The sequence below is a fragment of the Henckelia pumila genome, chromosome 2 (genome assembly GCF_033568475.1).
Source record: "Henckelia pumila isolate YLH828 chromosome 2, ASM3356847v2, whole genome shotgun sequence".
In the NCBI taxonomy this organism is placed as follows: Eukaryota; Viridiplantae; Streptophyta; class Magnoliopsida; order Lamiales; family Gesneriaceae; genus Henckelia; species Henckelia pumila.
In genome coordinates, this window is record NC_133121.1 from 180,315,279 (window position 1) to 180,387,367 (window position 72,089).

The 72,089-nt window shown below is 36.2% G+C and overlaps 5 protein-coding genes across 5 annotated transcripts; 2 read left to right on the forward strand and 3 right to left on the reverse strand.

The window, feature by feature from the left end:
• The first annotated feature begins 15,953 nt into the window (after positions 1–15,953).
• Positions 15,954–21,036, forward strand: LOC140880835 (probable LRR receptor-like serine/threonine-protein kinase At1g14390). Its single transcript, XM_073285648.1, has 7 exons — positions 15,954–17,808; positions 18,817–18,950; positions 19,572–19,818; positions 19,909–20,093; positions 20,199–20,251; positions 20,439–20,547; positions 20,626–21,036. The coding sequence occupies exons 1-7, from the start codon at positions 16,563–16,565 to the stop codon at positions 20,881–20,883; spliced, it is 2,232 nt and encodes a 743-aa protein (XP_073141749.1). The 5' UTR covers positions 15,954–16,562; the 3' UTR covers positions 20,884–21,036.
• Positions 21,037–21,077: 41 nt separating this feature from the next.
• LOC140880836 (SNF1-related protein kinase regulatory subunit gamma-1-like) lies at positions 21,078–23,477 on the reverse strand. Its single transcript, XM_073285649.1, has 6 exons — positions 23,343–23,477; positions 22,784–22,960; positions 22,210–22,652; positions 21,700–21,966; positions 21,447–21,619; positions 21,078–21,363 (listed from the first exon to the last, which is right to left on the reverse strand). The coding sequence occupies exons 2-6, from the start codon at positions 22,950–22,952 to the stop codon at positions 21,081–21,083; spliced, it is 1,335 nt and encodes a 444-aa protein (XP_073141750.1). The 5' UTR covers positions 22,953–22,960; positions 23,343–23,477; the 3' UTR covers positions 21,078–21,080.
• A 17,355-nt stretch (positions 23,478–40,832) lies between these two features.
• LOC140879087 (uncharacterized) lies at positions 40,833–41,261 on the reverse strand. The gene has a single exon (XM_073282732.1). It carries the CDS (start codon positions 41,259–41,261, stop codon positions 40,833–40,835), a length of 429 nt encoding a protein of 142 aa, XP_073138833.1.
• A 1,873-nt stretch (positions 41,262–43,134) lies between these two features.
• On the forward strand, positions 43,135–44,863 carry LOC140883912 (transcription termination factor MTEF1, chloroplastic). Its single transcript, XM_073290535.1, has 2 exons — positions 43,135–43,343; positions 43,693–44,863. The coding sequence occupies exon 2, from the start codon at positions 43,705–43,707 to the stop codon at positions 44,614–44,616; it is 912 nt and encodes a 303-aa protein (XP_073146636.1). The 5' UTR covers positions 43,135–43,343; positions 43,693–43,704; the 3' UTR covers positions 44,617–44,863.
• Positions 44,864–45,488: 625 nt separating this feature from the next.
• LOC140879585 (pectate lyase-like) lies at positions 45,489–47,472 on the reverse strand. Its single transcript, XM_073283351.1, has 4 exons — positions 47,124–47,472; positions 46,377–47,022; positions 45,952–46,194; positions 45,489–45,884 (listed from the first exon to the last, which is right to left on the reverse strand). Exons 1-4 carry the CDS (start codon positions 47,324–47,326, stop codon positions 45,657–45,659), a joined length of 1,320 nt encoding a protein of 439 aa, XP_073139452.1. The 5' UTR covers positions 47,327–47,472; the 3' UTR covers positions 45,489–45,656.
• Positions 47,473–72,089: the final 24,617 nt, after the last annotated feature.

The following is a 72,089-nucleotide window of genomic DNA, read 5'->3' on the forward strand; positions in this document are numbered from 1 at the left end:
TGTAGATCGCCAGTGCATTGGGATGAGGTTGGCGAGAGGATTTTATTTGGTCCCGAGATTGTACAGCAGACTGCCGATGTTGTGACACAGATACGGGATCGTATGAGAACAACTCAGAGTCGTCAGAAGAGTTATGCTGATACTCGACGACGAAATCTTGGGTTTGTAGTAGGTGATCATGTGTTTCTGAAAGTATCACCTATGAAAGGGGTGATGAGATTTGGTCGCAGAGGAAAGTTGAATCCGAGATATATTGGGCCATTTGAGATCTTGGAGAGAGTTGGCACTTTGACATACCGTTTAGCACTACCGCCAGGGCTTGCAGCAGTGCACAACGTTTTCCATGTATCCATGCTTCGAAGATACATCTCTAATCCGACGCATGTGTTGGATCACGAGCCTTTGCAGTTAGCACCAGATCTAGCATTTGAGGAGAGGCCTGTTCGTATCTTAACCAGAGAGGAGCGGAGATTGAGGACGCGGGTCATACCGATGGTCAAAGTCCAGTGGCAGAATCATTCCAAGGAGGAAGCCACTTGGGAGACCGAGGCAGACATGAGGACTCGCTACCCGGAGTTATTCGAGTAAACACTTTAATTTCGAGGACGAAATTCAATTTAAGGGGGGGAGAATTGTAACACCTAGAATTTCTAAAACGTAAATCCGCATGCATAATTAGGAGAAATTAATTTTAAAATAAGGGTTAAATGAATTTATGTGTTATTATGTGATTTATATGCATGATTTAAGTTATTTTAGCATTTAACCCAAAATTAGTGATTTTCGTGATTTATGGAAATTAATTGTTTTGATCGCATAGACGGAACCGTGGACGGACGAGATACCAAAATATTTAGCCAAAAATATTTTATGAGTTTATGAGCCTTAAAAATAATATTTTAAGATATTTTGTCAATAAAATTTTAGTATTTAATTATATATTTATTTAAGGATTTATTTTTAGCCAAAATAAGTCATTTTAATTACTTTTATTAATATTTAAAAATTTCCTAATTTTATATTTCGGGATTTTTGGTTGTGTTATCAGATTATTATTATTTAGTAAGGATTTTAAATATTTAGTTAGATATGATTTTATTTCTAAATTATTAATATCCTATTTTAATTCTAATTATCAAAATTTTAAAAAGAAAACCTAAACCTACCCTACCACAAAATTTTTTAGCCGACAACTCCCTCTTCTTCCACCCTCCTTCACGCCTCCATCTTCATTCTGGGAAAAAAAAACCCCATAGCCGATTATTCAAGCTTTATTCTTTAAAGGTTTTTGGTCCGTTCGTCGTCCCGGAGCCACGTAAACACATCAACCTTCGTCTATAAATTGAAAAGGCATGTTTAACTCCTTTCTTTAACACCATATAAGCTATTATGCATGAATGAGATTTTTTGTTTCAGAATTTAATAGCCATGGTTCGAATTTATTGCCAGTATGAATGAATTGTTGCATGTTTTGGTGAATTCATGATCATAACTCGTTTTTGTGCCTTGCATGGTTCGGTCCAGAGGCTAGGGCTCAAGTCAGTGGTGGGCTAGGGTCCTAGGAAGCCAGCCATGGTCGGGTTATGGGGCTGGAATGGGATATAACCGTGGCATTCAAGATCTGGTGCACAGATTGCGCAGATTTAGAGTTCCGGGAAAAAGAGTTCGTTCTCTTCACTCGGGCCACGGTTTGATGTGAGGTTTGATGTGTTAGAAACCCCTACATGTTTACTAAGTCTAGGAATTTATTTCACAGTGATTGATGGTCGGAGCAAGCGGCACGATCGAAAGACCCGGCGCTGCTCAGGTCTGCGCGCGAGCCTAGGATAGGCGAACTTGCAGCGGTTCGTTCTCCTTCGTTAGGATTCCGTTTTGGCTGGTTTTTGGCTTTATGGAAACGTCTTGAAGTTTTCTAAGTTTTTGCAAGAGGTTTCATGGTCTTTCGTGGTCGGAGCTTCGAGAACGAACTGTTTTTCCGCAGCTGCTCGCGTCTGCACGCTAGTGCAGAAGGGCTGGGTTGCAGAGCTTCGTTCTCACTCCATAGTCGATGGATTGGGCTGATTCTTAGCTTTTTGGAAAGGTCTTGAAGTGTGCTAGCCAGTGATGGTGGATCTCCGGCCATTGGGTGGCCGGAGATGTCCAGAAACAGGCTGCAAAGCCTGCTGCTCGCGCAGCGGAGAGAGTAAGGGAAGGGGAATCGGGATGTGAGTCGGGGCTGGGTCTGGGCCGGGTCTTGGGGGTCCGGGTCGGGTCTGGTAGGTCTAGGGTCGGGTCAGGTGGTCCGGGTCTGGGTTAGGTGGACCGGGCTCGGGTATTTTAAATTTTTAATTAATTAAGAGATTAATTGATTTTGGGCTTTTAAAAATAATTAGAAAATTATTTGGGCCTCCAAATAATTTTATTTGGGTTTTTAAATTATTTTTAAGTTAACCCAATAATTTTATGGGCTCGTGGGCCCATAGGAATTTTTGGACCAGTCAGGGAATTTTTGGGCCAGGCTAGAGTTTTATTGGGCTTGTTTAAGTTAATGGGCTTAGATATTTTCTTTAGGCCCATTTAAGTTGAATGAAATATTTGGGCTTAAATGTAATATTAATGGGCCTAGATGAGTGATCAGCAGTCTGGGCCAACCCATGAAAAATAAATAAGTCCGGAATATATATTTAATTATTTTATGCATGAAATTCATATTTTTAGTATGAGTATATTTATTATGAAAAAAATAAATTAAATATATATTACGGACAAATTTTCAGTGCATGCATCCATGAAATTTATTATGAATATTATTATGTAAATGATGAGCAATAAAATATTTTGTGGAAATTGAAGTATGTGTGACATAGGGGTGGTTTTTCCACCATATGATTCGGTAGTTTTACTACCATAGGGGTGGTTATCCACCATATGATTCGGTAGTTTACTACCATAGGAGGTGATTTATCACCACCATCGTACGTTGGTTTATGAGACTGATCAGTCGACACATGAGCGTCACACTTATGGATAGGACCATCTACAGGTTTTTAAATGTATTGCTCAATTATGTTATATATGATGAAGGAAGTTATGATATATGTAAGATTTATGATTCAGCATTTATGTTATGAAAATATTTCCATGCATGCTCATGTACAGGTATATGTATTAGTATTTATGTGATGCATTATTTTTAACCTTGTTATAAAGGATTAGACATGGTGAGCCCCTAGGCTCACTACGCTTATATGGTGCAGGTGAGCATGATGAATTTGATGTAGCTCCTACCGGTGGTGAGGACGTATGAGATCACGGAGCAGTGGACCCCGTGACCGTCGCAGTTTTAGTTTATGATGATTGAATATTGAAAACATGTTTTATTTTAGTATTATTCCGCATATTATATTTTTCAGTACCATTATTTATGATTTTAAATGATGCATGAAATATTTTTAAGAATTTATTTATTTAATATTTTCTTTAGATTATTTAATATTTAGCATTTTATTTTATATACATATATGTATGGGCATGTATGTATAATAGTATTATTTAAATAAAAAAAAATTTCCGCATTTAGAAGTAGAGGGCGTTTCATGTGTAGTATTCAAAAAACTCAAACAACCATAGGGTGTTTAAAATTTTACCTATCAATCTCAAAGATTGATTTATGGCTCCAACCAAGTTGATAAACAACTAGGCTCTTGAAAAATGGTAGACTCAATCTACAAGCTTCCAAGAGCACTCCTTGCTCAAAATGGATTCAACACTTCGAGCCTCCGAATTAGGTCCACGAATAGACGATCTATATCCACTCTAAATATGCACTAGAATATTTAGAGGATTTTTCATTGAGATTTTCTTTTCCTTCTCCCACAAAAATGAAAGAAAACTTTTGGAGAAAAATAATGGAGTGTTCGGCCACTTCAAAAATTGGAATGGAATGGATTGTGATTGTGTATATATTATTCCAAATAATATATTAAAGGAGAGGGATTAATGAGTACAATTAAGCCATGCATGGAAAATTGCAAGACATGCATGGAAAATTGCAAACCATCTTTCAACCCTTCAAATTCCATACACACACATATATATATCATATATATATATATATATATACATATATATATACACGCCTATATATATATATATACATATATAAATATATATATATTCAAATGTCATTTGAACTTATTTTTAATTAATTATTAAACCTAAACTTATTTAAGTTTAATCAATTAATTAAATTTAACTTGAACTCATTCAAGTCCACTAGTATCAATAATTATACAACACTATATTAATTTGAGTTCTACTAGACTCAATAGTGTTTAATTAATTCAACACTTGAATTAATTTAATTATTTGTACATTAAAATGTCTACTAGTGTTAAATTAATTCAACACTTGAATTAATTAACTAAGTTCAAAATAATAGTTTAGAAAATCACCATTTTCATAAAATAATTATTTTAAGTCAACTTTTAATCTTGGAACACATTCACAAATTAAAAGTTACTTATTCCATTCATTCTCCAATTTAGAAGTCAAACTTCTAATTTATTTTACTTATAAACTCCTTTATAAGTTGTTCAACACAATGAACTAATTTTAATCTCAACGGGATCTAGAAAGCTAGTACTTGTATGACCCTCAATGGTTCACTGATACAACTAGCAGTGGGTTCACATCTCCATGTGATTCAGGATCAACAAGTCCCTTATATGAGCATACCCTAGATAGCTCCATTCTTATTAATCAACACATTGATAATAAGAACGTCAGAAAACTCAAGTCTGATAGTACCCAACCAGTCATGTAAACATCTAGCAGCATTGCTTACATGACTCCCTAGGTATCAAATGATAGTGCCTGCAAGAACCAATCAATTATGGTTAGCGTACAGTACGGTCCCTTCAACTCATATATCCCGACCGATTCGACAACCATTGGTTTATCGAGAGTTGTCATTGAATTGATAACTATGTGCCATGCCGTAGTTGCATCGAAAGTGTAATTCAAGAAACTCCTTTCTTAATTACCACTTACTCTGATCAGAGATTTCAAGCTACGTATGCATGACATAACATAGGATATCCATACCCGTAGGTAAGCGGTGAATCCCCGACTACAATGCATTGACTCCTATATGTTTCGTCACAACACCCAACATTGCCACCTGATGACCCCAGATGAGTCGGTAAACAAGTCAAAGTGAAGCACTAGCATATAGAGTCTCCATGTTGTCCCGGGTTATAGGACTAATGGTGTACAACCATAAACTAGGACTTCTCAACTCGATAAGTGAGAACCACTTGGAAAATCCTTTAGGGAGGGTTGTTCAGTGCACTCTACAAGGAGCACCTATTTGCATGCTTGGACATCTCCATGTCCCCTACCAATGAAACATGGTACTCACATCGCAAATACTAGTCTCAAGCTCGAGCGGCCTTTATCCTTCTTTATGGCGGCTGAATCAACTAGGAACAGTTTAGAATATACAGTATTCCAAATATGAGTTTCATGATAGTCATCACATGACCATCTCATATTCTTTCTACTATTTGTATATTCAAGGGCTTTATCTATGCAGCTTGCATGGGTATAAAGATAAAGATGTGCCAAATTAAATAATGTCAAATATTATTAAAATAAAAATTGTCATACAAGAGTTCTCTCAAGGACCATCGGCCAACACATTGGCTCGATGGACACCTACTCTAACATACCACTCCCTTGGGTTTGAACCAACCAAATTTACTTCAGAAATGACAGCACAGAGGTTCATGTTTGAAACCTCATGGGATATGTTCTCCACCATATTCACCTCTCGGTTTTTCTTTGGCTTCTTGCACTCAGAGGCCTTGTGACCAGTACCATCACAGTTGAAGCATTTTCCGGAGAACTTCTTCTTCGTAATGCCTCTTTTTGGTCCCATCTTAATCCTTTTGTTCGAAGGATTGAAGTTCTTCTTTTTCGAGCTTTGTCCATGCTCGACAACATTTGCTTTAGCAGCAACCGGAGAAAACAGTCGTCTTTCAGAACTCTTGTTGTCTTCCTCGATACGAAGTCGAACAATGAGTTCTTCAACATTCATCTCCTTTCGCTTGTGTTTCAAGTAGTTCTTGAAATCCTTCCATGCCGGTGGTAGCTTCTTAACAATGGCCGCCACTTGGAAGGATTCGCTCAACGTCATCCCCTCAGAGTGAATCTCGTGAAGAATCACTTGGATCTCTTGAACTTGGCTGATAACTGGCTTGGAATCCACCATCTTAAAATCCAGAAAGCGGCCTACAAGAAACTTCTTGGCCCCCGCATCTTTGGTTTTGTACTTTCTGTCAAGGGATTCCCACAGCTCTTTGGTCGTTTTCTTTTCGCAATACACATTGTAGAGCGAATCTGCCAATTCGTTCAGTACGTAATTTCGGCATAGGAAATCAGAATGATTCCATGCCTCCAAAGCACTGACGGATTCAACATCTCCCTCACCCTCCTTGAGCTTAGGAGCATCCTCCGAGAGGAATCTGGCCAGGTTCAACGTCGTCAAGTAGAAGAGCATTTTTTGCTGCCACCTCTTGAAGTCCGCACCAGTGAACTTCTCAGGCTTTTCTCCGTGACTGTTAGGAAAAGGAACGGCAGCACCACGTGGGGCAACAGGAGGAATGACACGATTTGGAACCGTGACAATAGGGGCAACCGGAGTAGTCTCACTTGAAGCAGAAGCCATTTCTGAAATAAATCACGTAATGAGTACTCGAATCTGTTTTAAGATTGTTATTCAATATATGTAAACTCAAAACGCGAATATAACAGAAAAAATATATTAAAAACGAAGTAAGATCGTATAAAAATTCAGTAGTATATTGAGCATGTAAATACTGTAAAGTATAAATAGAATGAGTAAGGAAACAGATAAGCAAACCGAGGCCTGTAACTAGTACAGTTTTCTTAAAACAGATTCATCCCCTCCTGAGTGTGCTTTGAGGATTACACGGACGTCTGTCTCCCAGGGTACAACGGAGAAACCTAGCACGAAGGCACTACACCGGCGAACTGAGAATGTACCTGAACAGTATCACGACAGAGGAGGAATGCAAGAGTAGCAGCGTAGCAGAGTGCAGAGAATCTGAGGGCTCAGAGAATCTGAGGGCTCGAAATTCTGTGTGTTCTGAAGGACTACATACTGCCTCTATTTATAGGGGCACACTGTCTAGGCGGACAGTCACAGGCTGGGTAGAAGGAAGGCCAAAGGTTGGCAGATGAAACACCAACAGACATCCAACTGAAGGGTCTCATCCAGAATCTTTGTCTTGATCAGTCCGACATTCGACGCACCCAGGTCGCGCTCGTACGCTTGCACACAAGTCAAGCCTTTTCCAGTGCAAATCGGGCCCTTGATTTGCGTCCCCCCCTTCGCCGCCCCACGTGAGAGAGAGCCTCTTGACCAATCATTTTTACACCTTCATAAAATTTAACACCATATAAGCACACCTATGCCAAGTTATTTTTCCAATGTGGGATACTCATATTCCACTCTTAACCATCCACTTTAACAAGCCCAAAGCTTAACCAATTTTTCATTCACATAATGAAAGCCCATTTAGGCATAAAGTCTAATCTAGTCCAACATCATACACATATATATACATATATATAGGCATCAAACGAACCCACAAACGCATTAAATCAATACGTGAAGCAGAAAGAAATTACCAGCTATTGTGTGGAACACCATGTTTCATTATTCCTCTTCAAAAACCCTTTCGAGTTTCAAAAGGATCTCGAAAATGATGATGATGAAGATGGAAGAAAACGCCAACGAATGTCACCAGGGATTGGAATTTCACGAGTCTCCGGTCTCAAGAACTGGATCAGATGTTTCATACAATCAAATTCACTTTTTCTTTGAATCTCGTGTACATCTATATGTACAGAGATCTGCGTACGGGCCATTCCGAGTTCCTGAACCATGACGTTGAGCTGACGGTCAAGATACCGATTCGTGTAGAGTTGCTTGACCAAAGAAGCATGTGAGGAAATCTCCAGATCCCTTTTGATGTCGTGCACGAACATATTTTTCACGATAATGATGATGCATGTGAGTTGTGTTAAGTTCGGTTAGTGTGGATTATTAGGTATCGTTTGAAGGACATTAATCTTTTGGAATATTAATGTACATGTATTGAAAAGCTAGCTAGAGTTACGATAATTGAATTTGGTTTGAACCATATAATAATTTTTCCAATTATATGATTGTACTTTGTCTAATTCGGATTGATCGAACAGAAAATATATGGATGCATGTGTTGTACAATAATTACTGATAAAGTTAAGTCTTGGTTCATTATATTTTCTTTTACGTTGCGATCGAACTGTTCGTGCATGAAGAATATATACTAACTAGTTGTGTTTCTAAGATTAGCAATCCTCTTAATTTGTTGTTTCAATATCTGATGAAAGATTCTGTTAAAGAAAATTATTAATCCATAATAATATATGATCTGATTAATATGCAAAATAATGAAAGCAGATCTATGATATGCATTATTCATCTGATGCTTTGTATTTGACGCAAAATTTTCTTAGTATTCCGTTGAACTATATATTATTTTAGTTCATTGAACGTGAGGATAATTATTATTAATTAAAAGCTTCTTAATATTTGAACTATATGCATTATTCATCTGATTTTTTTCCCAAAGGTATTTGTTAAATTTCTCGAAATACATTTATGCATATATATTATCTTAAAAAAATTGTATTAAACATTTTTTGTGTGCAAAACCTATACAAAAAATTTAGAAATTATATTAAAGTTTAAAAAATGATTTTTTTAATAATAAAATTTTGTTTTACAAGCGATATGATCATTTAGGATATAGTACGTAGAAATAGATAAGATATAAGCTTACTTGACAATGTTTTTATCATATTTATAAAATTTTATAAAATAAAAATTGAATGCTTTTGTAAATGGAAAATGAGGCTATTTTTTGTTTATAAATATACCATGACATAAAAATTAGTTATTAGTAAGACGAGTAAGAATATATATATATATATATATATATATATATATATATATATATATATATATATGATCGATATCATTATATTCTTTATTTAGCTAATATAATTATATGAATATCATATGTTTACTATCTCTACATTAGTTACATGAACATCCATGCCCGATCTCTAATGTAGACCTTTTTTTTCTTTTTCCTTTTCCTTTTTTTTAAAAAAAAAATATTCGTTACACAGTTATAAGTAAAAAAATCTGTTTAGTTTTACATCAACACATACGGGTTGCGATATCGTACCAAAATACCAAATTATCGGAATACCGTATCAAAAAAATTTCAATATACAAATATCTTTCTGCATACAGAATTTTTTTTCAATAACAGTATAAATTTTTCATATCGATATTTTTGATACGGTAAACAAAAACTCATCCCTCTATCGTATCCAATGAATGATTTGATGGCAGCAAGGAGACCCAAAGATTCGCACTTTTAGAAGAAATCTTGATTTCGAATCTCTCTTATGTGAGCTTTACAAGTAGTTGAGGCAATTAGTGTCATTTGTTATTTGATGATATTTTAAAATTATTTGTGATCGAGGATACGGTGTTACTTGTGGATAGCTAAATTAAATGTTTTTTAATATATAATATAAGAGCAACTTCTTAATAATTATAATATAGCATCTCTTGCATGCGATGTGTGTATATATATTAAAAAAATTGATGTTAATTGATTTTCATGTTATTTTTAAAAGTCACGTGAAGAATTAGATATTAAAAAATTTAGTAATTAAATTAGCATATAATCGTAATTTTATCTCAAACTTTACTAATTAATTAAAATTTAGTTAATTAAAAGCTTTCTACTATATAATCGTAATTTCATCTCAAACTTCATCAATTAATTAAAATTTAATTAATTAAAAGCTCTCTATTATAATGTATAGTATAGTAAGATGAAGTCATGATGTAATTTTAGATTAGCATAAAACACATGTTATCTTTTTTTTAGAGTACATGTTATCTTATTAAACTAACAGCATTATTTTACCTTTTCAAAAAAAAAATACAGCATTATTTTACAATATTATAATAATAACAGTTTTCTTTATATATTATTTTTTCCCTACCTTTTCGAATCAGATATTAATTATTTATATTTTTAAATTACAAAAATTAAATTCATTATGTATTATTAATATTATTATTATTATTATTATTATTATTATTATTATTATTATTATTATTATTATTATTATTATTTCAGAATAAACGCATCCGATAATAATAAAAGTTTGAGTTTGAAATTTTGAATTCCTAAAGACTTGGTACCCTTGGTGGCTTGCTGGAGGCCCATTTTAGTGCAATCAACTGGGTCAGCTCATCATGAGAAATGGGGCTATGTTGTCAGAGTTCAGACTATGTCCAAGCCTGTTTTTCAGTATTTTCTATGTTTATGAATTCTCATGAAAAAATTGAAAATTACCAGTCTATTTATTTATTTATTTTTTATACCACGTATTTTCCAAATTAATATAGTACAAATTTACCATTGTTTTTTTATTACACGCCTATAATTCTTATTTTATTCATCTTTGTTTTATTTTGTTCTTAAATTGTACATTCGAGCTTCATCCGACTAATTTCTCGACAGCGTGTATTTTCTAGTTTCCCCTGAATTTGATGCTCTCAGATGAGCGAATTCGTCCTAGTTTATACATTGTCATAGGAAAAACCACATAAAATTCAATAGTGTAGCCATGATTACAAAACTATCGGTACTAAAATTTTAAATTTCAAATTAATATTTATCAAATTAATCCAAAATTTTATAAAATTTATATATATAATTTTTAAAAAAAATTGGGCCACCTGAACTTTAAATGTGGCTCCGCCACTGATAAAATCGACCCTCCTTCCAAAATATGTCGATCCACAACATGCAGCAAAGATTACATAGAGTGAAAATAGGAATTTTTACATCGAACCGCTATGAGACACATAAATTAGCTAAAAATCAAGAAGGTTGGGTACAGTTAATGTTTGTGTATATATACTTGTACTCTATGGTGATCAGTATCGAATTATTGGGTTCATAAGAGTGTTATTTTGTTCACTCGAGTAGAAAATATATTCTTATAGTTGGGTCCCAATTATATGCTTATTTTATTTAATATATAGTCCTTTGGCAATTGTCAATGTTCGTCTTCAAAGTCAAAATACTAATAATATTGATTGTTTCCCAACTAATATATATGCTCATAACTATATTTGACGTTTTGACCTTTTTTGTTTGAATTATCGAGTCTTAATTTTCATACTGCGTTACTTATAATACGAAAACCGTTGGAAAAATTATATATAACAAAAGAATATTTACTTATATTATATTATATATATATATATATATATATGTTGACACAAAAAATCCCGTGAGATAATTTCACGGGTCAATTTTGAGATACATATATCTTATTTAGGTCATCCATAAAAAAATATTATTTTTATGTTAAAAATATTACTCTTTATTGTAAATATGAAATATATTTGACTCGTTTCACGAATTACAATCTGTGATAATGTCTCATAAAAAACCTACTCGTATATTAATTAGTAAAAATATGATATAAATCCAATAAAGTGGGACACTATCAGCGTTAAGTTTGTACTCTATCGATAAAAAATTGTTATAGTAAGATAAAATTTCGACCAATGCAATCTACAACAAGTTTTTCAATTTAATTAAAATACACAAAAACTCATAAGACGATTGTACGAGTCAGTTTTGTTATACGTGTTTTTTACTCGACCCGATCCATGAAAATTATTACTTTTATGTCAAAATATATTATTTTTCATCGTTAAACATGGATCGACTGATTTTCTCACAAATATAGATTTATAAGATCGTGTCATAAGACACCTATTTACATAAATATTACACACATCATCTTCGCTGTAAATTGTTTTATGTCCTTTAACTTAGAATATATCTTTCTTTAAAAAAAAAAAAAAAAAAAAAAAACTGGTAACGAAAAAGAAAGAGACAATGTGATAGAAGCCAAAAGGAAAATATTGAAAAGTAGAAGGATTAGGTGGTGCCAAATACCAATGGATCCATCACCAAAGTTGTCTACCTCTACCGACAAAATTCATTTGCTATGTCTGAAAAACCTTTTATTCTGTGCTGGTAATTAATAAGATAAGAAATTTAATGCATAAAAGAATTTTAACCATTATATGCATGGCTACTTGTTATATCTAGTAAAGAAATAAAGCCAAAGCAGTGGTCTAGTATTTATATCATTTCCATAGGGTAATTTTATTATTTTTCGAGGTAAAAGAGTTCCGACCAATTCGAAACGAAAATAAATAGAAACATTTAGTTCCGATAAAAGAAAACCAAGAGCGACAGTCTTCTCCACTTTGAATTTTAACGACGTCAATTGCGCAATGATAATAAGTTAAATATGATATTAAATACTTTTAAACTTTTTTCGTTACAATATATGTTTATGTATAGAGTTCAACCTATCTTAAGGATACGTATTACCCTAATTGTTGTCGATATTACGTCAAATATTGACGGCATCACTTGTATTATGCAAGTACTCCGACGAAAAAGATTAGAAATGCATTACGAAAAAAAGAAAGAAATTAAAAACAATTTATTGTACCTAATATAACTGAACTTTGAATACTTGAAGGATCAAAATTCTGTATAAATCAATTTATTCGACCTTGAAGTTTTGAATTCATACGTTTGCATCATAACTCCTTATTTTAATTTTTTAAAAAAAATTAAAAAAAGAAAATCGAATATTTTGCTACACCATGAACTCGACGAGTGTTTAATTATTTCAGAATTTTTAGCCAAGAAAAATCTTACATCTGAATCCACGACAGCTACAAACTCATACATAGGCGTTTGACATTTAATTTCTTATTATTATTTCAATTTTCAATAGAATATTATATATTATATTATTTAAAAATAGTTACACAATAAATAAATCATCCGCACATGCCACCAAAATGTAATGTAAATATATATGCACTAGCTAGCTATATTATTTCAAATATATATACATATTATATGTATTTAATGCCTGAATTCATTTAAATTGTCTGCAAATTTAGGACAAGTTTCTTGAATTTAATTATTATTATCTGGCTGCATGCCTCGAGATTCACTACTATTATCCCACCTCTTAAGCTACCTCATGCATTTCTACAAGTGTGTTTCCATAAAGTATTGAACGAATCTATTCATTTATATATTGTACCTCAACATTCCAATACTTTATTATAGTGTTTTTATAACCGGATCGATGATCGAACCGGTTTATTTAAAAAAATGATCCAACTGGTCGGACCATTTTAACCGGATGGTCGAACCGGAGAATCGTTTATATAATTTAATATAATAAATAATATATTTTGGAATTTTAAAAACTCAAAAATTATATAAATAGACATAAAATATATATTTAACATAGTTTAAAAGCTAAATAAATATGTAAATATATTTAAAATATCAATTATGGTTATAAATTATTTAAATAATAAATTATTTATTTTTTAAAAAACCAATAATTATTAAAAAAAAATTTAAATGAAGTAAAAATTTCAAATAATAATGTATTTATATATAAAAATATTAAATCTAAGGTTTAAAAATAAAAAAATTTAAATTTTCAAAATAAAAAAATAAAAAATATTCGAAAAACTGGTTCAACCGGTTTAACCGGTTCAACCGGTTTTCCGGTTCTTAGCCGGTCCAACCGGTTCTTGACCAGTTTTGACCGGTTCTGACCGGTTAGACCGGTTTTTCGGTTTTTGGGGTCGGACCAAACCGGTCCGGCGACCGATTCCCGGTCAAACCGGCCGGTCCGATCCGGTTCCGAAAACACTGAGTTTATTTTACACATTTGAGGAATTTATATCATCAATTACATGTATGAATCATCCATAATATGCATATTTTAAAAATGAGTGACAACTGACATATATATAGATCATAAAAACTTTTGTTAAGGCATTTCATGTATCAATTTTATGATACGAATCTTTCATTTGTTCTGATTATGAAAATTTATTACAGATATTACAAATATAAATAAAATCGATCTCTCACAGATTTAGACATTTAAAACTCTCTTACAAAAAAATTCTACCTTAACCACGTAATATAACGAGACATTAAATTGTGTTAAAAAAAAAATGCCCCGTCAACAATTTCCATCATGTTAGCAACGTAATAATTTGTAGATTGAGAGTTGAGAGTGACATTTGGATTTATAAAAATTTTGTTATAAAAATTGTGCTTTTAAATAGGGGTGTGAAAGTGTTTTTTTAAGTAAGAGAGTTATAATAATTCTGTATTTAGATAAGCAGATAAAAAATATTTTTTTAAGTTATTAGCATTCAAAAAATTATTAATTAGAGCTTTTAGAAAAATATTTATCTTAATTTAATTAAGTATTTTTAAAAACACTACAAACTCACTCTGAATAATTCATTTTGTCATTAAAGACGATGGTTTTTATCTTATTTTTATAAACCATGCACATCCATTACATTATTTTGATTGGGGTAATTAATAATTGGTTTTAAAGTATAATTATTGGACTATAATAATTCGATCAATTAATTTGTTCAATTATTCGCCAATTTATAGAAACAATATGACAAGCCATTTAATTTCAATTAACTGTGACAATCAACCTAAAAAGCACACATGGTACTTTTGATGCACAAAATGCATTAATTTAAATTAATCGTGACAATGAACCAAAGAAAACGACACATGTGTACATCATTATAACATTAATTAAATTAAAGAAAATTTTTCATGCAACATCCTTTACCAAAGTCATATTGAAAAAGACCATTTGACAACAAATTATTCAACTAATGATTCTAAAACGAGTTTTTAATGGCCAGAATTCGTATTGTTCATAGATAAAATTTTTACTCCTTCCAATGTTAAAATTTAAGGGGAAATATAATTTTTATTAAGCTACATTAGATTTTGCCACTTTAATTACTCAAATTAGATTTTCTTATTTCTGTTTTACCCTTTTATATTTTCCAACAGATGTACTTATTGATATCAACATCATATTCGCACTACAACAAACAAAAAATATTAAGTACAACAAATATTGTGTACAACGATATTTAAAAATTATATCGTGAGATTTTACTATTTTATCGCGAAATTTTATATTCAATTTATCGTAAGATTTTGATATATTTAATTTTTATTGTGTTATGAGATTTGATATACAAAATTCGTTGTACATGTAGCATTGCTCGCAAAAAAAAATACTAAAAATAGTTGATTATTACTTGAACGCGGAATCTAATTTTCGCCAACTTCCAAGATGAAGTAATACTGGTATATATCCTCCTCCTCACATTAACCCCAAAATTGCTACATAGCATTTATTTTGTTTGATAATTTCCCGAGAAAAAGAGAATATTTTTTTCTAAATCTAAGTTGTAAAATAGTATGTTTGGCCCACAATATATGCCATGCAGACCGGGTCAAATAAGACGCTACAAATCTACAGTATGGAGTATTTCAATCAAGTGTTTACGTTGACTTGAACATCAAGACCGTCCATTGCAGGCGAAATCGACGGTTCAGAAAACACGGAGGTTTAATATTGCCTTCCGCGTAGCACAGTGCCTGGTTTTTGGTATGAACACCAAGAAAAACAGAGCACAAGTAGCCTCATCACAATACTCGGAAACTCACACTTCCAAATTTCTCTATCAACTTTAGCTGGCAATATATATATATATATAGACACACACATGTCGACCTATACCTCCACGGATTGAATACGAATATAACTCGAAGAAAATAGTAATTATGCGTTCGATTCCACATAACATCTATCTTTTAAGCGAGGATGTCGCATAGGCTTTGTTCAGTATGATCTATCTTGCTCAATTTGCAAGCAACTTTGTTTTCAGATGATTTAAAAATAATGATTATATATTTAAAAAAAATATATGGTAATCACATTATCATGGCTGTGGACCTAGGCTTGTGCGAATGCGGTTGTATATAAAAGGCTCCACATACATCTGTTGATTATTTGTTCTTATTTTACGCGTATTATCGATCTCAATTGCTAAAAAGGTCGACATAAAACATAATATTGCATATCATATATGTTAAATCTCCATGTACAAGTTAGAAGTTGCACTAGAACATTAGGCAAAAAGGTTGTACTTTATTCCCCGAAGTCCCACAAATCATTTATTTCACTCAGTTCCTCCCTCAGAACTTTTTACACGAAATCAAGAATCGATTCTTCCTTTACTTTAAACCTTATTATATATACAAAAAAATATGCATATATTTATGCATTAGTTTGAAACTTGGAAAGTATCTTTTTTCTCTGATGATTTTCAAGAATTTTCAGTACATTTTCTTGAAACCACTCTCTCTTCCAACCTTCTAGTCAAAACCTCATATCAAACAAAAGACACTGAACTTCGTCTCACCGGCACCGAGCTTTGATCCTCCATAACAATGGAGAATTCATGGATCCACTTGAGATTCTTGGTTTCTTCATTGATTCTCCTTCTTTCGTTTCCCGTTTCGAATTCTCAACTCGCTCCGGCGGAATCCAGAATCCTCTTCCAAATCCAGCAGCTTCTCGAATACCCACCGGCTCTTCAACAATGGAACAACTGGACCAACTTCTGTTTTCTTCCCCAAAACCCTTTTCTTACAATCACCTGTTCGGACAATCACGTATCCGAATTAACCATTGTCGGAAACAGAAGCTCCCCTTCTCAAATCCCTCGTCTTTCGCCTTCGAATTTCGCGGTTTCGGATCAGACTCTTTCCGCTAAGTTCTCACTGGACTCATTCTTCACTGTGTTGACTAAACTCTCTGGTTTACAGAGACTCTCCCTGGTTTCTTTAGGATTATGGGGACCATTGCCTCCGAAGATCAACCGGTTTCGATCACTTGTGGTGTTGAATATCAGCTCAAATTTCGTATACGGAAGCATCCCGGAATCGGTGTCGACTTTCCAGGTATTGAAGAGTCTTGTTCTGAGCAAAAATCTGTTCAATGGGAGTGTTCCGGATCTAAGTAGCTTGTCGGTTCTTGAAAACCTGGATTTGAGCAGGAATTTTCTCGGCCCCGGATTCCCATCTCTACCCTCCAATCTCGTATCCATTTCAATAGCAAACAACTCATTCAGATCTGAAATCCCTCCAGATTTCAGCAAAATGGTCGAGCTCCAAGTGATCGACGTATCGTCCAACAAACTCATCGGGCCAATCCCTTCTTTCCTGTTCTCCATACCTTCCATCCAATACATCGAGCTCGCGAGAAACCAGTTCACCGGAGCACTGGCGGCGGACACTTCCTGCGGCGGGAACCTCACCTTCGTGGACATCTCGAACAACCTTCTGATCGGGAGGCTGCCCGCGTGCCTGGCGCCGAGTGCGGGGAACAAGACGGTGATCATCATGTTCAATTGTCTGTCGAACACGACGTCGAAATACCAGCGGCCCTCTTCTTTCTGCCGGAAAGATGCGTTGGCGGTTCAGCCGCCGGAGAGGAGCGGGAAGCAGGAGTCGACTCTGAAGCTGGGGATTGTGCTTGGGATCATCGGGGGAGTGGTGGGGATCTTGGTGGCGTTTGGGTTCTTGATTCTTGTGATCTTGAAGAGAGCGCAGAGAAGAAGATCGGGCGGCGGAAAGAACAGATGCGACAGCTTCGCGTTCGAGAAAACCTCTGTTCGCGGGTCTCCCATCGGAAGTAAGTTTTGCGATAATTAATTTCTTTTAGTTTTCTTCAATTGCTTTGAAACATATTAATTCTCATTTAAAATTTTCATTTACTATTTTTTTTTTCGTTTTTTGTGATTTTTGTTTTTGAAAAAGAAATCATTTATCTGGTGTTCATACGTTCATCTTTTTATTTGTCGTTATATTTCTATTTTTTATTAAGTCGTTACACAAAAACTTTTGTGAAATCATCTCACGATCGGATTTTGTGAGACAAATTTTTTACTTAACATATCTAATAAAAAAATATTATTTTTTATTTCAATTATTTATATATGAATTAGGTCGATCCGTTTCACAATCATGGATTAGATCCGTGAGCCAATATCATATCACATTAAACCAACGCATATAGTTATATATTGTGACTAATCATAATTAAGTATGCATTCAGTTCAAAAAAATAATAATTAAGTCTGTATATTTTGAGTGGTCCATAATTTCTCAGTAGTCGTATTTTCATTCTCATGCATATGTTATACGTATGTTGAGGCATATTCAATTAATCAATTTGCATGAGTAGTCAATTTACGTAAAAAGGTTTATATATCAATGATTTTTAAATCATTTTTCAAAAAGAAGTTTGAAACATCATTATACAATATAAAACTGTTTCTCCACCCAACTTGCAAATCCCATATGAAAATTTACTTAAAAATTCATCAAACTAGCTTTTATTTCTCAATTCCTCATTAATTAGTTGGCGCTTTTATTGTTCGATTGAATGATATTTAATGGAACTGAGATCGTTTATTTGTGTATCACTCTCCAAGTACAATAATCATACAATGTTCAGAATTACATGGAAAAAATATATATATTGTTGTGGGCTTATTTTATGTTTGAGACTAATGTTTCAAGTTTAGAATGAGATATCGAATGTGAAATTAAATTATATAATAAATTCTACCCGATTGGAGGGAAAATGTTCAATTAATAATGTGAGTTGTGATATGAGAATGCGATTGCATTTATTCAGGGCATGTGCCACCACCAATGCGGATGACATCACTAGGACTCCCACCTTATCACATCTTCACACTTGAGGAAATGGAAGAGGCAACAAACAACTTTGATCCAACTGGTTTGGTAGTAGAAGGATCACAAGGCCAGGTAAAACATATTACTCATCTTTCAATGTGTGGAGAGATTCGAGCTTACTCGAAAATGGCTCGAGGGGTGAACCAAAGTATCCCTTTTCACCCCCTCGAATTCTTGGAAGAGTCGAACGGAAATCGTGAGTGAAATCCATCTAGAATGAGCTACACATCTCATTTTAGCTTCACAAACAACCGTGGAGTGGTCCAAGCATAATTTTATGCTTTTAATAAAGTGGGAAATTCACATGATTTTAACTTTGGTTAGAAATCACTTTTTTATACAATACTTTTAGAGTGCACTTAGAAGATAACTTGAAATCCATGGATTTGATTGGTTTTATGTTTTACAATGAAACAGTAGATCAAATTTTAAATCCAAGAGTTACTTATTTACAGGTTAGTAATATAAAGGAGATTCAATTTCAAAATGCATCATTATTAGGTGAATTTGAAATTTATCGTAATTAACATGAAATCTATATATAAACATGTAAGGGGTGAATTTGAAGTTTATGATCTTAATTATCTACACAACAAAAATACATTTGCAATCCATGGATTTGAAATACATCGATCCAAAAAGTGCAACTTTATACTGTAAACTGTATATGTGATTGGGCAATCATTTTCACAGCTCTACAAAGGATGGCTTAGGGATGGATCAGTGGTCCTAGTGAAGTGCCTAAAACTGAAGCAGAAGCATTCATCACAAGCTCTGCAGCAGCACATGGAGACAGTCGTGTCGAAGCTAAGGCACCGTCATCTGGTGAGCGTGCTGGGGCACTGTATCGTCACGTATCAGGACCATCCCAACACAGCTAGCACAGTGTTTATTGTGCTTGAGAATATTGCATGTGGATCATTAAAGGATCATGTCACAGGTACTAGGACTTGCCTTTTTTAAGAAAACTACATTTACTCGTATCTGAATCTCGAATAGATGAGCACTTGATGACTTCATTTCTGGGCAGACTGGAGGAAAAGGGATGTCATGAAATGGCCACAGAGAATGGCTCTCACACTGGGGATTGCTAGAGGGATACAGTACTTGCACACTGGAGATATCCATGGAAACGACCTGAAAATCGATAACGTCTTGCTTGATGAGACCTCAACCGCGAAAATAAGCAGCTATAACATAAACTTACCTTCTAAGGTGCGCTTGTTTTGTGTCCCACGAGTCTCGAACCCGAAATTAAGTATCAATAAGTATAAAACAGAGCAATTTTTCTTTCTCTGATATGTTCTGTTCTTGTGACAGGTTGGTGCAGAAAGCCCTCTAAATGGCCAAGTTAATTCAAATCAAGCAAACAGGTAACTTTACAATGAAAAGTAATGTTTTTATCAAAAAACAGTAGTTTTTCATGAATTGGTCAGATAGGAGCTTTGTCTCGCGAAATTAACCCGTGACACCGTATGAGTTTTTGTGCAATTTTTTTGTCCCCCTTCCCACAAAAAACTGTGGCCCTTATTTACTTGCAAGAATTGCATATATCTGCAGTGAAAATCCAGAAAAAGAAGACATATATCAGCTAGGAGTTATCCTACTGCAAGTTATCATTGGCAGAGCTACAGATTCTCAAACTGAAATAGATGACCTGAAATTTCAGGTAATGCAACCATCCCTCAATCTTTTGTTCCATTTCCCTCATACTTTATTCAACTTTTCTTCATTTTTCGTGTTACAGCTCGAAAGGAGCTTAGCCGAATCACCATCAAAACTCCGTGAGATGATCGACCCCTCAATACGTGGGACGTTCGCATATGAGTCACTGAAGACAATGGTGCAGATCACCTTAAACTGCCTGTGTAAAGATCCGACCGGGCGCCCAACGATAGAGGATGTGCTTTGGCACATGCAGTACTCGGTTCAAGTTCAAGAAGGGTGGACAAATAGTGGAAATCTCAGCGGAAACCTTAGTGGAAATCTTAGCACAAAGTTGTAAACTAATGCTTGCAGTGTTTGTAATTAGTTTATGATCTGTTTCTTACATCATAAAATGAATTGTCTTAAAAATCAAAAAAATCAATGGCTAACTGAAAATGGACTTGAAAAGAAAAAAAAACATTAGTATTAGTAGGCAGAAGCCTGAAGATTACAAACTGGAACAACAATGTATTTATTGACTGCTCTTAAGACAACTCACTTGCTCAATATTTCTTTAGCAGCAAATCCAAAGTAATCATCGAAGAAGTTCGGAGGTTCTGTGATAAAACACGAAATAACATCTCTCAGCGTAATTACTCCGATAACTTCATTGTCCACACCTGAAACGACGTAGATTCTATAAACTGCCATGGAAGCGAGCGTGTCTATTACAGAACCAAGCGTTGAATCGGGCTTGCATGTTATGGGTGTGCCAGTCTTCCCCGTGTTTTTGGTCGCCAACGCAATAGTAGTGACGAAGTCCTTGGCAGTGAGCTCCCTGCATTTCACATGGAAATGAGTTGTTTTATAATGAAAGACCATCCTCACACAATTCAGGTCAAATGTTTCTATAAATTTTACCGGGAACTTGCGAACAGCTCGGGTTTGAGTAGCAAGAATCGAATATCTCTGATGCTAATGTTGCCAATGATTTTCTTGTTTGGTCCCTCAACAACCGGAAGACCTCCAATCTGTTTGTCTTTCATTTTCTTGAATGCTTCTAGGATTAGTTCATCGCTTTGCACACTTACAACCTGATCGATGCATTATCGAGAAAAAGGTCAGCTCGAGTGGAATGTAAGCCGACTGGAATCGGTTTAATATAAGCAGTGACCTGATCTGAAGACATAAAAGGAAGTCCCAGTGCAGATATGGGATGAGAAGTGATGCAGTCGAACCAGTCTCTGCCTTTGCATTCCTGAAGACCATGTATGACAGCCGATTGAGTTATGAAGTTCTTGACAGTCGGACCGCCCATTTCAATAACAGGCACGTTCCGAAGCCTATATTTCGAAAGCAACAGCAAGACACTCAACATTGAACTGTCTGTTGCCACAGGGACAAAAGGCGCCCATCGATAGGATTTTAATATCGACCTCACCTGTAAAATTATAACCCTACATTAAATCGCCTCCCCAACTTGTTAAAATACTATCGAGCCACCTGCTTCAAGCTCCGTGGTCGACTTACAAGGTTCTACTAAACGAAGAGCCTTTTAAGTCGACCACGGTAAATTATAGCTACACATTGGTTTTGGCACATGTGACCACTTGTGCATAAAGAGGCGCTTTAAGGTACACACAACTCAACCTATGATAGAGAGTAATAAAGCCATTGAATTTACCGTGGTCGACTTAAAAGGCTCTTCGTTTAGTAGAACCTTGTAAAAATCTTCTCCTAGCTTATTTGCTGCTGTTGGTGCATCTTTTCCCATTCCTTTATCTGCAGCCATACCTCCCGCCACGGCCGCGCCAACGGCAGCTGCAGTCAATCCAGCAATGGCAAGAGGACCCGTCGCCCCAAATGCCAGTGCTCCAAGAGCACCAGCAGCACCGGTACCAATCCCAGCAGCAGCTGCCGAGCTCGCAGCCAGGGCAGCAGCAGCAATTTCTGCATTCTGTAGCACCCAAAGCACGATGGCCGAGTAATCCACGATTCCCAGATACCTTTCCCTCCAATCCATGCTGTTCTTGGCATCAGGATTCACTACAGGAGCCGACAAAATGTTCGACTCCGACAGTATTTTGACGGCATCAAGAACCGTAGTGTCTGCTACAATCTCAATAACTGGCCAAAAAAAACGTTTCAGGGGAAGATAAAATCAGACTACTTCCTCCAATATGCGTCACTATACGAATCAAATAGCATCCAATACCAATCAGTAACGAAATTTTCGATGTCTCGAGGGCCTTAATTACCTTTGCCTCCGGGAACTAGGGGGAACGACGAAACCGGAATATGCGAAAATGCATCTGTTAGAGATTCCTGCAATGAAGCAGACAATTTCTTTCTGCTTTGTATCGTCTCAAAGTACTCATCGCAGTTTTGAACATTACCCACATGCTTAGATTCTTGTGCTTGCGCCATTTCAACAACTGTATACGTAACACAAATGGGATCATATTTTTCAATGCTTCAAACAGTTTAGACTCACTCGATTGTTCTTTCCCTATGCGTACTCAGAAAAATGAATGTTACACGTACGATTACACACTCCACTCCAAATGCGCTTTAATTTCAAAAATGTACTCCGTGCATTTCTCATCCACATATATGTCAGAATTATTACATGCGAAAGAATATGTATGATCATTGGGATAATACGATATACTCCACCAAATTCGATCTGGGATTCTCGCCAAAAAAATCCATATTCACGCATGAATGACAATATCAAATCTAAACGAATCGCTTTAATTTCATGATAACAATATTAAAAAACGAACAACCAAGAAATTAATAGCGGAACTCAACTACCTTTCTATGATGAAATCTTGATTCGAATCCCGAATCTGCTACTACTTTGTCTGAATTTTTTTCTCCAGGGAAAGAATTGAATAAGAGAAGTTGCAGATTGTTTTATTGTTAGTGGAGTTCAAGGAATCATGTCTCTGCCACCTGTTGTAGAACACATGCACGTGTCAATTTTTCCTTATTTCTTTCGTTTTTTTAAGGTTTACGGGAAATCGTGTAAAAAAAGGTGCGGAAGCCAGATGAATACGTGTATGGTCGACTTTTGTATTAATTAAACTAAGTAAAAGTGCACATGTTGTGTGTGTGATCAATATAATATAAACCAAATTTATTTTAGTTTTTTTTTAACATAGGAAAAATATGTGTAGTTATTAATAATATGTAGAATGTAGTTTTCAAAATGCAAAATAGTTTTTTTGTTTTTGTTTTTCACCTATTTTTACCCTTTTTTCAATGTAAATATATTAAATTTTAAATAACTATCAAGGGTTAAATTATAAATATATTTTGGTGTTATCAAAATGTACCAAAGCAGTTTTTTAAAATGGCTCAAGTTTTATAAAATAGTAAGATAGTAAGATAGTAAGATAATAAGATAATATATATATATCTAATATTATATTAAATCTAATATTATATTATTATTATTATTATTATTTTATCTAATATTTTAATATTTATTATTTATATCTATAATTTTGCTATCCTACCCATTCACCGTGCCCACCTAATGTGTCCACCATGAGGTGACACTCAACTATTGGATGTGATGAATTGTGCGTCCAATAGTTGAGTGTCACCTCATGGTGGGCACATTAGGTGGGCACGGTGGGTGGGCATGATAGCAAAACTTTCTATATCTATATATATATATAAAAGGCTCATTTTTCATTGTGAATTTACAAGTTTCACCTCACTTTATATTAATAATTTGCACATCTTATTTCTTTGTTTTTGAGGTTATATACGTAATAGCATATTTTCCTTTGGCTGCTAGAAATAAAATCATATGCGTATTCCCTATGTCTGTCTTCGGTCAATTAATTAAGCTTAGTCAATTGCTTTGGAATTTGAATAAATTTGATTCAGTTTCATTAATAATTATTTCTTGCTTACTCTGGTGGTTATATAGATTTTTCATATTGGTCTTTCATCTTCCTTTGCTTTTTTAGTTATTTCATTTAGTATTTTGTTTTTACTATATTGTATTTGAATTAAGAATTTGATAAATAAACACACTATCGCTTACTCAATTATATTTTCTTTCTATTTTATTTTATTTTTGCTTTTAATTTTTTTTAAAAATAAAATTTAAATAACTGTTATCGTTTACCTCAAAAAAAAATTTGTTATCATTATTTATTTATTTATTTTTTTATTTATCTATTGTTTATCTTTTTTTGAGTAGATTGAATTCTAAATTTTAGAAATTTACACATTTTCCACATGATAACTATTATTATAACTATGATAATAACTATTATTATTGTAACGCCCGAAATTATTTAATTTTAATTCGAGAATATTTAATTTGGGAATTTTTAGAGTTTTGATTTAAATTCTAATATTCTTAAATTATTTAGGATTGAAATTGAATTATTTGATTGAGTATGGACTGAATTGCAAATAAGCAAGATTTGAGGGGCCAAAGTGCAATTTTCAAATTTTAATTGGACACTTGTCTTGCACATGAGTTTGAACGTGTATGCTACTCATTTACATCAGAAAATTAGGAGGAATAACCGAGAGATAGAGAATCAAGAATCCCAAGCTGCTTCTTCTTCTTTCAAGTGACATATCTTGAGTTTCGGTTATCCGATTTCGATTCCGAAAAGTGTTTTGAAATCCTTGCGACGAGGCCTTCGTTTTGATGTAAGTTTTTATGTCTTTTATTATGGTTTGAGAATTCAAAAATAGCAGAGATCAGATTTGTGTATGAATTGGTGTTCTTGAGATTACATGTTTTGTATGTTCAAAGGCGGATTGAAGATTGAATGCCGTTTGAAATTAATGTTACTTTTCAGCAAGTGTTCGAAAATTATGCCATCTTATTTATTGGTTTATTGATGGTATTCTTGCTGGTATATATATTGTTATGAAGTTGTGTTGAATGATTGAGTGGATAGGATTGATTTTCGGTTGCTGAATTTATACCGTTACGCCGCCGGATTGTGAATTGAGGCTGTTTTGCTATTGTATCTTGGACTAAGATATTGTTGGGTTGTAGCTAATGATTACTTGGTTTATATGTTGTGATTTCAGTTCATAAACAGGGCACTTCAACTCAATAATCTCGACTTCGAAACCGATAGAAGAAAGAACACGGTTTGTAGCCTTTTTTTTGCCTTGCAGTTGGGTTGAACTTGAGTGCAGATTTTTGATAGAGGGTGGTTCTGTTGTTGTTCAGATTTGGAGAGCTTTGAAGATACCTTGAAACGTCGCAATCGAAAGGTAAAAGTGGACTACTATTTGAATGGGATTCTAACTCGAGATGGTTTGTATCGAGTTTCCCTAAATCACATACTTATTTGCTTAATTGCTTTTATATGCTCTTCTATGAATTGTTGAATGAGTCTTTGATGTTAATGGATGCTTTTATGATGATATATGTTGCATTCATCTTGCAAGACTTATTCTTTGATTTTGAAATGAACGAAAACGTTCGAATAGACGATTTGAGGAGTTATATATGTATGGCCTGGGTGGTTGACTTAGCCTAGCGTCTGATTTACATATATAATGGCTTCAAAGTCTAGAGAAGCAAGATAAGTAGCCCCACCTCGATCGGGAGAGTCGGTGGTTAGTTATGATATCTTCTTCTCGGGATCCCAATAAAAGAGTGGGTGCCCGGATAGCCAACTTGTGGCTAAGGGCTTTTATGACTCTTTGTGTAAACAATCTTTGTTTAATATAATTTACATTTTATTAATGGCAATGACTTTATCTTTCTTCATATTTTTATATTGTGATATAATATTGTTGTTTTGATAAAGACCTTGAATATACTATAGTGTATGTAAGATGTGGTAGTACATGGGGATGACTATCATGAAACACATCTTATAGTCACTGTATATTCTAAACAGTTCCTAGTCGATTGAGCCGTCCGAAAATAAGGATAAGGATCGCTCGAGTTTGAGACTAGCATTTGCGATGCAGAGTACCACGTTTCATTGGTAGGGAACATAGAGATGTTCGAAACATGCAAATGGATATTCATATGATGAATGATCGAACTACCCTATTCGGACTTTCCAAGTTGTTATCACTTATCGAGTGGATAAAGTCCGCGTTTTTTGTTGTACACCATTAGTCCTTATTACTTGAAACATCATTGAGACTCTATATGCTAGTACTGTGCTTTGACTTGTTTACCGACTCTATGGGGGTCATCAGGTGTCGGGATTGGGTACAGTTACGACGCATATAGGAGTCGATGCTTTGTTGTCAAGGATTCACCACATACTTGCGAGTGTGGATATCCTATGCGATCTGAGAAGATATTAGTGTGACGAATCTCTGGCTAGAGTACATGATGTGTTTTAGGTTAATGGTTATCCTAGTAACACATGCGATGTCACTAATAGATCTCCAAGATGTTGTGCATAGTTATCGAATCTCGAACGACTCTCGATGCACCAATGGTTGTTGATTCGATCGGGATATTTGGTTGAAGGGACCGTACTGTACGCTAACCAAAATCTACTGGTTCTTGCAGGCACTATCAGTAATACCTAGGTAATCATGGGGCGATGTTGCTAGACGCTCTTACCATGATTCGTTGGGTAAGTCGGAAATTGTTGTTCCGAGTCACAAGGAGTTGTGAGCCCATGGCTAGCTGTATTCCTGAACCATTGAGGGTTACACAAGTAATGGATTACTAAAACCCCGTAGAGATAGTTAAATTTAAAGAGTTAAATTTAATGAAAGAGAAATTGGATTTCTCAACTAAAGGGAGTGGAATTTCCTAAAATGACATAGTGATGGGCATTTTTGGAAATTACTGAATTCGGATTCAGAAAAATTATCTTGACTCTAAAAGATGCAGAAATGGTTTCTGTGCACATTGGTGAAATCAGTTTATCAATCGGAGTCACGATGAATTTTATATTAATTTCTATAACAACGGGCTTGGCTTGTTGGGCTTAAGTTATGGATTGTGGGCTTTAAGGAGTTAGAGTCCTGATACAATTATAACTAGAAATTATCTATAAATAGAGGTGTTGGGTTCGAAAATCAAACACTGTGTGTCTTATAATTTTCGAAATTACACTCTAAATATTCTAAGGGTTTTTCGAAATCCTTGTCCCTCCCGGAGAAAATTCAGACTTGTGATTTTTGTGAAAAATTACAATTCTGAATTAACAGATCATATCTGTTTATTCTCTACGCAAAACTTCTGATTGATTTCTAGTGCAGTCAATCAGAGGGTTTCTGTTTTCTGTTCGTGGACCTTATTCCGGTGATTGATTGTGACGCCATCGGTTCCCGGGATATACAAGAAGAGCAGATTAAATTCTGTTGGTGTCCATAATCTCGCTTCGAGATTGGAGGTAAAATATTTAATTAATTATTATTTATTTTACTTGTGTGATTTAATCGTTAAACGTTTTGATACCCATGATATGAAATTGTTTCATATCAAAGAAAAATAAAATTTTAAACTTTCGCTGCACCGGGTATCAATTCAATTGATCTGAACACGGTTTTCCAACAGTGGTATCAGAGACAGGTTGCTCAGATCAAACGATTAAATTAATCGATTGTACAAAAATTTTTGGCCTCGGGTTTTTTGAAACAAAACATATTTTAAAAATCAAAAATTTTATTTTTCTGACGGGCAAGAAAAAAGGCAGCGATCGTCGCTGCCCTGGTGCAGCACTGGGCGCTGCGCAGGGCAGCGCTCGGCGCTGCCCAATGGGCAGCGGCGGGCTGCCCAGCCCGCGCCCGGTCAGGGTCCAGGGCAGCCCGGAAAAATTAAAAAATTGATTTTTGAAAATTTTGAATTTTTGAAATTCTAGTGTTTGATCCAATCGAAAAATGTTTTTGATAAGATCACGAGGCATCGGATCGAATTGTTCGAGTCCGAAATTTTTAAAATTGATTTTTGGATAAATTTGAATTTTTGGAAAATTTAAATATTTTATCCGTTAAATTGAATTTTGAAAATTGATTATTTTGGTAGAATTGATGATAAGATATGATCTTATGGATGGATAAGATAAAATATGATTTTATCTTTTAAATTATGATGCCACAACATGTTTATCCAATTATTTAAATTTTGAATTTAAAATTTGATAATGGGATGATCGATTGCCATAACCAATTTTGTAGGTGTATGTTAGGAATTTACATTTCTTATTATTGTTGGTGTTTATTAATGGGCTTGGTTTATAGCCCAATATGATTGTCATATGTAATAAAAGTGGGCCTGGTTTATGGCCCGTTCCCACCCCTACAAATGTATCCCATATTTGTCATCGAAATTTATTGTAAATTTATTAGACTTAGTGGGAGACAAAGATTTGAAGAAATGGTGGGCCCAGCAGACAATGAAGACTGAAGAAATGTAAATTGGAAGCTCAATGCAATAGGATTGCATTGCATACCTGCATATTACCTAGGATTGGACTTAGACTCGTGATTGGCAACCACGGGTCGAATAGATAATGAGATCGATCATTTTTAAATAATATATGATATTATTGATGTATGCATGTTTAGAACAAATTGTATGAATCCCGCAAGCATACATAAAAATGAATGATGAGACAAATTTTCAAAATTAAAAATCCCTCATTTTAAATATGATTTAAAATTTATATCAAGATTAATAAAAGGGAATTTAAATATTGTTTAAATTTTCCTACCTTCCATCAACGATCAATGTATGAGATGCTACCCGCGAATATGGTCCGGCTCATATTATTGGGGGGGCCCGTTCGTCGGAAAGCTGTACATTGGATCGACAAATGTGTAAGTTGGGTGGAACTCCCATGGGATCGGCTCATATTATTGGGGGATCCACATGGCGACCGTCCATCACAACTTAATATTGATGGGTCATCTTGACATGTCACAATAAATGACGTCATATTATTGGGCCCTTATTGGACATGAGGTAAATACATGGGGGTTACTTTGGAAGTAATTGGGCTCTACCTTTTGAAAATTATGGTTGGCTGATATTATTCGGGACTATGATTTGTCAATTGGACTCCATGTTCTCACTAAGGAAAAAGTTTCCCGTTTTCACTAGAGGGTGGTGAAATCGTTAAAATAGTGGGAGTGTAATTTATAAAATTAAAATTCGCCATATTTTATGTCTTAGTAAATTAATTAAACAATCACTGATTATTGTCTGTTTCCTTTTCAGTATATCGTTACAATGAATTCGCGTAATCCACTATTTGCAATTTTCGAACAAAACAAACTCACTGGCGCAAACTATACGGAATGGTTCCGTAAGTTAAAGATTATTCTCACTTCGGAAAAGGCTTTCTACGTGTTAGAGAAGCCGCCCCCGAAGGAAGCCCCGGCTAATACAAGTCCGGAAGATTTGGCCAAACTTGATTTATGGTGGGATCATGATATCAAGGCCAAATGCTACATGCAGGCTTCGATGTCTGATGAACTCCAGAGGCGATTTGAGGATGCCGTGAATGCTGCTGACATTCACAAAGCACTCAAGGAGCTATTTGGAGCTCAGTCAAGGTCGGAGAGGTATGCCACTGTCAGAGAGCTCATGACAAGCCGCATGCGAGAGGGGACTTCTGTCCGTGAGCATGGGGTGCGCATGATTGGGCTCATTGAAAAGTTGGTAACACTCGACTTGACTTTGGAGCATGAACTCAGCTCGGACTTGTTACTCCTTTCACTTCCTTCATCGTATGACGGTTTTGTGGTGAACTTCAATTTGAACAAGATAGAGGCCACCCTTGAAGAGATGGTCAATATGCTTGTCACATATGAAGCCACACTAAAGAAGGATAAACCGGTACTCTTGGTTGGTGTGACGCCCGGGGCTGAAGAGGCAGGGAGTGATCGCCGGTGCCAAGAGGTTGCACGGACAATGAGCGGCTCCTGGTAGGCTTCTAGGCGGAGGGAGACATGAATGAACCGATCTCGTGCCGGAATGAGAGCGGATTCTGAGACTGTGTAGGTATGGGACTACATAGTTGAGGAGGGTTTAAAAAAGATTTCATATGTACTGCTCATATCAAGAAGGTGCATCTTCTTTTCGGGAGCTCATCACATAAGAACTCCAAAGTTAAGCGTGCTTGACTTGGGGCAATTATAGGATGGGTGATCCCCTGGAAAGTTTTCCAGGGTGCGTGTGAGTGAGGACATAAGCACGCTGAAAAGACATGTCTTGATACAGTGGGGCGTTACAAATGGTATCAAAGCCGACCTCTCTTAGTACGGTATGGTTCGGGGACGAACCAAGCGGAAGCTGGTGGGCATATGAAGCCCGGGGCTGAAGAGGCAGGGAGTGATCGCCGGTGCCAAGAGGTTGCACGGACAATGAGCGGCTCCTGATAGGCTTCTAGGCGGAGGGAGACATGAATGAACCGATCTCGTGCCGGAATGAGAGCGGATTCTGAGACTGTGTAGGTATGAGACTACATAGTTGAGGAGGGTTTAAAAAAGATTTCATATGTACTGCTCATATCAAGAAGGTGCATCTTCTTTTCGGGAGCTCATCACATAAGAACTCCAAAGTTAAGCGTGCTTGACTTGGGGCAATTATAGGATGGGTGACCCCCTGGAAAGTTTTCCAGGGTGCGTGTGAGTGAGGACATAAGCACGCTGAAAAGACATGTCTTGATACAGTGGGGCGTTACAAATGGTATCAAAGCCGACCTCTCTTAGTACGGTATGGTTCGGGGACGAACCAAGCGGAAGCTGGGGGGCATATGAAGCCCGGGGCTGAAGAGGCAGGGAGTGATCGCCGGTGCCAAGAGGTTGCACGGACAATGAGCGGCTCCTGATAGGCTTCTAGGCAGAGGGAGACATGAATGAACCGATCTCGTGCCGGAATGAGAGCGGATTCTGAGACTGTGTAGGTATGAGACTACATAGTTGAGGAGGGTTTAAAAAAGATTTCATATGTACTGCTCATATCAAGAAGGTGCATCTTCTTTTCGGGAGCTCATCACATAAGAACTCCAAAGTTAAGCGTGCTTGACTTGGGGCAATTATAGGATGGGTGACCCCCTGGAAAGTTTTCCAGGGTGCGTGTGAGTGAGGACATAAGCACGCTGAAAAGACACGTCTTGATACAGTGGGGCGTTACAGTTGGGTCCTCTTCTAACTCGAAGAAGGGGCCAAGTGGAAAGGGTAAGAAGCGTTCTGCCCCGCCCAAGAAGAGTATACCGAATAAGAAGGGGAAGGCCAAGGTTTCATATGAGAAGAAGGATGAAAACGTTTGCCATTACTGCAAGAAGCCCGGTCATTGGAAACGTAACTGCAAGGAATACCTAGATCAGTTGCGAACTGAAAAGGGTATGTTTTACATTGAAATAAATGTTTCTCTTAATACTTCTTCTTGGGTATTGGATATCGGATGTGGATCTCACATTTGCAATGATTTGCAGGTGATGACAAGAAGTCGTAAGCTAAGGATGGGTGAGACCCAACTGAGACTCGAGAATGGTTCAAGAGTCGAAGCCAAAGCGATAGGAGACATTTATTTAATTTTGCAAAACAATTTTAAGTTATTTTTGAGAGATGTTTTGTATGTTCCGGATTTGGTCAAAAACATTATTTCTATTTCTATGCTTGATAGAGATGATTATTCTTGCAATTTTGTGAATGAGATTTGCAATATTTACAAGAATGAATGTTTGATTGGAAATGGACAACTTGAAAACGATCTATATAACTTAAAATTAAAAGACGTTTCAATGAATTATGTCGATAAACCGGTAACAACAAATAAAAAGAAAAATGATAGTCAAAACCCGGCAAATCTTTGGCATGCTAGGCTAGGTCATATTTCCTCAAGGAGGATGAACAAGCTAGTGGGAGAGGGCATGTTTGATATGTCTGATATTAACTCTCTACCTACTTGTGAATCCTGCCTGAAAGGAAAAATGACTAAATCTCCATTCAAGGAGAAACCTGAGCGTAGTCAAAATCTGTTGGATTTGATCTATACATATGTTTGTAGTCCATTTAGAATTGGTACTCAATTTGGCCACACCTACTTCATTACCTTTACTGATGATTATTCAAGGTATGGGTATTTATATTTAATGAAATATAAGTCTGAAGCATTTGAAAAGTTCAAAGAATTCAAGGCTGAAGTAGAAAACAAACTAGGCAAAAGTATTAAGGCACTTCGATCGGATCGTGGTGGAGAATACTTAAGTGCCGAGTTTTTGGACTATCTAAAAGAGAATGGGATTCTCTCTCAGTGGACTCCTCCTATGACACCACAGCTGAATGGTGTTTCGGAGCGTCGCAATAGAACCTTGTTGGACATGGTTCGATCCATGATGAGCTTCACTGAGCTCCCACCATCGTTTTGGGGCTACGCGCTTGAAACAGCGGTTTTGTTATTGAACAACGTTCACACTAAAGCAGTAGATAAAACACCATACGAGTTATGGAATGGCAAAGCTCCTAAGTATTCGTACTTGAGGATTTGGGGATGTCCTGCTTACGTGAAGCAGACAGTGGGAGATAAGTTGGATAGTCGATCCATCTTATGTTATTTTGTGGGGTATCCGAAGAATTCAATCGGATATTATTTGTATCATCCTGCTGAAACAAAGGTGTTTGTTTCAAGGAATGCCACCTTCTTGGAGAAGGAATTCTTATTGGATAAGAAAGGCAAGATGATGGAACTCGAAGAAATTCGAGAAGAACCCGAAATACAAATTAACGATCCTACACCTCAAGAATCATCACAAGACACGCCTATTGCTAGAAGATCCGAGAGGACTTCTAGGCCTCCTGTTAGATATGGTCTTCTTCTTGAAGGGGATCAAAGTGAACCCGATATTGGATGTGATCCAAGAAACTTCAAGGAAGCAATTTCTGATGCGGATTCTAATTTATGGCTTGAAGCAATGCAGTAGGAAATAGACTCGATGCATTCAAACCAAGTTTGGTCTTTAGTAGATCCTCCTGATGGAATTGTTCCAATAAGATGTAAATGGATTTACAAAAGAAAACTTGGGCCTGATGGCAAGGTGTTGACCTATAAGGCACGATTGGTTGCAAAAGGTTATACTCAAAGACAAGGAGTTGACTATGATGAAACCTTTTCACCAGTCGCAATGTTCAAGTCCATAAGAATCCTAATTGCCATAGCAGCATGGTATGACTATGAGATATGGCAAATGGATGTGAAGACTGCATTTCTTAATGGAAACATTAAGGAAGAAATCTATATGATGCAGCCTGAAGGATTCACCTCCATGGGAAGCGAGCATAAGGTATGCAAGCTTCAGAGATCAATTTATGGTCTAAAACAAGCATCAAGAAGTTGGAACCAGAAATTTGATGAAACAATAAAGGATTTTGGTTTCATCAAGAACCCGGAGGAACCATGCGTGTACAAGAAAGTAGTTAAGGATGCGGTAACATTCTTAGTACTTTATGTTGATGACATCCTACTCATTGGGAATGACGTAGGGATGTTGCAGTCAACAAAGATATGGTTATCAGGTAGATTCTCGATGAAGGATTTGGGTGAGGCATCCTATATTCTAGGGATACAGATCTATAGAGATAGATCTAAGAGAATGATAGGACTCACTCAAGCAACCTACATTGACACTATATTGAAAAGGTTTTCAATGGATGAGTCCAAGATAGGACATCTACCTATGTGTCATGGAGTTTCTCTATCCAAGTCTATGTGTCCCAAGACTGACGAAGAGATAGAGAAAATGACACATATACCATATGCGTCAGCCATAGGTAGTATCATGTATGGGATGATATCTACTAGACCGGATGTGGCCTATGCTCTGAGCGTCACGAGCAGATATCAAGCCAATCCAGGTCAAATGCATTGGAAAGCTGTGAAGGATATTCTTAAGTACTTGAGAAGAACTAAGAATATATTCATGGTTTATGGTGGAAGAGAATTGAAGTTGGAAGGCTACACCGACTCTAGCTTCCAAAGTGACGTGGATGACTCGAAATCAACCTCTGGATTTGTATTCGTGCTCAATGGCGGTGCTGTCTCTTGGAAGAGTTCCAAGCAAGACACCACAGCGGATTCCACCACTGAGGCAGAATACATTGCAGCATCAGCTGCTGCTAAAGAGGCGGTTTGGATGAGAAAATTCATCCAAGAGTTGGGTGTGATTCCAGAATCTGTTGGTCCAGTCCCGATGTACTGCGACAACACTGGTGCCATTGCTCAGGCAAAGGAACCAAGGTCTCATCAAAGATCCAAACACATACTGAGGAAATACCATATCATCCGGGAGATCGTGGAAAGAGGAGACATTACAGTCGAGAGAGTGGCCTCTGCAGACAATATCGCTGATCCGCTTACGAAGCCCTTGCCAGGACCATTGTTTGACAAACATCGCGAAATAATGGGATTACGTAATATGACTAGTTGGCTTTAGGGCAAGTGGGAGATTGAAAGAGTGGGTGCCCGGATAGCCAACTTGTGGCTAAGGGCTTTTATGACTCTTTGTGTAAACAATCTTTGTTTAATATAATTTACATTTTATTAATGGCAATGACTTTATCTTTCTTCATATTGTTATATTGTGATATACTATTGTTGTTTTGATAAAGACCTTGAATATACTATAGTGTATGTAAGATGTGGTAGTACATGGGGATGACTATCATGAAACACATCCTATAGTCACTGTATATTCTAAACAGTTCCTAGTCAATTGAGCCGTCCGAAAATAAGGATCAGGATCGCTCGAGTTTGAGACTTGCATTTGCGATGCAGAGTACTACGTTTCATTGGTAGGGAACATAGAGATGTTCGAAACATGCAAATGGATATTCATATGATGAATGATCGAACTACCCTATTCGGACTTTCCAAGTTGTTATCACTTATCGAGTGGATAAAGTCCGCGTTTTTGGTTGTACACCATTAGTCCTTATTACTTGAAACATCATTGAGACTCTATATGCTAGTACTGTGCTTTGACTTGTTTACCGACTCTATGGGGGTCATCAGGTGTCGGGATTGGGTACAGTTACGACGCATATAGGAGTCGATGCTTTGTTGTCAAGGATTCACCACATACTTGCGAGTGTGGATATCCTATGCGATCTGAGAAGATATTAGTGTGACGAATCTCTGGCCAGAGTACATGATGTGTTTTAGGTTAATGGTTATCCTAGTAACACATGCGATGTCACTAATAGATCTCCAAGATGTTGTGCATAGTTATCGAATCTCGAACGACTCTCGATGCACCAATGGTTGTTGATTCGATCGGGATATTTGGTTGAAGGGACCGTACTGTACGCTAACCAAAATCTACTGGTTCTTGCAGGCACTATCAGTAATACCTAGGGAATCATGGGGCGATGTTGCTAGACGCTCTTACCATGATTCGTTGGGTAAGTCGGAAATTGTTGTTCCGAGTCACAAGGAGTTGTGAGCCCACGGCTAGCTGTATTCCTGAACCATTGAGGGTTACACAAGTAATGGATTACTAAAACCCCGTAGAGATAGTTAAATTTAAAGAGTTAAATTTAATGAAAGAGAAATTTGATTTCTCAACTAAAGGGAGTGGAATTTCCTAAAATGACATAGTGATGGGCATTTTTGGAAATTACTGAATTCGGATTCAGAAAAATTATCTTGACTCTAAAAGATGCAGAAATGGTTTCTGTGCACATTGGTGAAATCAGTTTATCAATCGGAGTCACGATGAATTTTATATTAATTTCTATAACAACGGGCTTGGCTTGTTGGGCTTAAGTTATGGATTGTGGGCTTTAAGGAGTTAGAGTCCTGATACAATTATAACTAGAAATTATCTATAAATAGAGGTGTTGGGTTCGAAAATCAAACACTGTGTGTCTTATAATTTTCGAAATTACACTCTAAATATTCTAAGGGTTTTTAGAAATCCTTGTCCCTCCCGGAGAAAATTCAGACTTGTGATTTTTGTGAAAAATTACAATTCTGAATTAACAGATCATATCTGTTTATTCTCTACGCAAAACTTCTGATTGATTTCTAGTGCAGTCAATCAGAGGGTTTCTGTTTTCTGTTCTTGGACCTTATTCCGGTGATTGATCGTGACGCCATCGGTTCTCGGGATATACAAGAAGAGCAGATTAAATTCTGTTGGTGTCCATAATCTCGCTTCGAGATTGGAGGTAAAATATTTAATTAATTATTATTTATTTTACTTGTGTGATTTAATCGTTAAACGTTTTGATACCCATGATATGAAATTGTTTCATATCAAAAAAAAATAAAATTTTAAACTTCCGCTGCACCGGGTATGAATTCAATTGATCTGAACACGGTTTTCCAACACCCAAACGATGAACTAGAGAACCTTGTTTTAAAACATGCATTGTAGTTACTTTTATATCATGAATTTGATATATGCTTTGCTATGCATGTTTAGTTGCTTTTACTGGGAAATATATTTTTCACCGGAGTTATCCGGCTATTGTTGTGTTGTATGTGTCATGGCAATAGGCGATAGTGGAACCGGACAAAAGCGAGCTTGAAGAACAAGGGAATGAGGGATTAGAGTGATGACTCGATATAGATGTGAAGTTGCTGTCATGTTATGTTCGTTTCAACGAGGATGATTGTATAATAACTTAGACTTGAACTTTAGTCTAAATGGTTGTTTGCTGAACTTATGTTTAGAGTTGGAATTGTATAGATGATAGACTTGAATCTGTAAGCCCTTGAACTAGTGTGTTACTCTTACCTTTGAGATGTTGTAGTTGACGCCCTAAACTTGTTCATGACTTCATGAGATGTTGTAGTTGATGCCCTAAACTTGTTCATGACTTCACTTATATTGTTTCATGCTTTTTGGAACTTGTATGTTGCTTTTTGCATTTAGTTGAGCTGATATATTGAAGCAAGGACATCTTTTGACAGCAGCAGTGTGCAGCAGAATTTTCTGGCCGATTGGCCTGCGCACGGGCGAGCCCTACTCACGCGCGTGCGCAGGCCAAGCCAAGGGGACCGCTGTCCCCTTGCACTGCGCGCGCGCGGGGAGCACCCCTCGCGCGGGCGCAGCACACTTATAAAAAAAAAATAAAAATATTTTTTGGCTTTTGAATTTAGCCTCTATTCTTGAATCTTGAATTGTTTTTAGTAATTGAGAGATTATGAACCGGGTCGTCACAACAGGTGGTATCAGAGCGAGAAAATTCTGGACTTAGTTAGATAGCGAGTGGGGTAGATCGAGTCATCTTCCTTGCTGATTTATTTTATTATGCTATGATTTAATTACATGATTGAATTACATGTGGTAAATGCTAGCATGATTTACTTTCAAGTATTTTATTCCATGATGTTGTATTTATTTTATTTGAAAGTATGAATGCTCAACTCTCGGTGAGAGTAAAATTGGCCTCGCTCGATCAGTCATTTCCTACCGATCGAGCGAGAGCAACTTTGCTCAGCTTTCTGCCCAAAAATTAATGGCCTCGCTCGATCCGCAATTCTTCACCGATCGAGCGAGCCCATTTCCAGAAAAACAGCAGAAATCCTTTTGCTGTCAAATGAGTTCCTTTCCTTCATTTTGTTCATCTAGCTTCAGTTCACACATGATCTAATCAAACTCAACAACTAACATGCATTCTAACATGATAGATTTAGATCATAATAAAGCCTTAAAATCATCTCAAGATAGGCTAACATATCAAACAAGAATCATTGTTATAGAAAAGGCATAAAGCTACAACATCATGTTGTCTCTAGGATTTATACATCATCTAAAATCCTATATACATCAACAAGACAACAACTTATTAAACAACAAGTCTTGGTACAAGTAGCTATAACATACTCATGGTTTTGGACTCAACTCTAACATTGACAGCACAAGAACTCATCTAAACTCGGATCATCACGCTATTCCTCTCCTCCCTTGTTCTTCATGTTCGCTTTTGCCCGGTTCCACTCCCTCCTATTGCAATGACACATACAACAAAATAATAGCCGGATAACTCCGGTGAGAAATAGATTTCCCAGTAAAAGCAACTAAACATTCATACAAACATATATCAAGCTCATGATATCAATAAAGACAATGCATGTTTTTAAAACAAGGTTCATCTCTTCATTCGTCGGTTGGGATCCCGAGAAGTAGATATCATAACTAATCCACCGACTCTTCCGATCGAGGTGGGGCTACTTATCTCACTTCTCTAGACTTTGAAGCCATTATATATGTAAATCAGACGCTAGGCTAAACAACCACCCAGGCCATACATATACAATCCCTCAAATCGTCTATTCGAACGTTTCCGTTCATTTCAAAATCAAGGAACAAGTCTTCAAGATGAATGCAATAACTATCAATCAAACCACATTCATTATCATTAAGACTCATTCAAATATTCATAGAAACATATAAAAGCACATAAGCAAATAAGTATATGATTTAAGGGAACTCGATTATACAAACCATCTCAAGTTGTAATCCCAATCAAATGGTAGTCCACTTTTACCTTTCAAATGTGATGTTTAGGATGTCTTTTAACTTGTCCAAATCTGTACAAGTTAAACACCAAACCTATCTCAAAATCTGCTCAAGTTTCCACCCAAACGTCAAAGCAAAACGCTACCAACCTTGTGCGTTCTTGTATCGATTTCGGAGTCAAGATCAATGAGTTGAAATGCCCTGTTTACACACTGAAATCACAGCATAACAAGCAAGGAATCATCAGCTAATAATTCAGCCACTTCTTAATCCAAGAACAATAGCAAATCGCTTCAAATCATGAGTTCGACGGCATATCGGTATAACTCGGCGATTCCGAACACATCTATAACATTTCTAACATGCATATCAGCTGTTGAAGCTTCGAAACCAATATATCAGCAGGTATATAGATCAAATCATAGCTGGAAAATCATAAGAACATGATACAACAATCAATCCTCAACCCAACTTCAATATTACAAAAGATAGAAGCTCATCAACAACAATTCAAACACAAGTCTGATCTCTGTCCATTTCGAATTCTCAAACCTTGATGAACTAAGAGAAAACTTACATCAATTCGAAGGTCTTCTTGCAAGGATTCCAGAACATCTTTCGGAATCGAAATCGGATAATCAGAACTCAAGATATGTCAATTGGAAGATGATGAAGAAATTTTGGGATTTCTTTGGTTCTTGCTCTCGATTCTTGCCTCTGAAAAATCTGATGGAATGTGTGTTGTGTCACACGTGTAAATGCTGAGTATTCCTTTACAATTCTGATAAATTCAATAATAATTGCACTTTAGCCCCTCAACTATTCAAAAATTGCAATTTGGTCCTCAACTTCCTATTTCATTCAATTTCAATCCTAATCAATTTAAGAATATTAGAATTTAAATCACAACTCCAAATATTCCCAAATTAATTATTCTCGGATTAAAATTAAATAATTTTGGGCGTTACAATCGGTGAATATACAACGGTCCTGGTCAGTGCTTTGGTCGAGTGAGAAGTTAAGGGCTCCTCTTATGTTCTTATGTCAAGTTCAAACTCATATACTTTGAGATCAATAAAGAGGTCTTGAATATGAATGGCAATGGGTCGGGTATGGGTAGGATATCGTGTCTTCATCCCCATACCCATTTATTAAATCCATCCACATACTCATACCCATACCCATCGGATATTTAATTTCATCTTCATCCCCATACCCGTCGGATGACCGGATATCCATACCCTACCCATATACCCATTTATTGTATATACTCCATAAAAATAATTTTTTTAAAATTTTAATTATTTGATAAAACTATACTTATTTACTAGATTTTTATATCAAATATTTTAAGATAATAAAAAAATAAAACACCGAAGAAAATTTACAACCAAAGACTTATATAAAAAATAAAACTTCTAAAAAATAGCATTAGTTTTATATTAATAATTTTCATTATTTCATCCAACTAACATAATTCAACAAAAAAAAAATTAAATTAGCATTTATTTAATATAAATTAATATGTGTATGTATGTATGTATATATATATATATGTATATATATATATATGTAATATATATATATATATATATATACATATCGGATCGGGTATGGGTAGGATATCATTACATCCTCCTCCATCCCCATTTACGAGATCACTATACCCATTTACCCATTTATTTAATCGGGTCCAAAAAATGCCTCCATACCCTCCTCCTTTCGGGTCGGATATCGGGTTCCCCATCGGGTTCGGAGAAAATTGCCATCCCTAGTCCTGAAGTTCAAGTTAACTTGTTTAGATCTTTAGATTCACGCATGGCTAAAGTCTTGATATCTTATTCTCTAGACAAAGCACGCATCACTTCAAAGCAATTTTATGGTTAGAGTATGACTTTCCTAAAGTAGTAAGTTCACAAACGATATTGCTAAACCGTTCGTCAAACTCAGACATGATTTCTCCTGGCTTCATCTTTACATTGTCAAATTTCTGGATGGCTACAATGAGCTTGTTCTCTTTGGTTTGGTCATTGTCTTCACACAACTGTGTGAGCTTTTCCCAAAACTCCTTTGCGGTGATGCAAGTCTTGATTTTGCTGAGCATGCTCTTATCCAGGATCTTGTAAAGAATGTCCTTTCTGGCAACGTTGTCAAAGTTCGCCTTCTTTTTGTTCTCAATGGTCCACTCAGATCTGTGTTTTTCAACCATTTGAGGCTCACCATTGGATATGTCTATTGTAATGTTAGCTTTGAGGATCTTCATGGATTCGTCTATGATGACATACCACATGTCATCATCTTATGTTGTCACTGAGTTGATGAAAATTAAATGAGAGTCAGCTACAAGTGTAAATATTAGCCCATGACAAGCACATATAGCCAACTTAAAAAAAATTAGAAGAAAAAGTTAGATTAATTTCCCAAAAAGTTACGTAACTACTAACTAGTCTTGATATTCATGGAGGAGAAATCATATATCTTTAGAATACAAAACATATATCAAATAAAATACAAAAGAATACAACTTTTGAATTTTTCCTACATTTCTATTTTGAAAAAAAAAAAAAAAAACTATTAGTTGTCAAAAATAAACTTAACCCTATGATTCGACCGGAAAAATATCAAGGTAGGGTTGAGGTTATTTGATTAGTGTTGAATCGAGTTGGACCCGAAATTAACCGAAAAAAATTAATTAGGTTGGGTTCGATCAACCCGAGTTGGCCCGAGATGACCGAATTTTTTTATTATTATTATTTATACAAAATTAAGAAATATTTGATAATTTTTATCAGGGATGACAACGGAACAGGTTTGGCTAACCCGAGACCCGTCCCGCCTCCTTTTGAACCCGTTCTGTCCCGTGAATGGCGGGTCCAATCGGATCCGTCATAAATTAAATAATTTTAAATTTATTAAATAAAAAAATTTAAATGTTTAAAAATTAACAAAAATCATTAAATTTAATTTCAAGTTTATATTGATAATATTTTAGGACAAAAAAACATTCGCACAAGTTAAAATTTATCAACTCGTATTTAATTAATAATTATTAACAAAAAAATTATAATGATATATTTTCATATTAAATATATCATAATAAAATAAATTCATTTCAATCCAAAAATATTATAAACTCAAATTATGGATAAATTATTAATTATTTAGTATAAAAATATTATTATATATTATTAATATTACATATTTAAAATTATATATTATTAATATTAAAAATATGTTATATATATATATATATATAATTTGGCTGGGCGGATTTGACCGAACTCGGGACCCATCTCGAACCCGCTTAGTCGGGTTTAGATCCATCCAGCCGGGACGGATTTAATGCGACGTCGGATCTAGATCCGACCCATTGTCATCTCTAATTTTTATATATTGTATGCTTGAATAAAAGTATTGTACGTTGATATTATAGATTTTCTTCATCATTTAATGTGTAATATATGGTAAAATTTTAATTTTTTAAAATAATTTTAATTTTTGTAGTAAGTGTACTTCAAATTTTATATTACCGGACTTTCAAGTTTAAATTATATATTAGTGATTCGAAGCACGCATTGCGTGCTTTTACAATATTTTTTGAATAAAATTTGTTTTTTTTATTTTTGGTTTGAGAGAAAAGAACGTTTGTTTGGGAGACATGTGAGAGAGACGTGAGATGAAATTAGAATTATGAAAATTGTCAAAATGTTATTTTGACCTTTGCCTTAAAAAAAAAGAAGATGTGCAGAGAACTCTCAATGAACAAGGGTAAAATGAAGAAGAAAATTGGTGTTATCTTGACACACCAAAAGTAGTTATTAAAAAGTGTTCAAGTTTTATATAATAGTATAGATAAGCTTATATTTTGTTATAATGTGTTTAAGTTAAATACTACTATTATTATTATATTGTGTTTTTGAATTTTTATTTAATTATTTTGTTAAAAATAAAATCAAGTTGGTTAGAGTGGATCGAATTAGCCGAATTCGATGGCCATTTTCAGGTTAATTCAAATTATGATTGAAAAAAATATCAATAGTATATTCCGTCAACCAAACCCGAACCCAATCAAACACCAATGCGAGAAATAAGCTTAAAACAGAAGGGGCAATACCGTAATAGGAACCATTTACATATTATCTTGTCCGATGAATGTTGGCCAATCAGAGAATTGCATGCGGATAACGAAGCAATGATAGAGCCGCTTCATATATTCTTCATCCGGCGGCAACCGTTGATAACTATTTAATCATTCTTCGTCTCGCCATTGGAACTGTTACTTGTAAGATCGAACAGGTATCCATGGAGGTGTTACTCTTCGTCGCTTAACAATGGCGGCACCACCCATTTTCAAAGATCTCCTTCTCAAAAGGTAAAATTAAATACTTGATATCGCAGACTCTAGTGAACGAAGGAAGTTGCTTTAGCCGTCAAAGTTCAAATCTTGGAATACTGCTTAGCTTAATGACCAAGAATTGTCCCTTTTTTCGATCAATTTAGCTGTTTTGCAGCTTCCTCTTGGTTTGTGTATCGTGGGATTGTAGCATTTTTTCGCTCTGCTTGCTGACTTCTTTTATTTGCAGTGTTCTTAATTTAACTTTAAATGTCTGCGTCGGGATTTGTTAGTTCAGTTAGACTCAAGTTCATAATGTTTGATTTTGTGTTTGTATTTCAATAATTTCTTGGAGGAGTTTTAGGTGTTGATCATCTTGATTGTGCAGTTTTCTCTGAAGATGCCACCGGCGGCGGCGGCGGCGGTCTTGGGCTCTTCCATCTGCTTCTCTTCTCCGAAATCGGCCTCGTGTTCATCGGAACAACAGAGCAACCTTTTGACTGCCAAACCCAAAACACTCCTACATGACCATCCACTCTACCATCCAACCCACGCTAACATTTCCCTCCAGTTCAAAGAAAAAGTCCTTTGCCTAGAAATCTTGGGCGTCGACTCCGGCCGTGCCCTGGCGCAGAACCCGTCTCTCCGCGCAGCTTCGCTCCATTCGATCCACGACATAGTCACCTTCCTCCAGTCCAAAGGCATCCTTCTCAAAGATCTAGGCAGGATCTTTGGCATGTGCCCCAAGGTTCTGACTTCAGACATAAAATCTGAACTCGACCCCGTGTTTCATTTCTTATCCTTGGATCTCAAAGTCCCTGATCAGAATTTTCGAAAGGTGATCAACAAGTGCCCAAGACTCTTGATTTCCAGCGTGAGAGATCAGTTGAAGCCAGCTCTATTCTATCTTCACAGACTAGGATTCAAGGATCTACGCGCTTTGGCTTATCAGGACCCCATTTTGCTGGTCTCCAGTGTCGAAAAAACGCTGATTCCGAAGCTGAATTATCTCGTTAGCTTGGGGTTCTCGAAATCTGATGCAGTGGGCATGTTCCTGAGATGTCCGAGTCTGTTCACTTTCAGCGTGGAGGGTAACTTCAAGCCGAAATTCGAGTACTTTGCAAAGGAAATGAAGGGGAGTCTAGAGGAACTGGGGAGGTTTCCTCAGTATTTTGCATTTAGTTTGGAGAAGAGGATAAAGCCTCGGCACGCAGAGATTGTACAGAGAGGCGTCGAGGTTCCACTGCCATTAATGTTGAAGGCTACTGATGAGGAATTCAATGAATTGCTCGTAAGTCAAGGGAGTAGATAAGTGTAATACTACTTCATCTTTGTTTGTGTATACCTGTGAATGAATCAATGGAAAATAAGCACATTATGTTGAATCTCAAAGAGTGCCTAAAGAGCTTAATTCTTATCATGTAATTATGTGTCTACTCAATTTTGCAAACCAAATAGCATCACATAGGAAGTTTCCTGATATTGTGTAAAGTAATATGATCATTGCATATTATTTATCTTCATCTTGTGGCATTAAATCTTTGAACTTAGCGATCGTTGAAGAGTGTGCGAATCTCTGCATAACAGGGAAAAGCATCCTGTTCCCTTTAGAATATCAACCCAATTCTTCTGCCCAATAGTTTGTCTAATGTTTTCGAGCTAGCCTCACAAGAGGTGAGAAGGCGAAAAGAACTTGTAGATCAGCAGTAAACATTGTGCTAGCAACAGGTGAAGGTTCAGCTTATGGGGGCAATGCACATATTGAAATTCAGAAGATGGAAATGCACAATCTAATTCAAAATCTTAACCAAACAGAGGACTTGAAAGAAGCCACTAAAAAAGAGACACAACACCTGATCTTCCTCAAGAGAGGCATGATAAGTTGCTTTTGAGAGAAGCCTGGTGAGGAGGAACAAAATAAGGAGGCGGAAGTTGCGGATGTGTCGTCAATGGACTGCCGAAAACTATCTGATCCGGATCATATGCAGACCATCCGGAAATTAGATGTGTATTCCTTGAAAACTTGATTGATACACTCTCAAAGTATCTAATCGGAAAAGTTCTCCTTTATATTGAAGCCAGATTGGTTTTTGGGCTTATCTTTGTGACTGTTAGCTTGTAAGATGTAAGTTTTGCATTCAAAGTCTCTTACTAAGACTGCTGATGCATTCGGAAGACGCGGACCGATGAGATTCGATCAAAACCATAAGAAATTTATTTCAAACAAAATTGTCAGAAGTGCTAAATTACCACATTACAATAGCAATAACAGTGGAATAAAAAAAAAAAAAACTATTGTCATGAATTCTCCCCTGAATTAACAATAAATGATCAAATAAGGAATAAGTCAAACTAGCATGGTTTGCCTACTCGGCACTTGAGCGCACCCGCGAACCGCGTGAGCCTGCCAGCGTATGAGCCAGGCTTGAAGGCGATCAAGTTACTCTTCAGCGACGATTTTATTTGTTTCATTGGTGGACCGGATTCAGTAAAGAATGCTCCATTCAAGAAATTGTCACCTTCCGATCTCCATTGCCATTTCATCCACTGATCTTTCGTCGCATAGTCCCTCTTCGTCACCTGCTCAAAACAGATTCATTTAGTCCACGCAAACACGATTCGAGCCCTTCAATGAAAATGAGTGTACCTCTTTGGTGTAAAGGTTTTTGGAGGCCTTGAATCGGTTGCCTTGGCTGATAATGGTGGGATGTGCGCTGCCGCCGATGGCGTAGAGCTCCCACTGGGCGTAGTCGTTGTTGACGACGTGGAAGAAGCCCCATCGGCACCTCGGCATCCTCTGTATGCAACCAATTCCGAACTTGTTGAATGCAACAGTCACTTGCATTATTGCATCTTTGGAGTCAGTGTCATGTGCACCCAACAGCATCACCTGCATGCATGCATGGCGTGTGCATCGATCGATCAAGAATAGCCTCACCGAGGAAGCGATCGACGAGACGAAATCGTCCCCTCGATCACAAAAAAAGTTTTAAATCTCCCAAGAAAGCTATTGTTACAAACTCAAATATATAGTTGATTTGAATGAAGGAATATATGAAAGGCTCAACTTACATCATTGTGATGGTTGAATTTGCAGTTAGATATAGTTATAGCCGTGGATCCCTCAATCACATCAATGAGCCCATCTGCGCCTTTAGACAAGGACACATGGTCGATCCATATGTTGCTCGAACTATAGATGGAGATGGCATCCCCGTCGCTCCTAGTGCGTAGGCCGATGTGGTCGACGGAGTCCCTGATCATCCCGCCGTTGGCCGGGACGGTGTTATGTATCCAAATGTTGTGTATTATAATGTTTTTCACGAACTGGAGGGTGAATCCGGCTCCGTAAGCGATGTGGACTTCGGCCCCGCGGCCGTCGATGGTCTTGTGGCTGGTGAAAATGAGCTCTTGCCTGAGCTTAATGATCATGTGGTGGGCGAATGTGATCCATAGTGGCCCTGGTTGGATGATGGCGTGGCGGAGCGTGCCCGGTTTCGGGTGGTCCATGTTGTCGTCCGAAGGGTCCGTGACCACGTAGATCTTGCCTAGTCTCCCGCCGGTGGCACGGCCGCCGAAGCCGAGGGCGCACTCGGCTAGCCGCTTTCGATTCTTGGCCCATTTGGGGTCGCAGCGCCAGCAGTTGTCGATGGGGTTCGTGGACTTGCAACCATTTTGGAGGAGGTGTCTCCTTGTGACATTCTCACTTACCAACTCCCTATGTGTAAGATAAGTCATTTCACATTATAACTTATATGCTTTTAGTATACACTATAACGAGTTAATTATTTTCGTAAGAAATAATAGATGACCTTGTACCTGCCAACAAGTTCGTTAAATTCCGCGGTGACTTCATCCGGATTAGGATTGAACGCCTTCAAAGAATCCTCAAGAGACTCTTCGGACCTTCTCTGCAAATACTCATCAAAAACTGCGATTTTGGCCGACGACCGTGGCAGTGCAGCCGCGACGGAGACGACGCAAATAACGGCTAACAATATTTTACGGTTTCTAAGAGCCATTGATTATGATCATGTAATATATAAAGCTCTATATATCAAGATATATTTTTGATTATTTTTTCTACCTTTTGGCTTCCTTAATTTTTTTTTTAGCGTCGAATCACTGGAAATTTCGTGCCAGTGATTCGCTTTTTTTTGGAGGAAGTAGCAATTTTAATGAGACCGTTGGTTTTTATAAAAGAAGGGAAACGTGGGATTATGCAAAAACTAGGAAAGACAAGGTGGTAATGAACAGCACAAAGGCGCGAGAAACAATGGGGAATCAGTTGCTAAGTAGAGGTCAAGAGTTGTGTGCAACTAACTAACTTTTCAACGTATTTCTTGGTTGAAAATTGTAGTTTTCCATTTTGGTTTTCTGTGATGTTGAATTTCTAATACAAGAAAAACACCGATCTTGTATGTTCTATGCATTTTAATCATTTTCTTTTTAGTTTTGGTCGATTTTCACGCAAAGTTGGAGTGTGTTTGATATAGAAATAGTAACTTTTAAAAAAGGGTAATGCTACGTGTACACAAAGTCTTACACGTTGGGTTACACATTAGACTTAAAATTACATGATTATTACATGCATTTTTGAAATATTTTTTCAAAATAAAGTGCAAGGATAATCATGTAATTTTAAGTATAATGTGTAACTCAACGTGTAAAACTTTGTGTACACGTAGCACTACCTAAAAAAACATTTAAATAAATCCAATCTTTTAAAAGTGTTTTTATTTTCTGAAAAAAAAAATCGGTTTTTTTTGTGACGTGGGAACCCGCAGCCGCTATCTTCGGTGCGCATTGGGTAAACCCCCGGACTAATGCAATAGCCTGCAAACTACGTTAGTCAGGTAAACCACACTAGGCAAGTCCTGTGTGACAGGCTAATCCAAAAAGATGTTGGTACGAGGAATGGTAAAAAGTTTTTTTTTCAAAAAAATTTAGTAGTGTTTTTTTATTAAAAAAATTGACCAGAAGCTAAAAAGCCAACATTTTTAGCTTCTAAATTGTATTTGGAACCAAACGCTATATTTTTTAGAAAATCACTTCTTTTGTTTTAACAAAGATGTCTTTCTTCACTTGGCTTCTTCAACCAAATGCATTCTTAGTCGTTACATGTCTAACATTATAAATACTAGCATGCAAGGACATATTTGGCGTGTGATATAATATATAAATTTTATGTATTTACACATCTATATCTATATTTTTTTTATTTTAAATATTTGATTTGAAAAGAGAAAGACGTTTTTTAGATGAAGTGGTGAACGTGGTTAATAAAGATAGTGGGAGAAGATAATGGATGATGAAGATAGTGGAGTAATATACTAATATTGAACTGTTTTTGTCCCTTTTACCCAACAAAAATGAGAAAACAAAGACATTTTTTAGGATATAAATGTAATATTAGATTCTCTCAAAAAAATGTAATATTAGAATGGTGTCATCAATTACAGACCAAAAAAGTTTTTAAAGAGTACGGAAGTATTATAATATAGTAAAGATTTATCGCTGAAAAATGAATAAAATTGTCTAGCAATGAAATATACTAGACGGAGACCCAATTTCGATACATAGATAACCAAAATTGGGGGGAAAAACATCACATGGAACGAAAATCACAATATCCCCACTTAATAAAATTCGAAAATTCAGTGAACAGACAAAATACATCGACATTATGTGATGGGCTCTGTCGACGCTGGCAAAAAAGATGGTAAGAGATTCATCGATGGTTGATCAGACCATAGAGCCGGATTTTTCCCCATTGAAGACCTTTCGGCCAGACGAATTTACCCCCTCTTGCATAGGTGGTGGTAACAAGAGGTGGCCGCAGCCAATAGCCAGCGCTAAGTGCAAAAATCCGAGCTTGTTGCAAACGAACGGAGTTCAACAGCACCGTTGCGGCCTATTGGTGCGAAGCGGCAGATATTCACATTATGCTGCACCTGGATTTCAGGTGTAACACAGCCCTTCTATCAATACTAGTAAACAGCACGCACGTGGTGACACTTTTTTTTATATAATATATCTATTTATTATTTTTTTTATAATTATTAAGATTTTTACGGCTTTATAATAAAAATTATATAAACTTTAATTATTTATTATGAAAATCAACTGAAATAATAAAATGATCAATTTTTTTTTCACTTTTAGTCATGTTAATGGTGAATTTGTAATTTCAATCCTGTAACTTGAATGTTTTCATTTTTAGTCATATTACTATGCATTTTTATTTTTAATCATGTCACTTGTATATTGTTTTTATTTTGATCATTTAACTCACATGTTTTTTTTTGTTCTGTTTTGGTATATACATTTTCATTTATAGTCATGTAACTTGCATATTATTTTTATTATTTGTCATTGAACTTGTATTATATTCCTATATATTTTTATATGACCTTAATTATAGTGTAAATAAAATTACAAATTTGTTATTTCAAAATGATAAAATTTTACCCTTTTATTCACACTTTTAGATAGGTAATAGATAATAGATAATGGATAGATAGATTTCACAATGATAAAATTTTACTTTTTTTATTCACATTTTTAGGTAGGTAATAAATTTAATTTATACTCCTACATTAATTTCGTAAATATATATTTTTAACTCTAACTTTTCATATTATTACCGTAAATTTTAGTTTTTAGTTTTGTTCTTTCCAAGATTTATATTCTTATATTTTTTAATTCTAACTTTTTATATTAATACCGTAATTTTTAATTTTTTTTTCTTTTGTTTTTTTTAATTTATTTATCTATTTGATTAACTGCAACTTAATTAAGCCACAAACTAAAATTTAGCTTATTCTTATATATTTTTATATTGCCTAACATTCACACTTTTAGATAGGTAAGGTAATATATTATTAAATATGCATGATTTTCTTTTAATAATTTCAGTAAAAATATTTTTTATTTGTCAAACACACACACACACACATATATATATATATATTCACTTTATATATCATTTTTTATATTTTTAAAGCATTATGTAGAAAATTTCATCAATTAATCGAAATAATACACAATCTAAGGACAAAATAAAAAATTTAGAGTGAAAATATTTATTATGTTAATTGTTTTATATTTAAATAATACACAATCTAATAAAATAAATATTTATTATCTTTAATAATTTTAATAAATATATATTTTTATTTTCCAACATCAAATCATTTTTATGTTATCGAAATAATACACAATCTAATAAAATAAATATTTATTATCTTTAATAATTTTAATGAGTAGATATTTTTTCCAACATCTAATAAATTTTATTTTAATTTTTTTAAAAATTTTCTAAGAATTATATACGATAAAATGTTATTTCTCTAATTTATTTTTATTATCAAATTTTTATTCAATTTTGATGTATTGTTGTTTTAAAATTTTCTTAAAAGTATGTTGTAATCAAATTTTATTTTTTTGTTATATATTTTTTCATAAAAAACCACTTTGATGCTCACGTGTTTTAAATTTTGTTTTCTTAAATTTATAGCAAATAATTCAAACCAATTCAATGAAGATGAATTTTTGTAATTAAATAAGATGCGAATTAACACAGTGTATTTTTAATAATAAATAAATTATATGAAAATAATTTATTCTTTGATTGCATTTATATTTTAATAGTATATGATTAACTTTATAAATGTAGTATGATATTTAGAAAATCAATTAACACGTATCTCGCACGTTAGATACGTGAAAATGTATTAGATATAACATAAGACAAATCATAAATTTAAATTTATTCACCTTTAAAATAAAATTAAAATAAGTAATAATTAAAATCTCGAATAATATTGCATTTGTTTTATTTTTTTAAAGATATAGTAAATTTTTAATATTTGATAAAGTCTTATATTTGAGTCTTAAATTTATTTAGATAAATGTGCATGGATTACAATTTGACATTTATTTTTTTGAAAAATTGTTTATTGATTCTATAAGTTTCTTTATTTGTAATTCCGATACTCCGTGTTATCGGATTTCAAAGTCTGTTGTATTTGTTTTGTTTTGTTTTGTTTTTTTTACGATTTTAGAGTCCTTTTTTCGATGTGATACTTTTGTAGCGTAAACGTTTATAGTATTGCATCAGCATTTTTCATGAAAAATAACTAAAATTGCAAAAAATCGAAATACGGAAGACAAACTGAAACTGAAATTTCGATATCGCTAAAAACCATATATATCTGTTAAGTCCTTGTGTTTCAAATTTTGGATACAAACGCCTACAAAACACATATAGATAATGGGATGCGCTCAAACTTGAAAATATTGGGATATAAGTGCTCAAGATTTTAAAACACAAAGAGTTAATAGATAATTCATTTTTCATAAAGGGTTTTTAAGATTTTTGAGATTTCATAGGGGTAATTATCTTATATAAAAATATAGACCCAAAATCATAATTTGCAAATATTAGCGGACCTAATTACAATTTTTTCTTTATTTTTCCATAATTATCTTTGATTTATTAATATTTATGAATGAGATTTATAATATTTAATTTTATTTAAATTCCAATTACCCATAAATTTTATATTATATTTTTCTTTAATTTTTTACATTCATTTTCCACCAAATATTCATGCAATTATTTATTGAAAAATTCTCTAATGAAATTTTTTTTATTTCTATTCACATTTTAAAGATAAAATTATTAAATATACAAGATTTTTAAAATAATTTCAGTTAAAATATATTTTATTTTTCAAACATATATTCACTTTATACATCATTTTTTATATTTTTAAAACACTGTGTAGAAAATCTCATATCAATACAATTAATCGAATAAATATACAATCTAAGGAAAAAATAAAAAATCCACAGTGAAAAACTTAATCATTCTATTTACACTTTTATAGTCATATAAAATAAATATATATTATCTTTAATAATTTTAAAGAATACATGCTGTTGAATCCGACATTTTGGTGATAACAAACAACAACTCATTGTATAGGAATGTGCTGCCAATCTTTTGTATTTCAGGAATCTACTACAACTCCTACCGCAACCGTCTAAACCCTTCAAGTTATCTACCGGAAGCTTGTCAACCGCCTTTGTCTCTCGACCGGTTGCAGTCACAAGCCTATCGATTGGTTATTCAAACCAGCAGAGGATAAATCTATCTACCGGTAGAATGCCAACTGCTTATCAAGATATCTCAAGACAAGTACTTGTGACAAGACGTTCATTGCAAAATCTTTATCAAAAGCAGAACCGGCGTATCAGAAGATCTGTTGACTCTTGCATCGAGACAACAGGTTGCACTAAAATGGCAAAAACGCAGAATGGCTACAGATAAAGCATTCGACCGTTTATACCAGTTTTGGACCCTGGAAGTTGTCTGCAGTTAAAGAAGTGTACGATCTTCATGCAGAATCATCAATGCATTTATGAAGCATTAAATGTGCATTCAATGCAGCATCAGAACGTTCAAAATAAAGACGTTGATGATTGACCTATATAAAGGGAAGATTGCTCAAGAAGTGACAAGAGGACAAGCAACTCGAAAAATCTCAATCAACTCAATCACTTGAATACTATCAGAAGTCCTCATCTGATATACTGAAGCAATACTTGAGCACACTTACAAGATCATTCACTTGCTGCTCAAATAAACCCTCGCCTACAGCTTACATATCTGATCTTCAAGGATCATCCTAGGGTTTCCAAGCCTCTCGACCGCTCTGCAGTTTGAGAAGCTCAACCGGACTGTACTCATTATTGAAGAGACTTGAAGCTACTCTGAAAGCTTCCACCAGTCTGATAAGAACTAAGAATCTTATCTGTGTAAATCTAGGAGTTTCGGATTAGGCATTGGATAAGTCCTAAGTCTGAAGTGGGTGTATTGCAAGACGTTGTAATAACCAAAGTCTTCTAGTGAATTCCTTCCTAAGTGGAAGAAGGGGAGACGTAGAAGGATTAAGCCTTCGAACTTCCATAAATCGTGCCTTAGTCTTTACTGCTATTTATCTTACATATTGCTCATACATTTTGTTATAAACTTTGCATCACTAAAACCTCTGAACTATTTCTGCACTATTTAAGTTGTTCAAACCGTTTTAGAAGTTGAGAAAACAGATTAAGTGAACTAAACTTGACTTGATCATTTTGAAAAGAAAGAAGAAAAGTTTCAGAGTGTATTCACCCCCCCTCTACCCTCTGAACCGATCCCAACAAGTGGTATCAGAGCGGGTTCCTTTCTCAACTGCTGATCTAAAGTTTTAAAATCATGACTTCTTTCAACAAAATTCCTATGTTTTCTAAAGAAGATTATGATGACTGGAAAATTCGCATGCAGGCACATCTTGCAGCACAGGACGATGACATGCTATATGTCATAACAGACGGTCCTATCAAAATCATGAAGGTCAACCCAGCTCTAACCGATGGTTCAGGACAAACGATTGAGAAACCAAGAGCTGAGTGGACTACTGAGGACAAAAAGAAGGCCAATCTTGACAATGTGGCCCGGGATATCCTATACAAAACACTGGACAAGAACATGTTCAGCAAAATCAAGTCATGCTTCACAGCAAAGGAGATTTGGGAGAAGCTCACTCAGCTGTGTGAAGGAAATGACCAGACCAAGGAAAACAAGCTCACCATGGCCATTCAAAAATATGACAATGTCAAAATGAAGCCAGGGGAAACCATGGCTGAATTTGATGAACGGTTTAGTAGTATCATTTGTGACCTTATTGCTTTAGGAAAAACTTATACTAACCGTGAAATTGCTGTGAAGGTTATGAGAGCTTTGCCCAAAGAATGGGAGATCAAGACAGTGGCCATGAGGGAGTCAAAAGACTTAAGCAAGGTTGAACTGCATGATCTCTTTGCAGATCTTAAAGCCTACGAGTTCGAGCTCAACATGAGGACAGAAGATGAACCATCTAACTCTCAACCAACCAAGGCCTTAACCTCAACGGTGATGCGTCCACCGGTCGAGGAAGCTCCAAAGAGATCAGCTGAGCAAATCAGCAACGAAGCCATGACACTCTTTGTCAAGAAATTTGGTAGATTTATGCGTAAAAACAATTCTAAATTTAAAAATTATCATAAATCGGACCATACAGACGATGGTCCTACTTGTTTTAACTGTGGCAAGCCAGGCCACTTCATTGCAGATTGCACCAAGCCTAAGAGCAATGATCAGAAGCAAGTCTTCGAAAGAAGAAGGGGCAAGGAGGACAAGAGGACGTTTAGAAAAGGTAGAGACCAAAGGGTTCTAGTAGCAGACGAAAGCAAAAGCAAGTGGGCTGAGTCTGACTCTGACAACCCCGATACCGGAAGCTCTTCAGATGACAGCGATGATGAAAAGGTGGAATGCCTTATGGCTGACATCGAAGAAGAAGCTGAGGAGGTATTTGACTTTGGTTCACCTGAATTTACTCACAGTGATCTAGTTACTGCTTTACACGAAATGGCTAATGAATACAAAGCATTATCCAAGGAATTCGAGGAGGTAAAGGCAGAAAGAGCTGACCTAAAAGATAAGTCAAGCGAATCAAGCTGCATGCAGCGAAAAGAGCTTGATGGTCTTAAGGTCAAGATAAGTCTGCTGGCTACTGAGAATGACACCTTGAAAAGAGTGTTCCAAGCAACCTTGACTGAGAACAAAAAACTACTTGAAATAATTAAGGCTTGGAATAAATCTTCTGTAACCATTGACAAGATTCAAGAAATCCAAAGACCGGCACATGACAAAACCGGTCTAGGGTTTGGAACAAATGAACAGTCTATGGAATCTTGTATTCAGTCAAGCCTGGACAAAGGAAATCTTAACAAAATAAGATTTGTCAGATCCAGCACGATATATGAACATGATGAGTGCAGCTTTGACAAAAATCAGAAAGTATCTAACGAACGAAGCTCTAAGCATAGAGGGCTGGGATATGTGGATCCCCAGATCTCTAATCAAAGAGGAACTTGGGTCAAACCAAAACCTAATGAAAGAAGAAAGGGAAACCAATCTAATTTCAAAAGGCCATGGAATGAGTCTAACTACTCTAAGAGAAGATGGTCAAAGGAGAAGCCTTACCAGTACTTTAATTGCAGGCCAGTTCAAAAGAGGTACAGGCTAACTGATAAAGATCAAAAAGGCAAGCAGCACACAGCAACCTCACAAGCACACACATTTACTGCTTATCGACCGCACAGATTTCTGGACACACACACGGGCAAATCTGTAAGGGTGTTTCAGGTGTGGGTCCCTACTAGATATGGGTACCAAAAGTTCTTCACTTTTTGCAGGTACTAAAAGTCCAAACGGGCGAGAAGACCACTTCTATCAGGGACACTACCTGGTACTTAGATAGTGGTTGCTCACGGCACATGACAGGGAATCCAGAACTTCTAACAGAAGTTGTGCTGTGCAAAGGACCAAAGATCAGCTTTGGAGACAACTCCAAAGGTAAAACCGTGGGTAAGGGTAAGATTATCCATGGTAACATCATTATTAAAGATGTGTTGCTTGTTGACAAACTGTGCTATAATTTGATAAGTATTAGTCAATTATGCGACAATGATCATTCGGTCGAGTTTCACAAACACACTTGCATCATCAAAAATGACAAAGGTGAGACTCTTATGACCGGTATAAGAGACCTAAACACCTACAAGGTAAACTGGTCTTGCTCACATATTTCTTCACCTACTTGTCTTACTGCTCATCATGATAAACATTGGTTGTGGCATAAGCGGTTAAATCATCTAAATTTTAAGTCCATTTCTAACTTGAGGAAGCATGATTTGGTTTCTGGCCTGCATGAAGGAGATTTTATAAAAGACAAAGTTTGTCCTGCTTGTCAACTAGGAAAGCAGGTGAGAGCAACCTTTAAAAATAAATGGTGTATGTCTTCTTCCAAATGCTTAGATTTACTTCACATGGACCTATTTGGTCCTATACCAGTAAGAAGCATAGGGGGAATGAGATATGCTCTTGTTGTTATAGATGACTTTTCTCGATTTACTTGGGTCATCTTTCTCTCTTCAAAAGATCAAACTGCACCTCACCTGATTAAGCTTTTTAAACGCTTGCAAAATGAACAATCTACTGTGATAGATAGAATCAGGAGTGATAGAGGGACTGAGTTTTTAAACACCACTCTTATGACTTATCTAGATGATCAGGGAATCAAGCATGAGCTGTCAGCTGCTAGATCCCCACAGCAAAATGGGGTGGCTGAAAGAAGGAACCGTACTTTAAAAGAAGCAGCCAGAACTATGATTGCTGATTCAAATGTTTCTCAAAGGCTTTGGGCAGAAGCAGTTAACACAGCTTGTTATACTCAAAACAGATCTATGATTAATAAACGATTTAACAAAACTCCATATGAGATCTGGAATGGCACAAAACCTGATATTTCTTACTTCAAAATTTTTGGGTGCAAATGCTTTATCCACAACAATGGCAAAAATCATTTGACAGCCTTCGATGCCAAAGTAGACGAAGGAACTTTTATTGGTTACTCAGCCGTTAGCAGAGCTTATCGAGTGTTCAATCAAAGATCACTAACGGTCGAGGAAACCATTCATGTTGTTTTTGATGAATCTACTCTTTGTACAGAACAAATTCAAGGGAGCATAAATGATCTGAGTCATAGACTGGAAAACACAAATCTACAGGAAGAGAGTGACAGTGATCCATATCCTCCAAAGAAGGATGATCCAGTTCCCTCTACCGTGTGTGATCAAACAAGGCCAGAAGAGGATCCACCGGTTGATAACGATCCTCCTGCCAATGATGATCCAGTAAACGAGGACGTTCGTCAACCAATTGATGACAACCCTTTAGGGAATTATTTTAGGTGGAACAAAGATCATCCACCTGGGTTGGTCATAGGTGACCCTTCTGCTCCTCGAAAAACACGTGGTCAAATGATTAATGAATTCTTGCATGCAGCTTTCATATCTCAGGTAGAGCCCAAGAAGATAGATGAAGCTCTATCAGATGCCAGCTGGATTGAAGCTATGCAAGAAGAGTTGAATCAATTCACCCGCAACAATGTTTGGCGTCTAGTTCCTCGACCGGAAAATCAAAATGTGATTGGAACTAGATGGGTGTTTCGTAACAAGCTCGATGAACATGGCACTGTTGTGCGTAACAAAGCTCGACTTGTTGCACAAGGATTCAGACAAGAAGAAGACATAGACTTTGAGGAATCCTTCGCACCAGTTGCAAGACTAGAAGCAATCCGCATCTTTCTTGCCTATGCAGCTTTCAAGGACTTTAAAGTTTATCAAATGGATGTCAAGTCTGCATTCCTCAATGGTCTACTTCAAGAAGAGGTGTACGTTGAACAACCACCAGGTTTTGTCAATCCTACTCATCCTCAATATATCTATAAACTTGACAAAGCCCTCTATGGATTAAAATAAGCACCGCGTGCATGGTATGATACATTACTAAAATTTTTACTGGAACATGATTTCCAAATTGGAACGGTCGATTAGACCTTGTTTAAATTTGTAAAAGGTGATCATGTGTTACTAGTACAAATTTATGTTGATGACATTATATTTGGGTCAACTAACCCCAAGTTGTGCTCAAAGTTCTCTAAGATGATGCAGGAGAAATTTGAAATGAGCATGATGGGCGAGCTAAATTTCTTTCTTGGATTGCAAGTGAAGCAACTTGAAACTGGAATATTTATCAATCAATCCAAGTATGCCAAGGAATTGGTAAAGAAGTTTGGAATGGAACAGTGCTCAACTGTATCTACCCCCATGAGTACATCAATCAAGCTTGATAAAGATGAAGGGGGAATCCCGGTCGAGGTAACAATGTATCGAGACCTTATTGGCTCATTGCTTTATTTGACTGCCATTCGACCGGATATCATGTATTCAGTTTGTTTATGTGCTAGATTTCAAGCAGCACCTAAGCAATCTCATTTCATTGCCGCCAAAAGAATAATTAAATATATTAAAGGAACTACTAATGTGGGTCTTTGGTATCCCAAAGATTCAAATCTTAATCTTATTGGCTATTCAGATGCAGATTATGCAGGTTGTAGAATTGATCGCAAAAGTACAAGTGGCACATGTCAATTCCTTGGAGATAGACTAATTTCGTGGTCAAGTAAGAAGCAGACATCAATTGCTACCTCGACCGCCGAAGCAGAATACCTTGCTGCTGGCAGCTGTTGTGCTCAAATACTCTGGATTCAACAGCAGCTTAATGATTATGGAATCCGGTCGAGTGAAGCTCCAATCTACTGTGACAATACAAGTGCCATAGCCATCACTCACAATCCAGTGATGCACTCTAGGACAAAGCACATTGATGTCAGGCATCACTTTATCCGAGATCATGTCTTAAAGAAGGAAATCAGGCTGGAATACATCTCTACCGATCAGCAAGCAGCAGACATATTCACCAAGCCTTTATCGGACGCTAAGTTTTCATATTTTCGAAATATTCTTGGCTTAGTAGATCTAAGTTAGTATGCATGTTTTTAGGGGGAATGATTGCCAGTATGACGTTAATAGCTTAGCTGTTACATTGCCATAAATGTTGGCATATCATCCGCCTTTAGCTAGTCTCTGACAGGCTCCGTACTAGCAGCTTTGTGCTTTGAACCAAATAACATTAATTGGGCGCGGTGATTATACTCTTCAAAACTTTTTGAATTTCAAAAATACTTTTCATGACGTCACCCTATGGCCCATAGGTTCCTATATATACTTCTTTACACTCGTATATCAACCTTTCACCGTTGCTAAAGCTTTCATATTGCATTAAAAGTTCTATCGTATTACTATCAAGCTTTTGCTTACTCTCTGCTCGAGTTCTTATCTACAGCTATCATGTCGATCCAAAAGACTTGCCTTGCAATCAAATTTGATTCCGTTATTGAGGCAAACAATGCAGGAATCACTGAGATTTTCACCATGCTTGAAGCCTCTGGATTGAAGAAGTTTCTGGGAAGCAGCGCCATCTGCGATCTGCCTGTATTGAAGGAGTTCTTTGCAACCGCTCAAATCGAGCATGGGACTGTCAAATGCTTGATCCGGACAGAGTCCTACTCCTTCAATCAAAAGTTCTTCGCCAGCACATTCGATCTGCCCTCCAGGGGTTTGACAAAATGCGCGGATCTTCCCGATGGGAACTGCTCATACTGGTTGAAGGAGTTCTCAACCACTGATGCTCCGATCAAACTGCCGGCTCAGAAGACATCTCTTAAAGCTCCATTCAGGCTATTGACCAACATCGTGGCCAAGAATCTTCTTGCCAAGGCTGGATCATACGACAAGGTGACGATGGAGAAATTCCAATACATGGCTTGTATTGCCTCCAAAATCAACATCAACTGGTCAGACATATTGTTCACTACCTTATGTGAAATGATCAAGGGAAAAGGGCAATCCGAGGGATTTGCTCTGCAAATTTGCCACATCTTGAGCGTCCTTGGAGTAGACTTCTCCAAGACTGAGCCTCTGCATCCCACCAAATGGCTCAACAAGTCTACAATCTTCAAGTTTCTGAACAAGAAAGAGGTTGCGGTCGACACTCTGCCTTCAACCGCAAGTGTTGTTGCTGTCACTCAACCGCTTTCAACAGTTCCGGTAGCGGCCAAACCAGCCCATACCAAGAAATCTGCCAAGCGTCAACTTATCATAGAGTCTGACTCTGAAGACGAATCACGTGAGAACGTTCCACTGATTCAAGCCTTCAGCAAGTCATCTCCTTCTGTCTCTAAAGCAGCTGTGTCATCTACGCCTGCAGGCGAGAAGAAGAGGCAGCACAAGAAGTTAAAGTCCCTTTCTGGACTTGCTCCTACCGTTCCAACACCAATTCTGCCAACGGTTGAGACTACTACCACTGCTGCTACTACTGCTCCACGTCCTATCAAGGGTGTGATAATCAGGGAAGGTGCCTCATCAACTCCAAAGGTCACTCTCGCTGATCCCAAGGACAAAGGGAAAGGTGTGATGATCTACTCACCAAAGGCTCAACCAGCAGCTACTGTAGAGCTCAACTTGATCATCTCTCACGTTCTCCGCACTGTCAAGCGTCACCTACAACGCTTTGACAGATGGCATCATTCCCGTACTCACCTGACGCTTGCTCAAATATTTCCTAAGTGAAAAGCTCTGAATGTTATTGAGCAAAAGATGCTTCTTTTTGCTGACACTGAAGACATCGTGGAGGCTCTGGGAAGAAGACAGCTCATCGACTTGAAGCTTCTAGGAAGCCTGTTATCTCTGTTGATTAATGAGCGTGTCAAGAACTTCAAATCCAAGAGTCCTACCGCCGCCGATGACTTTGTGATTTTTACTGGACTACAGAATAGTCTACGTCAAATCACTCAACTACTTCAGCACTTCCAAGCTCTTAACAACGTAAAAATGACAGCTTCAGCAGCTTGTTTACAGGCTTATGGACTGGAAGCACAGGTGATGATGAAGACTTTTCTTACCCAAGATCAGGGTGAAGAAGACGTCTCTGCTCTTACTCTTTCAGATGGGATTCTGACCGGTCTCATCACTGCTGACCTGTTTCAGTCATCCGCTCTAGGATCGATTGTGGGAGCATCTTCATCGGTTGACCCCGCCTCAACCACAGTCCTAGCAGTAATTCAACCGGAAGCAGCTGTGATTGCTCACTCATCTCCAGCGGCGACCGCTCACACCTCTCCCAGTCGTCCACAAGTTTCTTTCGAAGTGATTACACAAGAAATTCCTGTCACCTCTGTGACAGAGGCTCCTTGCAGCAGTGAAGCAGTAGTGCCCCCAACAGAGATACCAAGCACTATTGTATCACTTGCACCTCCGGAACAACCAGTGACTGATGCTGACCCAGCACTTCAACCGTCTCCATCTACTGAAAAGTTTGTGGAAGATCTCCTAATGGATGAACCGAGTGCTGATCCTGCTACTCCACCAACCATCTTGGCTGCAGTCGAGACCCCTACATCTCCAACTGTACCACTATTGGAAGGTCCATCAGCTAGCTCACCAGCCAGATCACCAGCACTACATCATCTTGAGTCTGGCCCGGTTTCACCAAGGAATGACACACAGAGCCAAATGCTTCAGACTGATGACTCATTAATTGAAGCCATGGCCGCAGCTCTGGATCACACTTTGATAAATAGGCTTCATGAGCTCATGCAAACAGTTTGATCCTTTTCACAAGACATCACAAACTCATCCTTATCGGTTGACAATTCACGCCAGACGATGATTCGGCATTTTGAGACCGTGTCTCGAGATCTTGCTCATCTGTCCAAAGAGATCACTGCCCATCATCGCACTCAAATCAAAACGCTCTCTACCGTCTCCGAACAAGTTGTCAGATCCGAAAACCGCCTTCATAGGCAGTTGAATGATCGGATGGACACTATGCAAGCTACTCTACTTGATCAACTAGATGCAAAAATTGATACTATGCAAGCCTGCCTTGGCACTCAACTCACTGAGATCATCCTTCGACTCAACCAAGGTGATGCCAAAAAGGGGGAAGAAGAGCAACGAAGAGCAGCAGAGGCAAGAAGACGTGAGGAAGAAGCCGACAGAAGAAGAAGAGAAGGCGATAGGTCAGGAGGAGCCAGTTGGTTCAAAAGATGAACAACTTGTCTCTTCTTTACTTATCGTAGCTGTATCTCATTTTGTTTCTCTTCAGTAGGTGTAATAAGAATGCTTATTATAATTAATAAAATTCATTCTCTCAATGAAGTTCATTTTAATGCTTTCATATTGTTTTTGGAGCACTTAAGTTTTGTCATCACCAAAAAGGGGGAAATTGTTAAATCCGACATTTTGGTGATAACAAACAACAACTCATTGTATAGGAATGTGCTGCCAATCTTTTGTATTTCAGGACTCTACTACAACTCCTACCGCAACCGTCTAAACCCTTCAAGTTATCTACCGGAAGCTTGTCAACCGCCTTTGTCTCTCGACCGGTTGCAGTCACAAGCCTATCGACTGGTTATTCAAACCAGCAGAGGATAAATCTATCTACCGGTAGAATGCCAACTGCTTATCAAGATATCTCAAGACAAGTACTTGTGACAAGACGTTCATTGCAAAATCTTTATCAAAAGCAGAATCGGCGTATCAGAAGATCTGTTGACTCTTGCATCGAGACAACAGGTTGCACTAAAATGGCAAAAACGCAGAATGGCTACAGATAAAGCATTCGACCGTTTATACCAGTTTTGGACCCTGGAAGTTGTCTGCAGTTAAAGAAGTGTACGATCTTCATGCAGAATCATCAATGCATTTATGAAGCATTAAATGTGCATTCAATGCAGCATCAGAACGTTCAAAATAAAGATGTTGATGATTGACCTATATAAAGGGAATATTGCTCAAGAAGTGACAAGAGGACAAGCAACTCGAAAAATCTCAATCAACTCAATCACTTGAATACTATCAGAAGTCCTCATCTGATATACTGAAGCAATACTTGAGCACACTTACAAGATCATTCACTTGCTGCTCAAATAAACCCTCGCCTACAGCTTACATATCTGATCTTCAAGGATCATCCTAGGGTTTCCAAGCCTCTCGACCGCTCTGCAGTTTGAGAAGCTCAACCGGACTGTACTCATTATTGAAGAGACTTGAAGCTACTCTGAAAGCTTCCACCAGTCTGATAAGAACTGAGAATCTTATCTGTGTAAATCTAGGAGTTTCGGATTAGGCATTGGATAAGTCCTAAGTCTGAAGTGGGTGTATTGCAAGACGTTGTAATAACCAAAGTCTTCTAGTGAATTCCTTCCTAAGTGGAAGAAGGGGAGACGTAGAAGGATTAAGCCTTCGAACTTCCATAAATCGTGTCTTAGTCTTTACTGCTATTTATCTTACATATTGCTCATACATTGTGTTATAAACTTTGCATCACTAAAACCTCTGAACTATTTCCGCACTATTTAAGTTGTTCAAACCGTTTTAGAAGTTGAGAAAACAGATTAAGTGAACTAAACTTCACTTGATCATTTTGAAAAGAAAGAAGAAAAGTTTCAGAGTGTATTCACCCCCCCTCTACCCTCTGAACCGATCCCAACATATAGATATATAACATCACCATAAATTTTATTAAGAATAAGTTTCATAATGTGATAATTTGTTAATTAAAGCATGCTATATTAGAAATAAAATAAAAAATAATATAAATTTTTTTGAACTCTTTAAACACAACATTTTAATTGGTTTTTAAAATATCATATTGCATTTGTAAAGTTAATCATATACTATAGCAATATAAGTGAAATCAAAAAATAAATTATTTCATATAGTTTCTTTGTTATTACAAATACATTGTGTCTATTCACCTCTTATTTAATTATAAAAATTCACTTTCAATGAAATATTGGTTTGAATTATTTTCTATCAATTTAAGAATACAAAATTTAAAACACATTTTTTAAAAACAATTTTACTAAAAAAATAAAATTTGGTTACGACATACTTATAAAAATATTGCAAAATATTGATACGTCGTAGTTCAATAGATATATGATCATAAAAATAAATTAGAGAAATAAAATTTTATCGAAACATAATTCTTAGGAAAATCTAAAAACAATTAACATAAAAATGACTCAGATGTTGGAAAATAAAAATATGCATGTATTCTTTAAAATTATTAAAGATAATATATATTTATTTTATTATGACTATAAAAGTGTAAATAGAATGACTAAGTTTTTCACTGTGGATTTTTTATTTTTCCCTTAGATTGTATATTTATTCGATTAATTGTATTGATATGAGATTTTCTACACAGTGTTTTAAAAATATAAAAATTGATATATAAAGTGAATATATGTTTGAAAAATAAAATATATTTTAACTGTAATTTTTTTTTTTTGGTTTTTTTTAATTGGATCTAAATATTGAGTTTGTTTGTTTTATTGCGTTCCAAATGTTTATTGACTACTAAATGATACAAACTGGATGTCTAATTGTTACACACCATAAAAAAATTGAGCAGCAATATTGTTAAAAATTAAATATAAATTATTTTTATTTAAATTAATTGACTCTTAATATCTGAGTTTTTTTAGTGAGTGTGTTGGAGATCAAACTCTAGAATTTCGGTGATTACAAAGTCAAAACAAAACCAAGTAAATAAATTAATCGGACTCATCAAATATTAAAGACTAAATATTTCTACGAAAGTTGCCAGATCAAAGTATCGTGATTAAACCAAGATACAGATCAAGCTCCACGGATCTTATTACACCGGATCGATTGACACAAGATCAAATGGTCAACAACCAGATCGAAGCTTCATCAGAAATCTATCTGTTGCTGTAATTGAAGAAAACGACAAAATCATTTAATGAGAATTTGAACGTTGATCGGCCTTTGCTTTAAGTCAAGATTTGTGAGCTATTTATGAGATATGCTGGCAGCCCAATATCAGAAATTGTTGGCGGCTCACTGTCTACTTTTGGAAACTATAAATACTCAAGCATTTCGAAGATTCAAGATACGAGACCAAGAGTGAAAATTACAATGCAATCAAATTCAAAGTCGAAAAATCCTTCACTCAATATACCAACTCAGATACTTATTTCATCAGATCAAAGTCTCGATATTCTGAGTTAGAACACAACACAGATCGATCAAGCTTAAAGATACACTTCAAATCGATCCAGATCAAAGCTACAGCTTCCCAGTTCAAACCATCGAAGCATACTCTGTTGCTTCATCTTGTAAACTCTAAGTAGAAAAATTGTTCTACTTCGAGTTAGAGTATTGCTAGGAGTTCCTATCAAAGGATTGATTGGATTGGATTTGTACAAAGGAATTGTATAAGTCAAAGTCTTCTAGTGGAATCCTTCTGGAAACAGAAGAAGGGGTGACGTAGGAGAATTCATCTCCGAACATCCAGAAACAACTCTATCTCTTTACTGCAATTATTTCATTTCATTTGCATTGGTACTATTAGGCATTCAATCTGTGAGGAAGATTATTTCCGCCTGAATTGCTCAGATCTTTCGAACAGATCAAAAGTTTTAAGCAAACGAAACTTCTGTCTGACTCTTACAAATCAGATCGAAGTACTCGCAAAATTTTATATTGTGTATTCACCCCCCCTCTACACATATTTCGATCCTAACAAGTGGTATCAGAGCGGTTCTTGCTTATCACCTGAATCGTCTCTTAAACTATGGCATCTTTAGCTATGACATCGTTTAGAAAAATCCCTATGTTTTCAAAAGAAGATTATGATGACTGGAAAATTCGTATGCAGGCATATCTATCAGCACTGGATAATGATATGTGGTTCGTTGTAACAGATGGACCAATGAAGATTATGAAAGTCAACACTGCTGTTGCTATTACTGAAGGTGCTTCTCAGATGATAGAAAAGCCTCGATCTGAATGGACTTCTGAAGATAAAAGGAAAGCCAATCTTGACAATGTTGCCAGAGATATTCTATACAAAACTCTGGACAAAAACATGTTTAGCAAGATCAAAAGCTGCACTACTGCCAAAGAAATATGGGAGAAGCTCACTCAATTATGTGAAGGAAATGATCAAACGAAGGAAAACAAACTCATGGTGGCTATTCAAAAGTTTGACAATATCAAGATGAAATCAGGAGAAACAATGAATGAATTTGATGAAAGATTCAACAGCATTATGATCGAGCTAAATGCACTTGGAAAGAGTTACAGCAATCGTGAAGTAACACTCAAAGTCATGAGAGCTCTGCCACGAGAATGGGATGTAAAGACAGTCGCTATGAGGGAATCCAAGGATCTCAATAAGATCGAACTACATGATCTATTTGCAGATCTTAAAGCTTATGAATTCGAACTGGGAGTTCGAACTGAGGAAGACACATCAACATCACAAGTTACCAAAGCTCTCACTGCAGCAGATGAAATTCCAGCAACCAAGACTGCAGAACAAATCAGTAGCGATGCAATGTCACTATTTGTAAAGAAGTTTGGAAGATTCATGAGAAAGAATCACAACAGTTTCCAAAGAGCTAACAGATCAAGCTTCAAACCAAAAGAACCAGTTGAAGAAAATCGAGCTTGTTACAACTGTGGAAAAGAAGGACACTTCATAGCTGACTGTACCAAACCCTAAAAGGATGAGAAAAGAACATCATACAAGAAGAACTCAAGAGAAGAAAGGAAAAGATTCAGCAAGAAGAAAGAACAAAAGGCCCCATTAGCAGATGAAAGCAATAGCAAATGGGCAGAATCAGATTCCACCTCATCCGACTCAGAAGCATCGTCAAGTGAAAGTGAAGATGAAGCTGTCAAATGTCTTATGGCTAATAACGCTGACATTCCAGACGATGGATAGGTACTTGACTTTACTTCTGATGAATTTAGTAAGGAAGATCTTATCAATGCATTAAATGAGATGGTTAATGAATATCGCATGATATCTCTTAAGTTTGATGAAGTCAGAACAAATGGAAAGAGCACAACAGATAAGTCAGATCAAAGTAACTCGAATGAGTACACTGGATCAGACAGTCTAAGAGCTCAAATAAATTTGCTAATGACCGAAAACAATGATATGAGAAGCAAGCTACAAGAAAATTTATCTGAAAATCACAGATTAACAGATCTAGTAAACTCTTGGAATAAAGCATCGATATCCTTAGATAAACTTACCGGAATGCAAAATCAAGCTGGAGATAAATCTGGCTTAGGCTACAACACAAATGAAGGAAGTTCATCTACTCCAATCACTCAATCGTGTCTGGAAAATAACAGCTTAAAGTATATGAAGTTTGTGAGATCCGGCACGATATATGAACCAGAGATCCCTATGACATATTCAATACCTCATCAGAGCAAACTCTTACACAGAGGGTTGGGATATGTTGAGCCAGATAGATCTAAGTCAGGATGGACTAGATCTAGATCAAATTGGTCTAGAAATAGTTCTGAAAGACAGATAACTTCGTCAACTCAACATAAACCACATTTGATGCCCCTAAAAAATATACGAGTCTAATCCGACCCGAGCCCAATAATCCATATTTTTGGAAATATACTTTGAGGTCCATCTAGTCTTATTTTATGATAAGCCCAGTCTGGGATGGCCCTGTTAGGGAATGTGCTCATGATTATAAATTCATGGGCTTGAGCCTGAACTGGTATGGTTGGAGCCCGACCCAAGCCCAGGAAGGGCCCAATATCTAGAACCTTCCAGTACTCTCGGACACATGAAGATCTGCAATAGATAAGGACAATATCTTATGAATCCAAGATTTGATATGATTTCAGACTCATCAATTAGAGTCCTACTCTAACACATGTTCTACCTTGACAAGGTAACTTATCCCTCCAAGCCTCTATAAATACAGGTATGATTCATGGTTTATTGAATGATCTCTTATATTCACTTCTTGCTCACACACTCACGCACACATATTCTCTTGTTCTTCCTTATAGTCACGCTCTTTTACTTTCGAGCATTGACTTAGGCATCGGAGGGATCACGCTGAAAACACTTTCGGCGCCCCCTAACTTGGCTTTTGTCTGTGCAGTGCACGTGAGACCCGACCCGACCCGACCCGTTTTGTGGAGGATTTGGAGATTCGCTCTACCAGACCGAACCCGAAGGAAAAAATCAACATCATCAATTGGCGCCGTATGTGGGAATTTGAAGAAACAGAATTAAGATGTGAGAATCGAACGGAAAAAGGGAGGATTCAAATAAAAATTTTGCAACAAAGCTTTTGTTGATCTGCCATGGAGATAATCATTATCATGAGAATAATATTCAATCATCTTAACCTTCTTAGACAACACTGCCTTCAATCCTCCACGGCTATTTTCCTTTGACCTCCGCACTCATCACCTACAACATCTTCCATAAAATACCTGAACGGAAATCTTTATCCCAGTAAAAGGCCACCTCTGTAGAATTTCACTAAAATCTCGTCTGCCGCCAAACCCATCTCCGATCACCGCCCCACCAAAACCCATGTGAAAGGCTGGCTTCCATGACAATCACCGACTTTTAAGAGAATCACGCTCGCAAACCCGTACTCTACCATCGCTGCCCACCCGAATATCTCTGCTCGACTATCCACTCACCCTCGCCTTCCCAAGACACCCTGCTGTCAACTGTTGCGCGCTTTTGAGAAGATACATAGAGCCCCGTACTCTATAAGGACGTTGTGAGAGCACGATCCTTAACTAAATAAATTCAAATCTGGAATCGCACACCCACATAATGTTCGATGGAACTACTCCAAGGGGATCGATCCATATATTTGTTGAACGAGGCACACAACACGATCATGGCCTCAAGATATCAGGTGATAAAGTTTCGATCACATAATTTTTATTAGCTTTTTATATGCTTACTGTATGTGGATTTATTTCAGTATAGAAAATTATACAAATTCGAGGATAATATTATCTAAAGTGCTGAAAAGTCCAAATATATTAGCACAACAATTTTACTTAAACATGGTATTTCAAATTATGAAAACGCATGGTTCAAATTTAATTGTTTATGGGTCCTTGTTACCTTCGACTTCGACGGCAAGACAAAAAAATCTGAATGCTATACGCATTGTTAAATCTGATTGTTTTAATCACATAAAAATTTGCCTTTCGATCGTGTGCTAATCTAGAAGGTGGTCTGAGTTTAGAACAATTTGTGTACCTCAAAATATGATTGTGAAGTTCTTCTACCGATCTTGAAAATAGTAATATTGTTAGGTTTTTGTCACGCCCCGAAACCGGGCCTAGTTGACATCGGCGTTGTTTAACAATTTAACATTGAAACAACAAGTCTCGTAGTACAAATCTTGCCAAAAAACCAGTCTGTTTCATAAACTATAACTGTTTTTACATAGAAAAACACAAGTGCGACAATGCGGAAGCGAAATTGAAATTTAAAGTAAAAAAAAATATTTCTTCAACTTGAACTGATCCGTCATCACCAACCCCATAACATAATCTGTTCTTTGTCATCTAACTCATCTTCATTCTTATCTGGGGAGGGAGAGTAAATGGGTGAGTGTTTTGGGAAACACTCAGCAAGTGGGGGCCAATCATACACACAAATATCGAATATATATACATGATACGAATTCAATAGGAGTCAAGACAGGAGACAAACAGAATACGAAACAAAGAATCAAGACATATCATAACCGAATCATAACTTATACATGGCACTGTTATTCATCTCGTTAATCCTGGCTACTGATCAGTCCCTAATTGTTACTCCTCTAAGGGGACGAGGCCTTAAACGGTTATTATAACCCACCGCATCAGGGCCTTATCATATCATGTTTTCGGAATTTCCTTACCATTTCTTAATTTGAATCCTAACAGTGCATTTCAAGATCTCATTGCATAACAGAGGAATCGTACAGAAAGAAACATGAAACGAAATCAAAGGACATGAAACGAGGAATGTACGATCGAGTTTTCAAAACAGGAACATCATTCTTTTAAAAATATATTTATTCATATCTTATCATAATGACCATGGGCTTTTACTGGTTTTGGGCTCCCTCTGGGGCCTTTTCCCTCACAGGCTTTTCCCAATGCGCCATTATTCAAATCAGAATCATCACAAACGAACATATCACATGGGTATCAATTGGAACGAAAAGGACATAATGAATCTGAACAAAGGCTTAGCAAAGGAATGCATAACGAATCATAAGGTACTTCAAAATGAAGCATAACAAAGGATTCATGTGGAACGAAATATATACGGAATCAAAGGACATAAAACAAACAGTGTACGATCAAGGCTTGAAACGGATACTTGGTGATTTCAAATAAGAATAAGCCCAAACAAAGATTTTGATGGTTTCTTAGAATAATGCTTAGAGAATCAAAATTAACAAAAAGAGTCCAATAGAAACAAGACTCAATGATTTCCATCGAATTGAAACAAAGATGGCTTAAAGAAACAAAAACTCACTTACTTGATTCCCACAAAAATTGAAGTATATTGGATCTTTGGTCAGAACTCTAACTCGAAATTGGATGACACCTCGATCAGGACTTTCAACAGCACTCTTGCTCGACTACTTGCTTTGAACACAAGATACTCCAGATTCAAAAATTAGGCAGAGTCTCGACCACTATAGATACTAAATTTTGTGAGATATGGAGAGAGCAAAGCTTGGGTTTGGTGTATCTAATTCCTTCAACCTTGAGCTCTATTTATAGGTGAGATTTAGTAGAAGGTGAAAGAACACTCTTAATGGTCATAAAAGTCCTTAATCATGTTCATAATGATAATTGATGATGGGAGTTTCATGGTTTGTCCTTTGGCTTTCCAACTTCTTGAGTTAATGCCAACATTAATTGAGATAATTAATCTTACATAACTCTTGGTGTAATTGCTTTTGAAATTGCATGCATGTAAATTTCTTGATCTTTACAGTTTTTTTTTGACTTAGCTGCACAAGAATTGACACGGGGATTCCTCCTTCTTAACATTTGAATTTATTATGCCGAGTCATTTATCTACATGGCTAGGTTATTATTATTGTTTTGTCTCTCTCTCTCGTCTTGGTTTTTTGTTTTCATGCAGTACTTATCCTTCTGAGAGACCAATAAAAAGGAGAGAAACTCCTTATTCCTCAGTCGGTGGTTCCTAAGCTTTCCGATTTTAATACAATGAAATTAAGTAATTTTGCATCGATTGATCATAGAAGTATGGAACAGGCGATCGCTGAGGTAGTCAAGTCATAAATCGCGTCAAAATTCCAAGATAAGTCCATGATTTATCTTTCTTTCGGCATGCAGTAGTTTAAATTTCAATTCTTTATATAATCATGTTTCCTCTTCAAGCAAATAAATTTCGTACAAAATTTTATTTTTCTTAAAATAATCAAATTTGATTATCGGCCATCGGGTTCTCCAATCGAGCCCGTGTTTTTTTTTCTTTTCTCAGAGGAAAATTTTAAGCCAGCCACTCATCGCAGCTTTAATTTATGCGATATTGCTAATTATTTGGGTACATGAGATTTTTAGACTTTTTCGAAGAATTATGTTTAAATTATTAATTTATCAAATCATGAGACATGGAGTCCTCTCAACTATTCTTGTCGTAATACATTTCCAAGCATGCATTAAAGTAAAGTTAATTATCTTATATCCTCATGATTCTATTACATGAAAGTAATCATTGTCGTTTCTTGGAAAGTTACAAAAAAGCTAAAGCCAATTATTGTACAAATCATGGTGCCTAATATGGCTCTTTGCATTTTACTACTGCTTATTTCTCAATATAATTATGTTATTATCTCATGTAGATCGAGTTTATCAAACTTGATTACATATTATTTTAGGCTTCTTTAGCTCCAGCTTTTTATCATAGTTACTTGGATATATTTTCTCATAAAAATATTGTTGCCTCGTGCATTCAAGTTATTGTATATCATTATATAGAATTTATTATACTAGGGCCTTATGTTCGGTCACAGTGTTTCAAACACCAAAAATAAAACCTTTTTCATGGTGCACCGTGATGTCACCTCTTTGAGGATGGTGATTAGCCTTTTAAGGGCAATAATAAATAGTTGACATCCTCATTATCATGCCACAATCAGTAATATGTTTACATGGAGTTCATGTGTAGACCATTCAAATTACGAGATCTATTTACGTCAAGAAAAATAAATTAAGATTGAGATCGATTTGAGGATTTCAATTCCGCTTAAGCCTAAATTGAAGCCGTGTCACTCCCGGGTCCAGCGGCATCAGTTTCACAACAGAGATAAGTTTCATCATCATCAAAATTTTTCTTTAACATATTTTATTTTGAGC

Bases quoted from the DNA above. Each gene is read 5' to 3' on its own strand.
- LOC140880836 (XM_073285649.1), bottom strand. From the start codon at position 22,952: ATGGCGCAAGCACAAGAATCTAAGCATGTGGGTAATGTTCAAAACTGC. The intron at 21,620-21,699 runs GTCACTGCTTAT...TGCATCGATCAG, and splicing joins CTTTTATGTCTTCAGATCAG to GTTGTAAGTGTGCAAAGCGA. The intron at 21,364-21,446 runs GTAAAATTTATA...TGTGAAATGCAG, and splicing joins GAGCTGTTCGCAAGTTCCCG to GGAGCTCACTGCCAAGGACT.
- LOC140879087 (XM_073282732.1), bottom strand. From the start codon at position 41,261: ATGTGGTATGTCATCATAGACGAATCCATGAAGATCCTCAAAGCTAAC.
- LOC140879585 (XM_073283351.1), bottom strand. From the start codon at position 47,326: ATGGCTCTTAGAAACCGTAAAATATTGTTAGCCGTTATTTGCGTCGTC. The intron at 46,195-46,376 runs GTAAGTTGAGCC...GCATGCATGCAG, and splicing joins AATTCAACCATCACAATGAT to GTGATGCTGTTGGGTGCACA. The intron at 45,885-45,951 runs GTACACTCATTT...TGTTTTGAGCAG, and splicing joins AAAACCTTTACACCAAAGAG to GTGACGAAGAGGGACTATGC.
- LOC140880835 (XM_073285648.1), top strand. From the start codon at position 16,563: ATGGAGAATTCATGGATCCACTTGAGATTCTTGGTTTCTTCATTGATT. The intron at 19,819-19,908 runs GTACTAGGACTT...ATTTCTGGGCAG, and splicing joins ATTAAAGGATCATGTCACAG to ACTGGAGGAAAAGGGATGTC. The intron at 20,094-20,198 runs GTGCGCTTGTTT...TTCTTGTGACAG, and splicing joins ACATAAACTTACCTTCTAAG to GTTGGTGCAGAAAGCCCTCT.
- LOC140883912 (XM_073290535.1), top strand. From the start codon at position 43,705: ATGCCACCGGCGGCGGCGGCGGCGGTCTTGGGCTCTTCCATCTGCTTC.